Raw genomic sequence first — 72,089 nt, 5'->3', positions numbered from 1 at the left:
TTTGATAGCGCGAGGGTATTAAATTTGATAAGGCGAGGGTCAAAACTTTGATTGCGCGAGGGTATAAAATTTGATAGCGTGAGGGTCTAAAATGTGTTAGCGTGAGGGTATAAAATGTGTTAGCGCGGGTGTATAAAATGTGATAGCGAGAGGGTATAAAATTTGATAGCCCGAGGGTATTAAATTTGATAGGGCGACGGTCAAAACTATGATTGCGCGAGGGTTTAAAATGTGTTAGCGCGGTTGTATAAAATGTGATAGCAAGAGGGTATAAAATTTGATACCGTGAGGGTATAAAATGTGTTAGTGCGGGTGTATAAAATGTGATAGCGAGAGGGTATGAAATTTGATAACGCGAAGGTATTAAATTTGATATGGCGAGGGTCAAGACTTTAATTGCGCGAGGGTATAAAATTTGATAGCGCGAGGGTATTAAATTTGATAAGGCGAGGGTCAAAACTTTGATTGCGCGATGGTATAAAATTTGATAGCGTGAGGGTCTAAAATGTGTTAGCGTGAGGGTATAAAATGTGTTAGCGCGGGTGTATAAAATGTGATAGCGAGACGGTATGAAATTTGATAGCTCGAGGGTATAAAATTTGATAGCGTGAGGGTCTAAAATTTGTTAGCGTGAGGGTATAAAATGTGTAAGCGCGGGTGTATAAAATGTGATAGCGAGAGGGTATAAAATTTGATAGCGCTACGGTACTAAATTTGATTTGGGCGAGGGTCAAAACTTTGATTGTGCGAGGGTATAAAATTTGATAGTGAGAGGGTATTAAATTTGATAGCGTGAGGGTAAAAAATGTGTTAGCGCGGGGGTATAAAATGTGATAGCGAGAGGGTATAAAATTTGATAGCCCGAGGTTATTAAATTTGATAGGGCGACGGTCAAAACTATGATAGCGCGAGGGTTTAAAATGTGTTAGCGCGGTTGAATAAAATGTGATAGCGAGAGGGTATAAAATTTGATAGCGTGAGGGTATAAAATGTGTTAGCGCGGGTGTATAAAATGTGATAGCGAGAGGGTATGAAATTTGATAACGCGAGGGTCTAAAATGTGTTAGCGTGAGGGTATAAAATGTGTTAGCGCAGTTGTATAAAATGTGTTAGCGAGAGGGTATGAAATTTGATAGCCCGAGGGTATTAAATTTGATAGGGCGAGGGTCAAAACTATGATTGCGCGAGGGTTTAAAATGTGTTAGCGCGGTTGTATAAAATGTGATAGCGAGAGGGTATAAAATTTGATAGCGTGAGGGTCTAAAATGTGTTAGCGTGAGGGTATAAAATGTGTTAGCGCGGGTGTATAAAATGTGATAGGGAGACGGTATGAAATTTGATAGCTCGAGGGTATAAAATTTGATAGCGTGAGGGTCTAAAATGTGTTAGCGTGAGGTTATAAAATGTGTTAGCGCAGGTGTATAAAATGTGATAGTGAGAGGGTATTAAATTTGATAGCGTGAGGGTAAAAAATGTGTTAGCGCGGGTGTATAAAATGTGATAGCGAGAGGGTATAAAATGTGATAGCGAGAGGGTATAAAATTTGATAGCCCGAGGGTATTAAATTTGATAGGGCGACGGTCAAAACTATGATTGCGCGAGGGTTTAAAATTTGTTAGCGCGTTTGTATAAAATGTGATAGCGAGAGGGTATAAAATTTGATAGCGCGAGGGTCTAAAATGTGTTAGCGTGAGGGTATAAAATGTGTTAGCGCGGGTGTATAAAATGTGATTGCGAGACGGTATGAAATTTGATAGCTCGAGGGTATAAAATTTGATAGCTTGAGGGTCTAAAATGTGTTAGCGTGAGGGTATAAAATGTGTTAGCGCGGGTGTATAAAATGTGATATTGAGAGGGTATAAAATTTGATAGCGCTACGGTACTAAATTTGATAGGGCGAGGGTCAAAACTTTGATTGCGCGAGGGTATAAAATTTGATTGTGAGAGGGTATTAAATTTGATAAGGCGAGGGTCAAAACTTTGATTGCGCGAGGGTATAAAATTTGATAGCGTGAGGGTCTAAAATGTGTTAGCGCGGGTGTATAAAATGTGATAGCGAGAGGGTATAAAATTTGATAGCGCGAGGGTATTAAATTTGATAAGGCGAGGGTCAAAACTTTGATTGCGCGAGGGTATAAAATTTGATAGCGTGAGGGTCTAAAATGTGTTAGCGCGAGGGTATAAAATGTGTTAGCGCGGGTGTATAAAATGTGATAGCGAGACGGTATGAAATTTGATAGCTCGAGGGTATAAAATTTGATAGCGTGAGGGTCTAAAATGTGTTAGCGTGAGGTTATAAAATGTGTTAGCGCGGGTGTATAAAATGTGATAGCGAGAGGGTATAAAATTTGATAGCGCTACGGTACTAAATTTGAGGGGCGGGGGTCAAAACTTTGATTGCGCGAGGGTATAAAATTTGATTGCGCGAGGGTATAAAATTTGATAGTGAGAGGGTATTAAATTTGATAGCGTGAGGGTAAAAAATGTGTTAGCGCGGGTGTATAAAATGTGATAGCGAGAGGGTATAAAATTTGATAGCCCGAGGGTATTAAATTTGATAGGGCGACGGTCAAAACTATGATAGCGCGAGGGTTTAAAATGTGTTAGCGCGGTTGTATAAAATGTGATAGCGAGAGGGTATAAAATTTGATAGCGTGAGGGTATAAAATGTGTTAGCGCGGGTGTATAAAATGTGATAGCGAGAGGGTATGAAATTTGATAGCGCGAGGGTCTAAAATGTGTTAGCGTGAGGGTATAAAAGGTGTTAGCGCGGTTGTATAAAATGTGTTAGCGAGAGGGTATGAAATTTGATAGCCCGAGGGTATTAAATTTGATAGGGCGAGGGTCAAAACTATGATTGCGCGAGGGTTTAAAATGTGTAAGCGCGGTTGTATAAAATGTGATAGCGAGAGGGTATGAAATTTGATAGCGCGAGGGTCTAAAATGTGTTAGCGTTAGGGTATAAAATGTGTTAGCGCGGTTGTATAAAATATGATAGCGAGAGGGTATGAAATTTGATAGCGCGAGGGTATTGAATTTTATAGGGCGACGGTCAAAACTTTGATTGCGCGAGGGAATAAAATTTGATAGCGCAAGTGTCTAAAATGTGTTAGCGTGAGGGTATAAAATTTGTTAGCGTGAGGGTATAAAATGTGTTAGCGCGGTTGTATAAAATGTGATAGCGAGAGGGTATGAAATTTGATAGCGCGAGGGTCAAAAATGTGTTAGCGTGAGGGTATAAAATGTGTTAGCGAGGGTGTATAAAATGTGATAGCGAGAGGGTTCGAAATTTGATAGCGCGAGGGTCTAAAATGTGTTAGCGTGAGGGTCTAAAATGTGTTAGCGTGAGGTTATAAAATGTGTTAGCGCGGGTGTATAAAATGTGATAGCGAGAGGGTATAAAATTTGATAGCGCGAGGGTCAAAACTTTGATTGCGCGAGGTGATAAAATTTGATAGCGAGAGGGTCTATCAATTTAATAGCGCGAGGGTCAAACCTTTGTTAGCGTGAGGGTAATGTAATACGAATATCTGAAAATTTAAAGACTTAATTACGTCGGAAAATCAAACATTTTACAGTAAAGTCTGATCTAGGGGGGGGGGGGCAACGGAGCAACCACCATCTATGGGCAGTTTCACCGTTTCGCTTCCTCCGGCGCCCACAACCATATATACGTACTCGATGAGATAATTAATTTTAGTTCTTACGAACTAAAAATCAGTTATCCATTTATAATGTCATACAATGTACATGTAAATCATAATTAAATATAACCCGGTAACTAATTAAACGGATTTGTTGTTAGAATTCAGGGGCTTAATAGAGGTTTTCATAAAATTATCATCAATTTCAAGTATAGAGTTTTCAAGACACAATTTTATGGCCAAACTTTAAGTCAAGTGTGAGAATATATACCGTTCTCAATATATTTAAGATATTTCTTAAATATTTCCGATATTTATCAAGATATTTTTGATATTTCTCAAATATTTCCGATATTTATCAAGATATTGTTGATATTTCTCAAATATTTCCGATATTTATCAAGATATTGTTGATATTTCTCAAATATTTCCGATATTTATCAAGATATTGTTGATATTTCTCAAATATTTCCGATATTTATCAAGATATTGCTGATACTTCTCAATTATTTCCGATATTTATCAAGATATTATTGATATTTCTCAAATATTCCTTATATTTTCCATAAAACTAATTTACCAGAAATATTTGTTTGTATTCAGCGCTACTTGTACACCATGGCAATTAACCTAAGCCACACCCACGACCAGCCTATTTGCAAAATAGATTATATCGGGTTGCTGTAGTGTCCGTTTCTCGAGCTTGCAGTATTGGGAACGAAGTGCAGGTGGCCGAAAATGGTGATGGAGGAATAGTTTGATTCGTACTAAGTAAAACAATTGGTTTGGGATTATATGTGGATGAGAATCACATTTTTAAGAGTCATGGGCAGTAGTTTAAAAAATAGCGAACACCTAACGAAAGAAAATCAATATTTAAGGCTAATTTGCACATGTGAGTTATTCTATGGGAAGTCACCATGTGGCAAGAGATTTTTTAAAATTGTATACACAAATTTCTTTATATTCGAAACCAGCATTTCTGAATTGTGAGCATAAAATATTAAATAGTTTATTAAATACGACACTATAGCCCACAATGTGTCTATAAGCCTCGTTTTTGGCAATAAATATATAGGCCTAGTTGTCAGATTCACTTAAAATTACCTTATTTAAATCATGGATAGCCCTGTGAGTGACGTAGTGTAAACCTTATCAAGTTTCGAAGTTACATGTAGTTTTCGGAAAGCAACACATAATTTTCTTTAAATCGCCATTAGGGATGTAACTACATGGAAAAAAATCACAATCATACTTTACTTCAAAATCTGTCTACAAGCTCTAAAAGGTCCTTTTTTAGTATTAATTCCAAAACAAGGTAATTAATATCGATAATTTTTGAAAACCTTCCTGTAAGTATTGAATCGAGTACGAACTAGGAGCAACAAACCCAAGGAGACACAGCTAGCCTTTAAACACGCTAACGCAGTGATGTGTAAAAATTTCATTTGAACGTAATACGGGCGCGGGGGAAAACAATTTCAGTATTTTCCCCTTCCGACGGCAGCAGGCACTAAAGCATTTAACCAAGGAAAACTGTACGCAAGAAAATGTATGACTTTTGACGGGTTGCGTACTCCTTGTGTGGGGTGCTGTGTTTGTTGCTCCTAGAGTATGAAGGAGGGGGGATTAGATATCATGACACAGTGGCGCGAGTGTGCTCATAATTTAAGTTTGTGCGAAAAGAGAACCTAAAATGGTTTTTCGTTCATATCTTGTTGCGTGTATTTAGCCTTTACCACTCCTGTACAAGCTGTACAAATGTAATATTAAGAGCTAGCACAATTTTTAATATTCTGAAATGAAAACAATTTTTTGGAAATAAGCCATAGACAATGATCGACTTTAATAATTTCAATTATTTAATGTCGAATCCTACAAATTGTGCTGTTTCTTGATGATATCTGCCCCTTTCTCGGCGATCATCAGAGTCGGAGCGTTCGTGTTCCCAGATGTCACCACCGGCATCACCGAAGCGTCGATCACCCTCAGGCCTTCCACTCCGAGTACTCTGTGAATAAATGTTATGTCACTGTAATTCTTTAGCAAGCGTGAAATCTCGTCTTCTTATCCCTCTATTGGGAAAAACTGCGACTGCGCAAGTGCGAAGGTACCGCAATTAGCGGCCATGTTTACAAATTAGCAGAAGCTAATTCTAATCTTTAAATATGGACTCTCTTTGTGATACCTTTGCACATTCGTAAAGTGTAACGTTTTTGGGGAACCGAAACATCACTGAATTAATTAGTCCAAGGTCGAATCCTGGTGTAAGGATTATTAGTAAAGGTAATTTTGAGCATTCAAAGAATTCAATGTAATTTATTGAAATAATAAAGTGTGGAACAAGAAGCGTGCCAATAAAAAACTATACTGTCTATTAAATTTGATGCTTCAATTTTTACTCTGTTTCAAAGGTTAAAATTTAACTTTATTTAGAGGTCCCTCTTGAACCAATAAAAGGTACATATTGGGTTGTATAAAGTTGAAAGCTAACCAGCATTAAATGTCACTAGATGATTTTGGGTTAAGGTGGTGCTTTGGTTATTAGCCTATTTGATCATTTTTATCATAATTATGGTTTAATTTATAACCTTTTTTACACAGAGTGTAGGGCAACTTTATTCTGAGAAGTGGCAACGTTCCATTCAATCAGGGAACGTCTTCTTTAGAAAAAGCCGTAATACGTTCTTTTTTTTTTAACTAATTGCTCATTTTATGTATCTCAGATTTTATTTTTATAAAGTGATTGTAATTCCATTGTAAGTGCTTTGTAAAGATAAAATTACCCACAATATGATAAAATATCGTTCAACGATAAAGCCAAAGAGTGATTCTTTGATTGTTCAAATGCCTTACTTGAGGTCGGGATCCACAACGGTAGTATCGTCTTCCTTGGCTCCCATTCTGCAGGTACAACAGCTGTGGTATCCAGGTGCAGTCAACGTCTTAGCCACGCAAGCCAGGTACTCCTTGCTGTAGAGTTCAATGCCTTCGCAACCTACTAATGGTTCCGCAATTGGTTTCGAACCAACTCTTTGCAAAGGGGGAGAGTTGATCATCTCTAAGGCGAACTGCAGACCTGCCACCGAAATAAAACGAATTGTCTTAGAATAAGAAATTGCCATTAGTACTAATACCGTAAGTATTTAATTGTGGCACTTCCTATTCTTCATATATATCTAATATATTTCGTTTTTTGTACGTAACGTATTCTTAAACGATATTGAATTCGACATCATGGCAGCCCCAGGAAGGTTGGAGCCCATATCATATTGATACCACTTGATTTCCTCCATCATGCTGACATGAATTTCTTAATATACACCCATGATTATAGATCTGGCTATACCCTTCACGGCATAGCCTGTCGCAGGGGCGGTGCTTTACGCTGCGCCGAAAGGCATTGTTGCGGAGTAGAAATGAAGACACCTGTATGGGGAGAGTCGCTCCCTAATTGACCCGAAAATAGCCAATGACAACTAGGTCTAGCTGTGCTACAGAGCGCCGATGATGGCATTTGTAGACCGTTTCCTGATTGGCCATTCTCGGAATAATTGGAGAGCGGCATTTAAAGCTAGGTGGTCTAATTTCATCGGTGAATGTGAATACAATCATGCTGCTAGCTAGCTGATAGTGTACTATATTTACAGGGATATTTTCTCGAAAACGCCTCACTTAACGGTGATTTTATTTGGGTGATGACGTATCGTGAATAGTTCTCAATAAGGCATTTACTAAGCTATAACCAAGAGCACATTACAGCTTCGGCCCTTATAACGTACCAGCAATCATGACGTCCAGGTCGTCCTGGACCTGAAAGAAAGGAAAGTCTATCGCCGGATGGTCCTTTGGGTTGGTCGATTTGATAAAGACAGTTCCTCTGGTTTTCGGATGCAGTTGTTGGACGTTCGCCGTATACACGTTTGCCAGTGCATAGGCGCCGTAATTAAGGTAGTACTAAAAAAACAAAACGAAAAGTTTAAATACGCGTTAGAAAGATCATACAAAAAGGCAATCGGATTTTTAATAGAGCTATTTGTAATTAAACAAACGGTTTTCTATAACATATTTTTTTGGGCCACGATAATAGATATTAGACTTAATTGAGTGCTGTAGACGTTTTAACGGGTACTTGACAGCGGTTTTAATAGTGTAGAATGAAGGTTTCTGGTTGACCCCAAAATATCTCAGTTAACAGATAGTATTTGAAAGTTTTGGAAGAAGGATAACATAAAAAACATTCTATTGCCGCTGAAAAATGCGTGGCAATCGTTTTCTGCTATTATTTCGGCCAATTTAAAAATCTGCAGAGGCCCCAGAATAGTTATTAGGTCGTTCGTGTCATCTAAAACCTTTTTGAAGCCCTTTCGTAGTCACCTGCTTGAACTGCTTCCCCTCTTAACAGATAATTCTAAAATCTCCGGAAAGCAGAAGCTTTTTTCTTTGAGAATAGACGCGAGTTCTCTGGTTTGCCCCTTCTAGAAGCAGTTTTTCTTCTACTTCCTCGGAACGCCAAGCTCTCTGTCGTAGGCCAAATAAAATAAAAACTCCACTTGTTAGGTTTACTATTTACCGGTTTACGTCGAAGATGTCGTGCGCCTTTTCGCAGCCAACCCTGCGTGCCAAATACAAGAACGCCAAGCCCTGCTAGTAATTCGACCTCGACATAGATTTATATTAAATTACCAATTATCTGGGTTACTGTTTGCCGAATTGAAATTAAGACCGCGAATACTTTTCATTTTTATTTATTGACAGTTTCAGAGTTATGAAATTGCAAAATATTTGGTCGCCCGAAAGTCGAAAAATTTATCAAGATATTTTTAAATCCTATGTGTGAACGTATCGTTTATAACGTAGTATCAGAATCATGTCACGCAACGTCACTTATGCTCTTTTCCATAGGGAAAAAAGTGCCTAAAATGGCAGCCATGGCCAAAGCTACGAAGTTATATTACTCAACATTGGCCGTTTTCGCTGTTGCTGAGAAATCAATGGCCCAGTAAACCGGTAAAACGATCGATAAAAACCGCGCCAAAAAATGCAGCGACGGCATTGCTTTGGGCAACATGATTGAAGGTGACCTACATGTACCCAAAACCACCATTTAAAAAATTACCCCACAATATTCACTCTTTCTTACAACAATTTTGGGCAGCCCTTCTCGTAATGTAGAACAACAACAACAAAGTGGTTAACACGTTCGCCTCGCAGCAGGAGAAGCAGAGTTAGATCCCAGCTTGTGGCACTGGGTGAAAATTCGGAACAACTCCTTCTGCGTTGAGTTTGAAATCTCTCTCCTCACTGGTTAAAGTGTTTTTCCTTTTCCATAAAAACCTGTTGAGGTTAGCGGTTACAGTAAGTGGAGGGAGCTGTTGGCTCGCGTGGGATGAAGGTCTTGACACCACCCTCCTACGCATTGTAACCCGGTTACCTGATTTGAAGGCAATAAAAGTCGCTTGATGCCTTAGGGCCTAAGGTGGTGCCTTGGGTATTAGCCTAGCTTATTTTTATTAACAACAACGAAATATTTTGGGACACTACTATTCTAGGCGTACCGAAATTAATATTTTTTTAGGATGTAGTCATGACCTACCATTACCAGGACTTATGGCTTAAGCTTCCTCTCCCGCCAAGAGACTTGAAACCATGGTGAAGCCACAGCTATTATAGCCTGTGGTTAGTTATAGAGAAGACAGCCCTAATCCGACATATAAAGGACCGCAGAATCTTTAGATATTTAAGAATCATGCGACTTAAGAATCCGGAAGAACTGCCCGAGTCACGTGATGAAAGGGAGCGCGACTTCCGTTCAAATTCTTCAAACGATTCCGTGAACCTTTAATTGAAGTATAAGGAACGTTTAACCAGACAAACATTTTGGTAGGGACCATCATCCTGGTTTCTTAATATTTCTAATATTATTTCCGAATTAAAAAATTACAATTTTTGATTAACCCTTTAGTTTTTGATTAAAACCATCTTAAACTTGACGACCCAACTGCAAACCACACATTTTGACAACTTTTAAACCCATTTTGTTCGAGAATGGCATAGTGCTCATAATAATTGGTAAAAACATCTTTGCTGCTCGAAGATAACAGGTTCAGAGCGCTAGACCCTTAATTATTTTATAAATAATAAATAAAATAGGCATTTTGTATGACTTTTTTTCCATCTTGCTCATAAATTTATTTGGTACCGTTTTAACAAATGTGTTTCTTCATTTTCATATTTCGCTGCTAATAAAAGATATTTAGAAGATTTCAGGTTGTTACTCGCCATTTGTTAAACACTATTTATTTGCTCCTTACTCGCTCAGTACAGCGCGATTCACAGGGAGTTATTACCCTATCAGGCGTCAGAAAACGTTTCTATTAACATGTCTGACTTTGACTCTCTTCGTAATGAATAAAATGTTTCTTTAGCCACAATAACAAGAAAAACCGAAGATATAATAATAATCAGTTAACCTCAACAAGTTTTTATGGAAGGGGAAACCGAAGAGCTTTGGGGAAACCCCTTAAATCAGTGGGGAGATAACTTGCAAAATCAACGCAGGAGTAGTTTCGAGTTTTCACCCAATGCCACAAGCTGGAATCGGACCCGACTCCTCTTGCTGCGAGGCGAAAGTGCTAACCAATCTAACCCCACCGTAATGAATAAAATGTTTCTTTAGCCACAATAACAAGAAAAATCGAAGATACATCTGAAAATGAAATTACTTTAGGTTTGAAGCCATTGAAAAGACTGAGAACTTGAGTGAAGGAAATTTCCAGATCATTGTAATCGCCGTCTCTAGATTCGTACTCGCTCTTAATGAAACCAACAGAACTCAAAAATACAGAAGTCAGAATTCCTGTCAATGGACCTGCAATTATTAATGATTTTAAATGATAAGTTTGAAATACTAAAGTATAACTTGATAGGGAGTTTTCCTGGCTACTTAGCCCACGAGTTCATCACGCTTAAAAAAAGTTACCTAATCGGGACTCACTTCACCCAAATCTGCACGGATAATAAAATTATATGTCACGTTTGCACCCTCCTGACAAATAGCTAAACAAATCATTAGTTACAACACAAATTCCAACACATTCACTTAAGTTTAACAGATCATAAAATGAACTGCCATGATTTAGTAAGCGTATAAATTATTAATTTTTATCAAAGAACCCAATTAAAATTTCACTCATGTGTGGAAGCCGTTTCATTTTATGATAATACTGAAAGTTGGGACCGACTACACTTTTTTAGGGTCCAAATTTTCCAGTGGTTTTCAAAATGGGCCCCAAAATTACTTTACACATAAGAGCCACAAGCAGTGTATACGCGCCCTTGAAAGATCTGGTCTCTTATCTAATCTGCTTCAAAGACTGAAGACGAGAGGACCATGCCGCCAATGTAAACTGTTGTGTAAATGTTAAGTGACTCTACAGAGGGCAGGGTATGCGTACTCGCGACTATTTGATTCTTATATATAGACTGGGTATCAGCCCTTGGGCTCACTCCTCATCTGACGACCGACTATGTAACATAGTGCATGATGTATCTCAATGTGATTATCTTTTAATAAATAGTTAAGTTTTAGAACAAGTCTCTTTATTGAATACACGACTAAACAGTAAACCAGTAGCAAGTACTTCTAAAAATATGGTCCCTTATAGTGCCTTGTTTTAACTATCGACTTCCAACTTATACAATATATATTAAGAGAGATGAAACACACAGATATTAGTGTTTTAAAGCTATGTTTTACATACACGTTCCACTTAGTCCTGATTGCAATGCATTTCCCACTTTGAGGCCGCTTGTAACGTTCACACTATAAAACAATCCACTGGCTAGAGCGTGTTCTTGGAAATTTTGACCAACAGGTAGGTCCGATTTCACTTCTATCTAAAATTAACAAAATATCGCATTCTAAGTAAACAATAGAGTATTGGTATCACAGAGAAAAGACAAATGCGATAAATGTACATTCAATTTATCCAGTAGCTCTCGAGGTCCAACTCCGGAAAGCTGCAGTAGCTGAGGACTGTTGATGGCTCCGGCGGAAATGATTACCTCTTTGGTGGCTGCAACGTACTCTGCTCGTCCATTGCGCAACACGAACACGCCTCGTGCAACATTGCCATCGTCAATGTCCACCTGCAATTGGTTTAATGACCACCCATCATAATTTGTCAAATCGTTCAGATTTGTTAATGCACATGTGGTGCTAATATTTAATGATATTTCAAACCAATATTATTAATAATTTACCATCCCTATGACACCAAGATATATGTGCAGTAATGAGGGTTGAAATGTAAATCGCAATAAATTACTCATTTAAAAAGGTTGATACATCCCATTCTACAAGCGAGTGTTCATCAGCTTTTTATTAACAAAACTTTAGTCCAGTCACACATTTTTAGTTAACTGACCACATTTTTGGTAATACTAGCTACCAGTCTCTCTACACGTTCCCGTTGGTCAATCAATTAAGCATCAACTACATTCCTAGAGCTATGTAATCAAATTCCATTTGAATTATATGTAATATTACAATACGCGTCGAATTACCAAGAACATATTCTGTTTTGTGCGTGGTACACTCTATACATTTGAGAAGAAAACTGTAAGAGTGAAAAACCTTTGTGGCTAACGTATTTTTGAGAATAACGAAATTGGATCGTTGGTAGATTGGTCTCAAGAATGCCTTTTCGCTGCTGCAACGGTAACCATTCCGTTCCGCCAATGGACTCAGCGAGAAACCTAAAATCAAAATGAAATTTATTAATGAACACATTTAAAGTATGTAAAAAGCGTGGCTGACTTGCTGTGACGTCACAGTACCATTATTCAATATAGTATTTTTCTCCAGCCGCTTATATCATGGATCCCCTTCTTTTTCTACCCACCCAGCACCCGACGTCCACGACGATTTTCTCCGGCCGCTTACGGAGGCTCCCCCTCTCTTTACCTACCCACCTAGCACCCGACGTCGGACAGCAAGTCGGACAGCAACAGATTTTTCTCCAGCCGCGTCGTACAGCGTCGGACAGCAATATTTCCGGCGACGGACAGCAAGTTTCCTTATCAACTTTCCACAGTGAGAGCTTCACTCGCTCCGTTTAATAATTTTATCACTAAAATACTTGTGACTTACCATAATCGCATAGCGGCTTACGTGCACCAAAAACAAGTTGAAGCAGCGCCAAAAACGAGGTTTTTGTGTAGTTATAAATTGTAATTATAAATAACAATAACATTTCCTGAAGTTTAATAAAAAAACACAATGTATCGTACATTTTCCATTGGCCTGGATCGCGCCCTTGCCTCCTCTAGAAGAAGGAATGGAAACGGCCGTCAACGCCTCGCCGTTAAGCGCTGCAGCTGCCGCGGCCTTGAAATTTATCTCCGAATACGGGTCTCGATTTTCCAGAAGTGAGTCAGTGACTCGGCCTGCAGCTGCAAGAGCTTTAGCATATAGTTGACGACCGAAGTTCCGCTGTTAAAGCTCTGGTAAATTTATGTCCGCCGGTATACGTTACGTAGCTCTTCTGTAGCTGCAGTATCTCTTGCATGTAAAAGACCTTGATGGCTTGTAAACAGTAAGCTGTATTGATTTCTTACACGTATATTAAAATGATACTCATCGTAAATATCAACTATTTGGGGGGGCATGGCCGCATTCCCCCCCCCCTGGAGCCGCCCCTGTGTTTAAGTGACTCAACACAGAAGGAATGCTTTAATAGGAGGCTCTACTATGACCTTTTGTATATTTTCCCTCTAGCTTTAAAGCCTTCTACTGACACTCCCGAATTTCTGTAACCATTTCTTTGCCAATGCCCTCTAGGTACTTTTTAAAGCAACGTCAAAGCTAGAGTGGCTACTCCTGCTGGTTTAGCTGATTATATTTCTAGAACAGTATCGACACCACTGACTAGCTAGGGCCTAACAGTTTGAACCCCTGGTCAGAGTCTATTCACTGCTGCAAAGCACCAAATATTGAGTTGCTAGTTATTGCTATAGAAATAAATAGCTGGCACCATGTTTTATTAAAAGTAAAGTACGAAAAAAAGATTAACTTTGTAAAAATTTGCGGGCGTGGAGACAGCCATGTGTAGCTAGTGTAACGGTGCGCGCATTGATGCTAGTGATATCTTTCTCCAAGAGTTTATAGCATATGTACAATATTTTCCAAAAACTAACAGGATTCGCGTGGCAAAAAATATTTTATTTTACCTTTTAAACCATAATGGCAGTAAAACACCGTTTTCAGAAAACATGTGGGGGGAACTTTGAGTTATGTCGGTTGTATAATTTCTTTGGCGTGATTTTTAGCGCTGGCTTAACCTGTCTAATAAAGATATTTTTTCACTCGTACGCTGCCGAGGCATGGCCGTATAACCATTCTAATTTCCAGGTATCAATTCCCCATGAATAACTGTAATTAACTAATAAGTAAAACTTCACCTTTTTGTGTTTCGCCATTGATATCCCGCGTAGGTGCACCGAGGTATCTCGCAGCTTCCAAAATCGCCGCATCCAATTCTGTTTTATAAGTACTGAATTCCACGGTCTGTTCTCCAGTGGTTCCGTGATAGCCTGTAAGCCATACATAATGTTATATTATCCATGACCAACAAGTACAACGCGAAAATATTGAGGGTAGCTGAAGTTCTACCCAAATCAACGTCCTTTATCCTGTTGCCTTCGACCTTTTTGAAATACGGCAACACGTCCTTGTACGACCAGTTAGTGGCGCCCATTTCCTCCCAGAGATTGAAGTCTTCCTGGTTGCCTCGAATGTAGAGCAGACCATTGATGCTACTGGTTCCACCGACTACTTTCCCTCTTGGGTATGGTGGTTGCTGAAATGACAAAATTTTTATTTAAAATATGATTTAATTGTTGTTTAAAGATCCACAGAATCATTGGCAAATTTAAGGTAGCTCCCTATTTTTTATCTTCAACAATCACTTGATTACGAAGAAAAACCGTCAGTAATCAAACGATTCTTTGGCCATTTAATTGTACATACTGCATTGACAGTTCCTTGGCAGGCTATCGGTTGAGGTTCCATTTTGTAGTTCCATGACAGAAAAGGATCAGAGTATGTGATGGGAATCGCCAAAGGAATCTGTGTGTACTTGGGTGGATCTCCTCCGGCTTCGATGAGGCAAACGGACACTGATGGATTCTCCGATAAGCGGTTCGCCAGAAGAGATCCTGCTGTGCCCGCACCAACTGTTAAAAACCGAGTTTAATGAATAAAATTAGTCCAAAAGATGATTAAAATGACGCGAAACTTATTTGTTAAAAAAAAATGACGGAGAGATAAAATATGTATAAAAAACTCTCTGATTATTGATCACTTAAGAACAAAACAAGTTGGCAACCCAAAATATACCTCTCCTCGGAAGAGTTGTCCCTAGTGGTAATAATTTCTCGAGACGTCCCATAAAGATTACTCCGCAATTCAGAGTTATTTGTTAAAAATATTAACCCATTTCTATCCCGCCCGGTATAAAATTTTAAATTTAATAAAAATAATTGAGACGAAACAACCGAGTATAATTTATTCAGAATAATATAAATTAAGTAGTTACAATAGCGAGTTAGACGTACTTAAACAATGCACAAATGAATGTAACCCTATTTACAGAACAAGTTCATCATTTAAATATAATACGAAGCAAATTTTAATGAAAGAAATATCTACAGAGGATATTTGTATTTTTCTCGCTTACGGCATACTTGCCGCATCTTTAACGCTCATTTTATTTCAACACTCGCCCTTGATGAAGATACCGTAGAATAGCTATATTTGACATCTGGTAGTGGACGACTCGTAGACTTCCTATTGACGTTGCAACTGGTGGGGTGGCGGAGTGGTTAGCACTTTCGCCTGGCAGCAAGAGGAGCCGGGTTCGACCCCAGCTTGTGGCACTGGGTGAAAACTCGTAACAACTCCTTCTGCGTTGAGTTTGCAAGTTCTCTCCTCACTGGTTTAAGGGGTTTTCCCTCGAGCTCTTTGGTTTCCCCTTCCATAAAAACTTGTTGAGGTTAACGGTAATAGTTAGTGTAGGGAGCTGTTGGCTCGATCGTGTGGCATGCAGGGCTTGCCACCACCCTCCTACGCATTGTAACCCAGCCACCTGAATTAAAGGCTTCAAAAGTCGCTTGATGACTTAGGCCTAAGGTGGTGCCTTGGGTATTAGTCTAGCTGATTGTTATTATTATTACATACCGCATGAAAAAGACCAATACCGTCAAATTTCCATTATCATATTATGACTCGCACACCCAGGAAGTCAATGACTGCATTAGGAATCGTAGATGTCCAAATATCCACACCATTAAAAAATGAATTAACAAGAAGCGAAAAACTTAAAATTCACAAAGCACAGAAAGCCACTCGACTAAACGACAGATCGTATATCAATAAATGACCGTAGACGGAATAGTTAGGGCTCTTTATAAATAAATCAAACGAACCCGATTGATGAACTGCATTAAATATCTTAATCAGTCGAGAAAACGTTAAAAATAAAATAATGACGACCCAGATAAAAACTCCGACCACTATGTAAACAACTCGATATTTTCTTCATAAATGAACCATTACCCTTGAAAACTAATATGTTAAAACACAATAGATTAAAAAAGACTAAAAAAACGAAATAAATTACAAAAAACCAACGGGTTCTACCCGTTAACCATTTCATCTGCTGACTGCGCTTAAGCAAGATTTGACCTTTAAATTTTCGTAGGTAAAATATTTAGACTTTAACAAGTTGACCAAAATTAAAAAAACAAAGTTCAATAAACAATATATACAGATATTGTATTAATCCGTTTAGTAAAAAACCCGCCTTATCATAATGGTTCCTTTACTTTAAAATTGCCCTAAGGAAGTCAATGGCTCGGCGGTGAACTATCCGCATTGTAACAATGTGACCCGAGTTCAATTCCTGGTCACGATCAAATCTTACATTAAAATACTAAAATATTTAATTAAATATAAGATTAATATAATTTATAAATATTTAATTAAATATAAGATTAATATAATTTATAAATATCTAATTAAATATAAGATTAATATAATTTATAAATATTTAATTAAATATAAGATTAATATAATTTATAAATATTTAATTAAATATAAGATTAATATAATTTATAAATATTTAATTAAATATAAGATTACTATAATTTATAAATATTTAATTAAATATAAGATTAATATAATTTATAAATATTTAATTAAATAAAAGATTAATATAATTAATCAATATTTAATTAAATATAAGATTAATATAATTAATCAATATTTAATTAAATATAAGATTAATATAATTAATCAATATTTAATTAAATATAAGATTAATATAATTTATAAATTTTTAATTAAATATAAGATTAATATAATTTATAAATATTTAATTAAATATTAGACTTATATAATTTATCAATATTTAATTAAATATAAGATTAATATAATTTATAAATTTTTAATTAAATATAAGATTAATATAATTTCTAAATATTTAATTAAATATAAGATTAATATAATATATTAAAGTAAACCGATAGGTTTACTGTTTATTCTTCCTCGACTCCTGCCTTCTACAAGCCCCCCGTTCTACAACCCAATCTGTTCCGGATCGCCTGGCTTTGACCTATGCTGAAACTGTAAGTCCCAAAATTCGACTGAGATCCTTTTTTAACATGCATTTCTTGTTATTTTTATATCTCTAAAACTATTGGTCCTAGGCGAAATATAAAACCACCACTGGATTCCTGACGTCGGAAACATGTGCCTTTTACATGTTTCGATATAATGAGGTTTTTTTTAAGTGCTTAATCATTAGTTTAAAGAAATGCGATTTTTTCGGCGACACTCTTAACAAATTCCCGTTTCGTGGTACTGGCTACTTGGGGAGCGACAACGGGGGAGACAGTCGATTCACAGAGAAGGGAGAGAGAGAATACGAGACGGGAAAGGCGTCGGGGCATAGCGGAGTGAACCAGGAAACCAAAATAAAAAGAGTGAAATTTCATATTTTTAACAATAGTTTTGGAAATACTACCGAAATTAAATACTATTCTAAATAACTATAAGTGAAAAATACAGCAATTCCAAAATTCTTAGTAATTTTTTGTAAAGAGATGGCGTTGGGACTCGGGAGCCCAAAATGAATTAAAATGACAAGATAATGAACTCGAGGAATTTAAGTAGTATTATTAGCGGAATTTGAGTAATATTATTAGCGGAATTTAAGTAATATTATTAGAGGAATTTAAGTAATATTATTAGAGGAATTTAAGTAATATAAATTATTTGATATAAAAAGTAGCGAAAATGTTCAAACTGAAAGTAAAATTAAAATGAAAAAATGAATAAGAGCTATATGCGGAAGCGAGATTCGAACTCACGCCTGTTAGCTTTAAGCGTGCGTCCTTAACCATTTACCGGCCTCTTCGCTGTGAGAATAGTTAAAAAACCAAAATGCGTATATATAAAAGCGTCCCAGTCTTAATGATTAATTGAGAACGAAATAGCCAGAAATAACAAAATTACAATTACATACAGGTCAAATCGCTAATTATTTTATTGCACAAACTCAATTTGCAACTAGATTTTGTATTATTTATGAATTTTCTTTAAAATTGACTAGAAATTAAACCCGTTTTGCCTGAATGATCGTATTTTCTCGACGTCGTTCGGCCATATTTTTTATATTTCATTTCTAGCGGGGAAGGCGAAAAACGCATGCGCCCACTGGTGAAACGAATATACTTCAACCTGTGTTGCCACGTCAATTGGCCGTATGTTGTATAGCGCTCTTGATGATTTACATAACGCAGACTAAGAGGAATTTCCACCGCTGGCTACGTTTTTTCGCGTTCCCAATCATACCCGATCACACACACATACCCACCCACACACATGGACGACACTAAAGTGCACGATTCATAAAAATCTAGTAACGTCGTTTTTTTAGTTTCAGTTTTGTCCGTCCTTGCATATACGCTTAGCTGTCGCTTCATTTTAATGAAATAATTAGTTTTAAATTCGGTTATTCGCTTAACTTTCGTTTTACTTCATTAAAAGGATACCCCAGTTCAACTAAACAAGGTAATAAAATTTAAGCCAAGTAAAAACACTAAATACGCTTCCAATTCCAAACTAAAATACTTCGTTAAGTCTTAGCTGTTCTAAACAGTGTTTCCATATGAAACCAATTTGGTTTCACCTAAATAAATATTATTACGTTCCATTTAATCTTTTTTCTCCTTCTGAAAAAGGGACATACATTATACAAAAACCAGTTCTTCGAACTGAAAAAATAGTGTTTATTCTTGTAAGTGTTACGGCTAAGAAGGGACAGACATTAAAATAAATTTAGAAATAATGTACGCAAAGTTTATCCAGAATAAACTCTACAAATGTTAAGAGATTAAATACAAAATTAAAGAGTGGAAAAATAACTATGACGTGCGATTCGAATCGCTCTTCATAATTATTTTTCCACTCTTTAATTTTGTATTTAATCTCTTAACATTTGTAGAGTTTATTCTGGATAAACTTTGCGTACATTTTTTTGTTATGATGTTTCGTAAAAACATTAATTCTAAATTTATTTAATGTCTGTCCCTTCTTAGCCGTAACACTTACAAGAATAAACACTATTTTTTCAGTTCGAAGAACTGGTTTTTGTATAATAAATATTTAATTAAATATAAGATTAATATAATTTATAAATATTTTATTAAATATAAGATTAATATAATTTATAAATATTTAATTAAATATAAGATTAATATAATTTATAAATATTTAATTTAATATAAGATTAATATAATTTATAAATATTTAATTAAATATAAGATTAATATAATTTATAAATATTTAATTTAATATAAGATTAATATAATTTATAAATATTTAATTAAATATAAGATTAATATAATTTTTTTTAAACTAAATAAATGCTATTTAAAGGCGGGAAAATATTACAATTTAAAATTTATAATAAAACTGGCACTATCTTCAATTATGACACCACTTTTTACAAAATCTGGGTATAACGATATGCTGTATTTTTTGTAGCATTCGCTTTGCATTGATATAAATTGCGTAATTCTTGTTAGAAAGTGTTGTTGGATCATTTTTAAACTATCTTCCGTACAATTATTCATTTTTTTATAAGAAAAATATATAGAAAGTTTTGAAATAGCTATCATAATTTTAGTTATTTTTGCCAATGGTTGTGGCTGGACATTAAAAGTCCAATAAGACAATTCATTTAAAACAAAGTTTTCATCATATTTACGGATTAAAATGTTGATCTTTTTAAAAAAACATAAAACTATTTTGCATTTTAAAAACATATGTTGAGTGTTACAGACATTATGCCCACAAAAGGGACATTCTGGTTTTACGTCATATAGTTTTGAAGCTAAACTTGGAGTCGTTACAAAACTAAACAGTAAACGCCATAAAATATTTAATCTCTCATGGTAGGAAAAAGAGCTATTCCATATTATTTTTGAGTCCACCACAACATTATCGATGTCTTCATCTGGCTCTTTTAAAATGTTAAAGGGTTTTTGTTTGTAATCTAAAGGCACTGGATTATTGAGCGACTGTAATTTAAAGTTTTCAATTTTTGTTATCGGTTCGGAATGATTTTCACGTAGTTTCAAGTTTAAGTGAAAATTTATGCTCACGGATATACCAATGTTAATTTTGGCAAAGAATTCTGATGGGAATTCGCGAACTAAATCGGCGATAATCATTAGGGTCTGACGCGACATAGCTCTCGTGGTTGCTGCACTAAGTCTTCTCCCTTCTTCAACGACATTGAATCTGTGGCTTGCAGGATCGTATATGTCCCGAAAGTCTCGGAACCCTTCAGATTTCCATTTAGGATGGTATAACGGGGGGCTTAGGAATGGGCACTTCCATATTGGAAAATGTAGAAGGCTTGACTGATTTGTTGGCTTGATAAGCTGAATTGGTAACGACTTCCAGTAGGTAAAAAGGTTTTGATAATATTTTGGAAGATGATTTAGTAAGAGATCGTAGTCTGCGTAACTAAAAACCATAAACTCCATATTCATGTTATTTGTCGACAAGATGTAGTACCGCAAAAAGGCAAGTTCTACACTGTGTCCAATGCCTTCTAGCGATTTTTTTAGCTTGGTAAAAGCAAATTTTTTCCAAAGCCACCCTCAGAAGTTTTTAGTGTTGCAATCTTAGCCGTACACCAGTGTTTATTTTCACCGGACCAGATAACTTCCAGGCACTGTTTTTGAAGTAATTTTGAGAGTTCGATTGGGATTTCTATGTGAGGTAAAATGTAATTATATTTGCTTTGGATTGCGTAACAGATTTGCGATCGACCTTTGAATGACAGGTGAGGTGCTACCAGTTTGATATTTTCCAGTGACGTCGATATGGCTTTCACAGTTTTCTCTGAGTGTTCATTCCACCAGTTAGAGTTTAACGCGTATACGATGCCCAAGATTTTTATCTTCGTACTACTCCAAAAAAGACCCAATGGAGCGTCTTTTCGGCCCTTCCACGAACCGAGCCAAAGCCCGCTACTTTTCTCGAGGTTAAAACGGGCGCCGCTAGCTTTTCCATATTGAACGCATTCTTCTTTAATGATTCTGAAGCCGTCGTCTGATGTGACGAAACTGTTAGTATCGTCTGCAAATGCTGACACGGATAGAGAACTTGATAGGAAAGGTAAATTAACAGAGTACGCTTTCATTTTATTTCTTTGGTGACATAAAAAGGGTTCCAGAGAAAGATTGAAAAGATAGGAGGACAACGGGTCCCCCTGTCTTATGCCCTTTAGAATTTTAAACTTTGAAGTAATTATATTGTTGAGTTTAACGCTCACTTCCGCTGATAAATAGGTTGCCTTGATAAAATTGGTAATGAGTGATCCGACGCCTACATGTTCTAATATTTTAAATAAGTAATTATGATTCACTCGGTCGAATGCTTTGACTTGGTCCAGGGAAACTATAGCCAGAGGATCGTTGTGTTGTTCAAAATATTGTACTGTATCGCGCACTATAGTTAAGTTTGAGCTAATAGTACGGCCTGGAATACTTGAAGTTTGGTCTTCATTGATAATATTACTTATTACTTTTTTAATCCGATTTGCCAAGACCTTTGCTAAAATTTTGTAGTCCGCGTTCAACAACGATATTGGACGCCAATTTTGGAGTAGTTTGGGATCACCTTTCTTGAATATTAAAATAATAATTGCAGTGGAAAAGGAGCTTTGAATCAAGTTAAAAGATATGATCGATTCAAACAAACGAAAAAGTACGTCACCAATTTTCGGCCAAAAATGTTTGTAAAATTCGTTCGACAGGCCGTCTCGGCCTGGCGACTTGCGCTTCGGCAGTTTTTTAATTACTTCATCGAATTCTTTCTTGTTTAGGTCAACTTCGCAACTCTTCCGCTCCTCTTCGGTAAGTTTTGGTAGGATTTCGTGATAGTTATTACTTTGGTCGACCGGCTCGTGACGAACAAGATTTTGGTAATAGCTGAGGACTTCAAGAATAGTGTCTTTCATGTTTTCTGTTTCTGCACCATCTTGTTTTTGGACCCTAGTAATTTTGTTTATTCCTTTGAAACTTTCCTCCAACAGGAGACGCTCCGAAGGGTATTTAGATGCAATTGAGAAATCAGCCTTCGCTCTGGTAAGTATACCTTCGGCCTTTTTGTTTTGTAGTTGTTCTAATTTATCTAGTAATAATTCTTTATCGTTTTCCAGACTGGATGTATCTTCGGATAGCTTGGTCTGAATCTGAGTAATTTCGTTAAACATTTTCTTTGTGGATCGGTAAGTATAGTCCTTACACAAATCTTTGAGTAAGCATTTAGTTTATACCCACCATTTTAATAATTCCTCAGTCTTTTTCGGAATTAGTTTCGTTCGTTCAAATGGTCCTATCTCCACCTCCGACTTCGGTCAGGTTTGGGCTGGATACTGAGCTTCGGCTCGGGCTAACGGAGAGGGTCCGTGCAAACTGGCCGCCTCGGCGGTTTGGGTAGCCTGCTGTGGGGCGGCGAGCCTCCGTATGAGGGCACGGCGGTCCTGTTTCCCGGCCTTTTGGGGTCACACCGGGATCTCCGGTGCCAGCTGTGCCAGGTTACTTGGGCTGCTGTGTGCTCGGTGTTCCCCTTTAGGAGCTCTCTCCAAAGGGTTTGACTCTTTACCTACGTATGTGGGGTGTCAGCTGGAGTTGCTACAGCATCCACTCTTTCTCCCACTGCTGTGTGCGAAGTGGGAATTGGTCCACCCGTTGCTGCACCTTCTGCTGGGTTAAGTGGCTTGCGTCAAAGGTGCGACCATCAGTAGTACGGTACTACTACCCATGCTGGATTTGTCGCCTGTCCGGGCTAGGTGGACGCTGGCGTAGGGCACTATGATAATAGGCCTCCGGTGGTATGGTCTCTGTTACTAGGTTGTTAAAACTCATATTAATTGTGGGAGAGCGTTTTAGACTGAAATTTTATATAAGGCACTGATTTAATTATTGATTGAACCTTTAATGAGAATAACAACTATAAAGATAAAAAAGGGGATGGTTGTCCATCGTCAATGCGAAGCGAGAGGAAGTGGCCATTCTCGTACGCGTTACAAAAACTCTCTGTCTTCTCTCCTTTCGAACAAGAGAAGGGTAAAAATGTTAGGGGGCTTATTGCCCCTTATTGCAAAATATGTCGAAATGCAGACCTGCAGTACGCCGGGCTATAAAATCTGACACACTTCGATTTCGCAGTCACAAAATCGCATTGATTGCGGACATCGAAAAGGCCTTTCTTCGGGTTGCGAATGGCTGAAATGTATCCAGTCCAAAGACTTTGGAGAAGAAATCGCATCTCTGAAGAAAAAGGAACCAATAAAGAGTACATCGAAAATCGTCAGTTTCAAAACCTTCTTGGACGAGGATGGGCTTCTTCGCGTGGAGGAAGATTAACAGAATCTAATATGACATATGCGCAAAAACATCCTATACTATTGGAAAAACCACAACGCCTTTCCGAAATGATTATGACGAGAAGCCACAAACAAGTCATCCACGGCGGGATACAAAGTACCGTCACTCAGACCCGAGAACGCTACTGGGTGCTGTCAGCGAGACAATTAGCCAGAACCGTCATAAACAAAAGCTTAATATGTCGTTTATACAAATCCAAACAAGGCGAGGTGGAAACCGCTCCTCTATCGAAAGAACGAATTAATCAAGCAGAACCATACGAAATTGTGGGCATTGATTTCGCTGGCCCAATCATGGTCAAGGTCGCTTACAACATGCAAAAGGCATACATATGCCTTTTTACATGCGCCGTAACCCGCGCTATGCATCTGGAGATGGTACCTACACTATCAACCTTCGAGTTCTTACTCGCGTTAACTAGGATGATATCGTTGTTTGGAATTCCACAAATCGTGTACTCAGACAACGCCCAAACCTTTCATCGCGCAAACAAAGACTTTGCATGTATTACCTGGGCGGGACAAAGTGTTTCAAAATCGAAATTTTTGTGCCAAAATTATATTTCAACATAATATAATAAATGTGTATATATTATTGATCACTGTTTTTAGCTCAGTCCGAAAATATAACTTATATTCTGGTAACTGCCACCAGGGGGCCAAACGTTCCCCTTTGGGAATTTTGTGGAATTTCTTTAATAGGCTTCTGCTAAACGTAAATTTAAAATTCGGTGAAAATCGGTTGAACAGAAGTTCTGTAAAATGCGTTCAAAGGTTCAAATTTGATCAAAATATGGCATATTCAAACGGCCTTTTTCCAAAATGTTGCAAGTAGGTTCAGAAAAAATCATCATAATTTGGTGGAATAAGTTCCGAATTATAACTTGCAAAAAGTCCGAGTGCGAAGTTGCGCGAAGTTTTCAAGATATATACATTTTTATAACTCCGAAAAACATTTTTTGAAAACGCAATTTCGCCAGGTCTCTGTTCATCTTGTTTTCCTTCTTTCCACTACAAAATATTCTACGCCTGATAAACTTCTATTTCATCCTCCTGTTAGTAGGATTTTGCTGTGCGCATGCTCTCGCAGAAATTGATTTAGATTGTCTCACATGTCTTGTTCCTATGTAATTTCATACAATTTAAAATTTTAGATACAGTCGTTTCATGAAGGCAAAAAAGAAATGAAATTAAACAAAACTAAATCATTTTAATTTTTGCTTTTCCTTTGTTTAGCATCTTTAGAACAGGAACCTACAATAAAATGAAAGTACCAATTGCCGATTATTATATAAAGAATCAATATAAATGAACAAACACACATTTATTATCTTGTATTGTGCATTTTGAACAAATTACGTTGAAATAAGTAATGAAATGAATACTTCATTTTTGAAAACAAAAAATACTCGTGTAACAACAAGTAAAATTAATAATAAATAAAAATACACTTTCATTATTTGCATGACTTAAGTTTTTAAGTGATATAAGTAAAATTAAGTAAATATTATTTAATACATTTCCACATTTTCCAAAATAAGACCAAGACCTTGCATATCCGAATGTAAATCCAATGAATCTTCCAAATCGATGTCGAACTCTTCACCAGCATTAGCGCATGGCTGTTGCAAAAATTCTACTTGATCACTTTCTTTCAACAAAAGAATAACAGCCCAAGGTAGTGGTTTGTTTTTATTTTTTGTCTTTCTTTCAATAAGCGAAAAATCTGAGATTACCGGGTCAGACGAATCTAGAGATCGGTTGAAGATGTCAAGTAGGTTATCTTTTCTGCTAGTTTTTCTAGCATGGAACTCTCTATACTGGCGATACATCTTGTTTTTTGATTCTGCAGCCTGTTCGCTCAGCAATCCCAATGGTAGAGTAGAAGACTTTATTATGTCTTTTCCATGAACCAGAAGCTTATGCACGCTTACAGGCATGTAGTACCAGCCGTAACTTTCAAGGTATGTGTGAAGTTAACCTCAACAATACTCTCCAAATTTATCTTCGTCTACTGGTAATTCGCGTGATATTGCGACGAGAATTACGTGCAGCTGTTCTATTAGCCAGTGTTCCAATCCTAAAATGTCGGCAAATATTCGACGGTTCCTTTCGTTGAATGCTCTTCGTGCTGTGTTGCCATCATTGGAAGACCCAATTCCACCCGGTTTCGGAAAGTCAACCCTAAGTGCCAATTGGGACAACAGTTTCTCCTTAATTTCTCTTTTACGCTTCTGAAATATTTGCTTTTTCTCGTCCCCGTCTAAGCGCCAACATCTTAAACCGTCGCAGTTTCGATAGCCAAGGTGTAGGCAGAATTCTAGACATCGTATCCACGCGTGAAGTGGACTTATTCCGAATTTGAGGTTTTCAGGTTTAGGGGTGAACGTGTAGTTAGAAATTTTGTTGAATTGAGATGGGGTAGCTCCACAAATGGGACACGATTGTTGAGATTTCGTTCCGGTGACGATACTCAATACCTTTCCATCAATGATAGTAAAGGCTAAATCATATTTGACTGATCACTTTTTATCTGTTTTTAAAAAAAATTCTAGTGGTGAAAGAGCCTTTATTTCTTCATCGACTCGACGCTTTTCTTCTTTAATTATATCCGCCGTCTCTTTGCAGAAACTAAGTCGTAAAGGTCGACAATATCGAACAGATTGGGCCGTTTGGTTATTCCATAAGACGTGACCATTTTCAGACTTAAACTGAAGGGGAATAACGGTGGTGGCGAACAATCCCTGGTCGTCGTTATTTGCGTTCTCATACGAAAACGACTGTTTGTACTGAGATTGCCCTGTACTCCCATCAAATCCCCAAGAAAGTGTAAGAGTGATTTTCAGCTCTTCCATATGTAACACTATCCGAGAAGCCCGCCTTACAGGCGGGCCCTCGGCTAGTTGTGTGTTTCGAGACACTCCACCCCAGTACGCCCCCCAACCCCCTTTTCCCATGGGATAATTTCCGTGCCACCCTTTTTCTCATAGTCGAACCACCGCAGTAAGGCACCCTATCCCTTTTACCCATGCGAGAATTTCCGTGGCACCCTTTTCCCCATAGCCGAATCACCGCAGTAAGGCCCCCTCCCTTTTTTCCATGTGATAATTACCGGGGTACCCACCTCCCCCTTTTTCCCATGTGATAATTACCGGGTTACCCACCTCCCCCTTTTTCCCATGTGATAATTATCGTGGTACCTTTTTCCCAATAGTACAACCACCCCAGAAAGGCCCTTCCTCCCCCTTTTTCCCATGTGATAATTACCGTGGTACCCAACTTCCCCTTTTCCCCATGTGATAACTACCGTGGTACCCACCTTCCCCTTTTCCCCATGTGATAACTACCGTGGTGCCCACCTTTCCCTTTTTCCCATGTGATAATTACCGTGGTGCCCACCTCCCCCTTTTTCCCATGTGATAATTACCGTGGTACCCCCTCTCCGCTTTTCCCATGTAATAATTACCGTGGTACCCACCTCCCCCTTTCCAATGCGAGAATTTCTGTGGTACCCTTTTCCCAGCAAAAATAACTCAAACCTGTACCCCTTTAAACCCCTGTATCCAATGACTAATGCATAAAAACCACGGGACTAACGTTTGCCGAGAGCGCCACCGGACTTTCAAATCGGAACGACAACGAAAACCCCCGCCCCTCCCACCTCCCCGTTTCCGAAACTACCCCATACGATCTCCTTCCCCTCCGAAATTCGCGGCTTAAAGAGAGAAAATTTCGGGTGTATTGCGTGTTGGGACAAACACGGCCCAACTCTCAGGGGTGAAAGATTTTGAGAAAATAGATAGTCGAACCACCTCAGTAACGAAGCGAAAGGCAGTCTCGGTTTCCCTCTCTGCCGCGGGTCGCTTTTTCCTCGCCGCCCCGCCTTTGGCTTCGTGACAGACTAATCAAACATTCCTGAAAGCTCGGACGACGACGACCAACGTACCAAGCGCTCCTTAGATATAGATATCGAAATACTGACTTAAAACTTCAGCTTGTAGGTGTACAATGCGCGTAACCGTATGGTTTATAATGAATTGCAATGGAATCACCGCTGATGTGTCGGATATTTGAACAGGTTCCACGGGTCTGGACTCTTTTTTTATTTCGAGCACTTCACGGTACGCTGGATATAAATCGATACCATGGGATTTTGCACCTTCTCTCAAGCGGTTATAAGTCTTAACTGTTAAGCCCTCATCAATTATCAGAGCGAAAGCTTCTTGTGGGGTATATTTCCGAAACATATTAGGTTGTTTGATTTGACTAATAATTTTATGTGGCCGTGCAGGACTTTTTAGCACCTCTTTCAATAGACTGGAAATGTCTTTTTCTCCATCTCGCTTAGCGGACAACTGTACAGCCTTCAAAACCTTTGTCAAAGGTTGATCAGACAAGGTATTTGATAATACTGAAATGTCCCTTTTTTGTGTGCGAGGACGCATCAGTGAAAAATCCTTAGTTAGCCTTCCAGTGGAACTAGTGCTGGGTTCGGTACAAATATCTTCGCTAACCGAGGTTTTTTCTAGTGTAATATTGGTGAACGTCTTACTTAACCAATCCGCATTCTTTGTCAGGAAATGGTTTTTGATGCGATGGCTGCTTTTGTACTTGTTTATTTTCTTAACTTGTAAATTTAATCCTGCTTCATCTAGTGTTAAATGTTCTGGATCCTTGATAAGGGCTCTAAACAAAGGTGTAATTCTTCTTCGAAATCATTTCCCTTCAGGAAAATCTCGACTAGATCTCTATTCTTAACCACTTGTGATTCGCAAGTAGAAACACAAACCTCATTAGTTTTTATTTCTGATATTCCAGCGTTGAATTTAATTTTAAAAATAATTTTTCAGAGCTTAGGAGGTGTTTAAAAACAAATTTATATTGTACAAACAGTTAAAGAAAGTGGCGATTTCGAAAAAGTTCAATGGGTACATGACGAACGCAAAATTAAGAGTTGAAACAAAACTAGCAACTACTGCACACAACACTTACTTGGTTTACAATATATACACTGTTTATAGGCACGATTTGCTTTAAGTATAGTTTCTACTAACTCTGAAACGCAAAGACTCGATTGTGTCAATAAGTTAAAAATAACTGACAGAAATAAACTAAAAAAAATCCATTGTAATTATATTTTGTTGTCATTAGATTTGTTTGTTTAATTTTTGCCTTCATGAAACTACTGTATCTCAAATTTTAAATTGTTGGAAATTACATGCCTAAGCGCATAGCAAAATCTTACTAACAGGAGGGTGAAATAGAAATTCATCCGGCGTAGAATATTTTGTAGGGGAAAGAAGTAAAACAAGATGAACAGAGACCAGGCGAAATTGCGTTTTCAAAAAATGTTTTTCGGAGTTATTAAAATGTATATATCTTGAAAACTTCGCGCAATTTCGCACTCGGACTTTTTGCAAGTTATAGTGCAAAACTTACCCTACCAAATTATGGTGATTTTTTCTGCAACTACTTGCAACATTTTGGAAAAAGGCCGTTTGAATATGCCATATTTGGATCAAATTTGAACCTTTGAGCGCATTTTACAGAACTTCTGTTCAACCGATTTTCACCGAATTTTAAATTTACGTTTAGCAGAAGCCTATACACGCATTGACTAAAGAAATTCCACAAAATTCCCAAAGGGGAACGTTTGGCCCCCTGGTGGCAGTTACCAGAATAAAAGTTATATTTTCGGACTGAGCTAAAAACAGTGATCAATAATATATACACATTTATTATATTATGTTGAAATTTAATTTTGGCACAAAAAAGTCGATTTTGAAACACTGTGCGGGAGTGTTAAGAATTTGATTGAAATAAAATTCAATAAAATAAAATTAAACCTAAAATAAAATTAAATTAAATTAAACCTAAAATAAAATTAAATTAAATTAAACCTAAAATAAAATTAAATTAAATTAAACCTAAAATAAAATTAAATTAAATTAAACCTAAAATAAAATAAAATAAAATTAAACCTAAAATAAATATAAAACTATTTGAATCTTAAAATTGTGTAAATTTAAATATATATCTGTAAATTCCGAAAAACGTTTCCTGTATACTCCTTTGTAAATAATTTCGTTCTCGATCTTTGTAAATACCTCGATTGTAAAAGGAAAGACATGGTGATGAGCGGGGAAAACCCGCGCGTCACTGGAAAATTTCCTTTCCTTTCAATACTGCACCCGCATATTTCGAAACAATTCCCCCCCCCCCCTTGTAACAACGGAGGAACGAAGAATTCGGACCTCCATCGGGTACTTATTCAATTGGCGTCCAAAGGAAAGGAGCCAAATATTGAGTCGCTCAAAATAAAACTTAAAATAAAAACCCAAACTCATGACTTTTTCTTGTAAGGTTAAAATAACTCACAGTTCGCGAATAAAAATTGAATTGGTAGCCTTAACTTAACCTCAACAAATTCAAATATCAGTTAATCGATTTTTCAGTCGGTCGACTTAATTTAAAAAAAAAACTGAGAAAAACCGCTCTCCCATCAAACCCCACTCGAGCTACTCCGCAATAGACAATGGCCGACGAGCGGGAGGCAAGTATGAGGGGTCAAATAAAGGCGCGGAAAAGAGTGTATTGAAACAAGGTTATTTTAATGTGGGAAAAGCAATTGCAAACTAGACAACGTCTGAGTTGTGCATACCATATTTTTATCCATTACAATAATTTTCGTGAAGGACATTTTATTTGAAATTTTCAGCGGGTAGTATCATTCTACACTATCAGGGTTGCAAATCTGTTAAAATGGTCAGGGAAAACAGGGAATTTGAATCAGAAAATTTGGTGGCAACCCTGACTATGATTTTGATTACCCCTATTCACTGTTTAATGACATTTGAAATTTTTCGTTGTTTAGGTACCTGAAACACTGTATTCCAAAAGACAATAGCCTACGATAGAGGAAAAAAATTAGGCTAATACCCAGGGCACGTTTTGTCATTAGTTAAAATTGGTTAGGGTTTAGCTTTTTGTCCCCTTTTTATAATGGACTTATAACCAGATAGACTAATACCCATTAAGGCCCTATACCTTACGCCCCAGTCATCGAGCGACTTTATAGCCTTTAAACAGGTGGCCGGGTTACAATGCATGGAGGGTGGTGGCAAGCCCTTCAAGCGACGCGAGCCAACAGCTCCTTACACTTACTATTACCGTTAGTTTTCATCTTCAAGGCGAATAGCTGTTTCCATAAAATAAAACTATAAAAATCCATTTTAGTCATGAAGTATCTAGTTTCTTTTATTAAATTTGTGTTCAAGTTTAGGAAATTCGATAAAGAATTGAAATTCGGTAACTTTTTGGATACGAAAAGTAACAATTTAAAAACCGTGTTAGATTTTTTAGTTGACATTGATTCCTCCCTAAGAAGCATTTATAAGTATATATTTATGTTTTTCAAAGTGTGTTAGATAATTGAAAGATTTACATCTATGCGATGGAAAATAATTATATATTTGACTAATACACATAAAGATGGCGCGAGGCGGAAACAACCCCGACAATCCGCCTAACAAACCAAACTCTCTACACCTTTCGCTACTCCTACACGGATTATACCTCCACCTACACTGATTATTACCGTTAGTTTTCATATTCAAGGGGAAAAGCTGTTTCCATAAAATAAAACAATAAGAAATAAAAATGTAAAATGTTTTTCTCCGCGCATCGATTCTAAGCTTATTAGTACTTTATTGGCACGCACGTTTCGCACTTCTATTTCAAATTCCAATTATTAAGCGACTCGAGCTTGTAGTCTCTATCTTCAGTAACTATAGCTAGTGACGTAGAAAAATCATTTGCAAATGACCTCCCATATTTTATAGAAATACCATTTTTCATATTCAAGGCGAAATTACAGCAGGAAGTTTAAAATTAAAGAAATATTCTTACCTATGACGAAGTCAAATTCTCCGATGGCTTGGCCATGAACTCCGGTTTTAATGATACACGATATCAAGAATAATTGAACATTGGGAACCATATTTATTATACCATAGATTTTGAGAAAAAATTAAATCAATTCACGAGCGTGTTCTAGTTATTGTCGAGATAATCTAAACTTGCCCAAGCTAAGCACGAAAATTTCCAGGTAGAGGTTTCTTATACAGGTATAAGCGAGTCTGGCATAAAATTAATGACAGTAATTACAGGAGAGAGCAATTTTCAATACACTCAATCAAGAGTTTCGTAAGGTGAGCCACCGTCGCATCACGGATTGAAGGGGACTTAAATTCGGGGCCGCTGAATAGTCACCAAAATGTTTAGTCTCGAATGTGAAGAACACCGAAAGATTGTACAAAACTATTACGATTCGAGTTAAGTCAGTTTCGAGTGAAGTTCAATTCAACTGAAGTCAGCTTCGAGTGAAGTCCAATTCGACTGAAGTCAGTTTCGAGTGAAGACTGTTTCGAAAGAAGTCAGTTTCAAAAGAAGTCAGTTTCGAGATAAGTCAGTTTCGAGATAAGTCAGTTTCGAGTGAAGTCTTTCAACGCTAATCAGTTTCATGTTTATTTATATTCGAGACTATTCATATTCGAGACTAGTACACTTTGTACAATATTTCGGTGTTATTCACATTCGAGACTAATCATTTTCGAGACTATTCAGGCGTCTCTTAAATTCGCGTCTCACGTTGTGTTACATTCAAGAGTGTATTTATTTCAACTTGAACCGGAGAATGACCAGGTTGAGACGATATTTAGCGTTGCTCTCAATCCAACCTACTCTCCTTCCCCATAAATAAACATCAAATCAGCATGGTATCTCATTGGTTCCCTAAAACTTGCACTCAAAATGAGTAGCATGTTATTGTCCTTGGTAGTAGTTTAGTTATACTTAGACACTAGGGGGCTCTGTACTGAGAACTAAACCTTGATGGCGCAATAAATTTGAAAATAAGTTAAGTGATATTTTTTCCTAACTGATAAACTTATTGTAATTATGTTACTTGTGGTAAATACGTATCCTTTTTAAGAGCACAATTAGACTCTTAATCAGGGTTGCCACAGTTTTTTCAGATTCAAATTCCATGACTTTGCCTTAACTTTGAGAGCCCTTTTCAAATGCCCTGACTTTTCCCTAACTTTGAGAGCCATATTCAAATTCCCTGACTTTTCCCTAACTTTGAGAGCCATATTCAAATTCCCTGACTTTTCCCTAACTTTGAGAGCCATATTCAAATACACTGACTTTCCGTTAACTTTGAGAGCCATATTCAAATACACTGACATTTCCCTAACTTTGAGAGCCATATTCAAATTCCCTGACTTTTCCCTAACTTTGAGAGCTATATTCAAATACCCTGACTTTTCCCTAACTTTGAGAGCCATATTCAAATACACTGACTTTCCGTTAACTTTGAGAGCCATATTCAAATACACTGACATTTCCCTAACTTTGAGAGCCATATTCAAATTCCCTGACTTTTCCCTAACTTTGAGAGCCATATTCAAATACCCTGACTTTTTCCTAACTTTGAGAGCCATATTCAAATACACTGACTTTCCGTTAACTTTGAGAGCCATATTCAAATAAACTGACTTTTCCCTAACTTTGAGAGCCATAATCAAATACCTTGACTTTTCCCTAACTTTGAGAGCCCTTTTCTAATACCCTGACTTTTCCCTAATTTTGAGACCCATATTCAAATACCCTGACTTCCAGGTTTCGCGGGTACTGTGGCCACCCTGTTTAGTTATTACATAAAAATAATTTTAAAGCCATCGTTTTCTATATTTATATATATTCTTTTTTATATCATTTATTTTAATATCGACATTTGTAAACGTTTATTTTTTACATATGAGTTAATTAAATGAGGTTATTTATTTGATCGCCACTCTAACAATAAAGTACGATTTTGAGGGAATCGTTTCCCCAACTGCAGTCAGAAAACGTTGTCTTAAAAACCTTGTAGTAGAGACGAGTCGGGCCCCCGATTGAGTCGGGCTTTTTATGCGGGCAGAAATAAATTTTAATTTTTACGGGTCGGGTCGGGTCGGGCAAATTTAATTTTTGAAAATTTCGGGTCGGGCCGGGCTAATTTTCAATCGGGTCCGGGTCGGGCCAGGTTTTTTTATTTTAAAATTAAATGGACCGGGTCGGGCCGGGCCAATTTTCAAAAGGGCCGGGCTTTTGAAAAAGGCCCGGCCCGGCCCGACTCTTACCCGCGACTGCGTATTGCGTAGGGCGTGTTAAATGTTTCGGCCCTTCGGGTGTTGTACGAAGAGAGATAGAGGAAGAGAGAGGGGTGGGAGAGAGATTTTTTTTTTGACATGCACACATCGGTGTCGACCCAAGGCCTTAGACACCAGCACTCAATAACTGATTATTCAGGGCGAGATATGTGTAACGGCCACGCCAACGGGGGGATAAGTGGGGACAGGGGTGGGGACACCAGTGGTGGAAGTATTCCCACCACCCATTGGGGGATTGGTGGTCGCCCTCACACGGCCATCCACAAACTCTGCCTCCCGGACGCCTGGGATTACAGGAGTGAGCCACTACTCCCGGCGGTGGGAGAGAGATAGACGTAATGAATTCTGCGAGCAGCGCGATTAGCGTCTATTGACTATTATTTCAAGGTCGTCTCAGTCGTCCGATTTGCCTAAACTTATCTTACGTTTAGTTTGAGTTTTACTTTCGATTGCGAATTTGCAAGTCGAGTGTCTCGGCGTACTTTGAAAAAATATAGCTAAAATAATTCTAGATATTCCCGCGTCACAAACGAGTGACGAACGTGTATTTTCAGCACGGGACTGACACACGGGACTGACACTTGGTCCGCGAAGAACGAATTTAAAAGGTTCAACTCTTTCACAACTAACTGTTCTTCACAAAAAAAATGTTTAAATAAATAAATGCCTCTTGTTATATTTTGTATTGCATATCTACATCTACACTATATAAATAAAATTAAAAAAAAAGCTTCATGCTATGGGTTGCGGCGGTATTTTTTTATTTATTTATTTATTTATTTATTTATTTATTTGAACAATAAACATTTGTGAAGCCGTTGCCGACTTATATACAGACTTCGGATTAGATACAAAAGTATGATTCCAGAATATAATGTACCACAATGAGATCATATGAGTGAGAAAAAAAAGGAATTTAAAAAAAATTATTTCGTGAATTATCAAGTTTTCGGTCCTGTCCGGTTTCCGGGCCTGGCCGGGCAAAATCGATTTTTTAATTTATCGGGTCGGGCAAAAATTATTTTCATTTTTTACGGGTCTGGTCGGGTCGGGCAAAATTTTATTTTAATTTTTTCGGGTCGGGTCGGATCGGGCAAAATTTATTTTTACGTTTTTCGGGTCGGGTCGGGTCGGGCCGGAAAAAAGTGGGCCCGACTCGTCTCTACCTTGTAGTTAGCGCCCTAACTAACAAGCTTGAAGCTAAGGTAGTAGTTTAGTTTTTATTAATAATCAGGGGAAAAGTCCCGCGAGAAATATAGGTTCTTTTTACGTGGGCTTAAGGCGGGGAATTCGAAGTTTTTATCGTTTTAACTATCGCATTAAATCAAAATATTAATAAATTAACTTGTTTTAATAACGTTTTAACGCAAGAGTATCAGTATTTTTATAATTGCCGGAGAAAAGCGGGAGGGCGGTGCGAAACGGTTAAGGCGCAAATTCCGAACGCTCCAGTTGAAAGACGAGTTTTTTATCGGCACGATTTTCGAAGTCGCGTTTCTCTTGAGCGCCTAATAAACAAAAATACACAAAGTGTGAAATTTTGTAAAGCTAAAAGTAAGTTTAAACTGAATAATTGAAAAATATTAAATAAAGAGTTTTAACTTTGTGGTGTTTTTTGCAAGTATATAAACTTAATTCTAAGAGAAAATGCCTTCTTGTTGCGTGCCAAATTTTTCTTCCAACACCTATAACAGTAAACATTTGCCATTTCACGACATTCCGGTAAATGAAAATTACGGCCGAAGAACTCTTCCAGAGGAGACTTTAAAATCAATAGCAAGAGTGCATCGGATGCCGTTTGTGGCTTAAATTTCTTACCTTCCGATTATTACCCAGGTTTGTGAAAATATGTAAATAAATAACTTAATGTAAACATTATAAATAATATATATTTCATTTAAATATTTTTTTAAATATATAACATTCATATTTGTTTGATGACTTCAATAAAAAATATTTGTTTTAGGTTTGACAGTACGAAAACTGAAAATAAACAGCGTTCCAACTATTTTTTCAGGGTATCCCGCTTCTATTCAACCTTAAACTCCGACCCAACACCAAAGAAAGTTGAAAAACGGACTGTTTGGAAGTTCTATTAAACCTGCTCCCATTACAAAGGTTGCCATACTTGCAAAGTTTTAGTTGGCGTCGCTCCATCAGGAGTTATCACGTTTGTAAGTAAGGCCTATTGAGGAAAAGGATCGGACAAGCAATTGACTTATGGGAGTATTGGACAGGTGCATTAGTTACGTAGATGCGGTAATGGTGGACAACGGTTTCGCAATCGACGCGATGAGAAAGCTCTGAAATTAATCAGGCCTCTCTGTTTATGTAAGAAGAAACAGAAGTAATTCACTCGAGAAAAGTCCCTGAAGCCCTCCAGGATTGCATGTGCGAGGGTTCATGTAGAAAGAGCTATTGAACGATTGAAGAATTTTAACTTCTTCCAAACTAATATACCTTGTGAACTGTTACCATACGCAGACCAAATGTTTACTGTGGCAGCGGCGGTCGTCCAATTTTGGTTGATGACAAATTTTAGTTCAAACCTAATACAACTAACACTTCTTTGAAATATATTAATTAATATAATATATTATATAATATTTCATACATTAAAATTAAATATGAAATAAATTATGCCGAAATAAAGCTATTTTTAAATAAACCTTAATACATTAAAAACAAATTGAAAAATCACCTTTAAATTTGCTAGAAAATAAATTCGAAACATTCTTTAACTTCATGTAAATTTTCAACTAATAATTAAAATAAACTTTCTGAAATTTCGGTAATAAGGAACTTAAAAATTTATCATATCTAGGAACATTGACAACCAAACATCCATAACTTTTCTTAGAATAAATAAGGAAATTACATTTTCCTCAGCCTAAAATAATAAGATTTAATTGAATTTGTTCGTAATATTTATGTTTAGGTTTTAGAATAAATTTTGTATCCTCAGTTTTCTTTATGAAATTAATATCAGCTGTCATTTGATCAATTGTCTTCGAAGCACCAATTACCGGACATTTCACTTCAATTAAAATGTCCGAAACAACTCCATCAGGAGAGCACGCAAGATACGGGTGCTCTAGGTGTATTACTAATCTTATCTTCGTTACCTTCTGATAAAACATTTTCTCGTAAGAATTTATCGAATTAAGTTAATTTTCAACCCCATATCTAATGTTTGCATTTCCTTTGAACTTCGAATTTATTTATATCTCTATTATCTGTGGAATCTTTCTGGTTGGAGTAAAGTTCGTAACATTTACTAGCTGTTATTCTTTTGAGACGCTCTTCTTTCCATTGGCTGCTACACTGTTGTTTAGTTGAAATACAAATTTGGTTAGCTTCTTCTAACGAGACACAAATACGAGTTTGATAAAAATGTTTTGGGGAAGTTCATTTAAATATCGAGCCTAATTTCCATTTAAAGTATTGCCAATTATTTCACATTTAATCATACGGGTTAGATACTCCTTAACACAACACAGCTCCGTTATTGTTTTGCCCGGATGCATTTCTCAAGGAACTGTTTTTCCCCATTTTGTTTTAACTAATAATAAAACTGCGATGCAATGTTGGCACTGGGTGAAAACTCTCTCCCAACTGGTTTAAGGGGTTTTCCCTCGAGCTCTTAGGTCCCCCTTCCATAAAATCTTGTAGATGTTAACGGTAATAATTAGTGTAGGGAGCTTTCGGCTCGCGTGACATGAAGGGCTTGCCACCACCCTCCTACACATTGTAACCAGTGGCGTAGCTGAGAACTCAGAGGCCCCCCCGCAAAAATCTCTATGAGGCCCCCTTTTTAATTTTTTTTTATGGATAGCGGGGCCCCTCCCCGAACCACAAGGGCCCCCCTGAAGCTCGAGGCCCCCCGCACCGCGGGCCCTGCGGACCATCAGCTACGCCACTGATTGTAACCCGGCCACTTGAATTAATGGCTTTAAAAAGTCGCATGATGACTTAGGCCTAAGGTGGTACCTTGGGTATTAGCCTAGCTAGCGCCCCCCCCCCCCCCCCCATCTTGCGAAGATTAACTTCACCTGTGTCATCAGATCGTCTGTTCGTCGTCTTCTGCCCCACTCTCCCTAAGGGAAGACGATCGAGCAGACGACGCTATGATGTAGGGGAAAACAGTCTTCAGAAGATGGGGGATGAATATTTTTGCCCACTGAGTACGACGCCCTGATTTACTTATTTTTAGCATAATCCATCCCGTTTGATCGGTACTCGTCAGTAAAAAAAACTAAAAATTGAATATTTTCAATAAAGAGTGTCCATTCTTACCGATAACGAAGTCAAATTCCCCGATGGTTGCTTGGCCACGAACTCCGGCGATAAAGATACACGCTACCAAGAAACATCGAACATTTAAGGACATTTTCATTTTACCATGAAACGTTCGCAAAGTAAATATTTTAATAAGCCGGTGTTGGTTGTTGGAGAGATGATGCAGTTTCGACTTGTGAATATAAATTGAACAGACAGTGACACGGAAAATTCAAGGTAGAAGCTGTTTAACTGGTATACGCAACTGTGTCATCAAAAAGGGAGTTACTGTAATGAACGCGTAGGAAGAAATAGTCCATCAAGCAAATTTGACCTCACTAGAAGTTATTTACGTGGTTTAAAAATCATAATGACTTTAACAAATGTCATTTGACATAAATTTTGCGTTCAACACAAAATGTCCAGTACTATAAGACACCATATACGCGTTAACGCTTCACGTTTTTTTGTTGAGTTTAATCTCTCCATGTCATTCAGATTTTTTTCCAATTACAGTTGCTCTAAAAACCCGATTGCGTTGTTCGTTTGAAAATAATATTGCCTTGCAATGACAGTATCGGGCATTTAAATTAGGAAAATAAGTAACTGATATGGTTCCCAGTGTTATATAGCCCAGAATATATTAATTTCTACTTCGCTAGAATGACGGTGTTGAGACTATCGTTGGTCACAGTACCTCTCCCGCTCTAAAGCCGGGTTTTCATGGACGCTTGTAGCTTGAAAAAATTTGGCTTGAGCTAGAAATAGTTTTAAGTTCGCGCTCAAGCTGCGATCGCTTCTGTTTTCAAGAACGTTTGTATTTTGCGCTTGGAGTGTTCGCTTGTGAAAATAGATTGGAACACGCTTCGAGCCCTGATCAAATCCAACTAGATATTTTTACGCCCAAGGGAAAATTTTACGCGTGACGTCGGTCCATGTGACTTCAGCTAGCCAATGGGTATGTAGTATGTTGGTACCGAGGCTTATCACAGTACGCTGTTCGAAACAAATAACAATGAGTTCAACCTGGTTCAACCACAACCAAATTAACGAAAAAGCAACAAAAAGAAATAGAAAGAATCGAAGAAAAGAGAAAGAAGAGAAAAAGAGAATAAACAATTTTATAAGCCACGTAAAGGATAACCCAATAATTTGGAACCGAAAATTAAAAGAACACCGAGACAGAGATGCAGTAAATGTTACATGGATAGAGTTGAGCAGAATTATGCAAATACGGTGCACCCACCATCGTTTGTTTTTATACCTTCTTATATTGTTTTTGCCTTTGATAATTACTAAAAGTTTAAGTAATAACATTTTTTTCTTAATCAAAAGACGTCTGCGATTCGGAACCGCCATATTTATAATTTATTTCGGCAAAAAAATATCTTGCATCATGAAAACGCGAAGCGCTTTCCTTGCAGCTTGAGCGCGAAAAATTAAATAAAAAATACGGTTCCCGCAAAATGGAAAAATCTTTTCCTTTTTCAAACTACAAGCGTCCATGAAAACCCGGCTTAACTGCAAGATCTTTCCTCCTAAACAAAATCAAATAGGTCCGGTATCTCATAGGCACCCTAAAAATTAGTCCTTCAACGCGATTGAAGCACACGACGGTGACGTTTTTCTTTCCCCTTTTGTGCCAGTGGGGAATCTCAATAATGATGGCCGGGAATCGTTTCAAAATAGATTTTTTACCTAATTACATTCTTGTTTGAGCCAATATTTCTGTATACAGTTGATTTGCTGACGGGGTCTTACACAATTGCTATTTTTAAACTTCTTTCCATAGGCACAAGTAGAAGGAAAGTGAGGGCGAGGCTCCGATCCTAGGATCGAGGATCGAGGATCCAGGATTTTAGGGCTGAAATGGGGGTAAAATCGTCGAAAAGTCAATGTATTTATGATATTTCTCGCGACGATTTGTTTTCCCGTATATCAACATATTGTGTCCTGGCCAACTTGTTCATTTATCTACGCTTATCTCGAAAGATACTTGAACGTATATCTTATCGCGTTTTATGGTACGGAATAAGTTAAAATGATGTAATGATAACCTAGGCGGCGCGCGTGCGCGGGTTACCCGGGGGACGCGGTTAATTTGAATTTAAGAGTGTTTTGACGTCATGGAATATTCGTTGTTAAAGTGACGTAGAATGGAAATATTTTTAAACTTCATTTTAATAGCATTGTAGTACTTAAATATGCTTAACACTTGAACCTATATCACGAGTATTACTTAAAACGAATATCTAAAGTTTAAGTATGAGAAACTTTCGTTCTCAAATGATACTTGAACATGCTACAAAAGGGGTTGTATAGGGTTGTGGGATGTCATTCCACGGTTAACTGCGGTAGCTATATTCAATATGCCTAAAGCTCAGTATACATGTCCTACGTGCGCGAAACGTTTTTCCATCAAATCAAATTTAAATCGGCATGTTAGAGAAGTACACGGCGATAGACATAAGTTTGTCTGTGAAGTATGTGGTAAGACTGTTGCTAGATTGGAATATTTTAAGAAACATCAGCGAACTCATGACTTGAACGCACCCGGCCCTTCTGAACCCATGGACCTGTCTCGCACACCGTCACCAGCATCTTCCCGTACACCATCACCTAGTCTGCTTCAAGACATTCAACTGCAATCTATCCAACCATCTGCATCAGCTTTACCCAACAGCCCAACACCATCACCTGTTCCTGCCTCACCAATACTTGATGAAACGCCGCCAGCATCCCCAAGTATGGTCCAGGCCCTAAATGATACGCTAGCGTCTATCCGTTACAATGCCGAGGACTATGATATTGATGCGGCTATGTTTATTGGACGTTATCGAGCTGCTTTTAGTAAATTTCTAATGGAAAGACTTGCTAGTAAACGTGGAATTAAGTGGTTCTTACTCGTAAGATCGATTTATATGAGACCTTTGGGAGGTGAAGAGCAAAGTGCGGAAGTGAGACCCTATTTCCGGAGCACTATGCAAACAACATTAACGCTCGATGTAATTGAAGACCAGCTGAATGACTGTATTGAAACAATACAGTCAGCAGCGGAAAACTTTGAAGCGACAGGTATGTACTAAAATTTATATTTAAGTTATATTTTGAACTAAAACATTATATTTTTGATAGGATCGGGTTGGGTAATTGACCGTGTTCTGTATGTAGAATTAAATGTAGCATCTAACCAACCGTTGCGGGGGTCATCGTATATGGAACTACCTGAAAAACTATCTCGACGTCACGCGATTCTTAATATTAGAAACGAAAATGATGATAAATGTTTTCTCTGGTCAATTCTAGCTAAACTTCACCCAGTTTCTAAGTTTCATCACCCTAACAGTGTTTCCAAATATACACCTTATGAAAACGAACTTGATACCAGTGATATATCTTTTCCTTTCAAATTAAACGCTACGGAACTTAAAAAATTTGAATTAATGAATAATTTATCAATATCTGTGTTCGGCTTTTCGGGAGACATATTCCCCCTTTACGTAAGCGCCAACAAGTGTTGTAATGAAAGGGAGGTTGATTTGCTATACATCACCGACGAAACTAAAGATATTGACGATGGGAATAGACATTACTGTCTTATACGAGACCTAGGAAAACTGCTACAGCATCTAACAAAACACAGAAATACAAGTTATTATTGCAGGTAATTTAGTTTCCAATATATTAGTTTGCAATCTACTAATTATTTTCTGCATTAGAATGTGTCTTCACCGATTCAGCGGAAACAACGCTGAACAGCGACGTGATGCGCATATCGAAGAATGCGTCACCCACGGCGTCCAAAAAACAGTTTTCCCTACCAAGAAGAAGACGCTTTATTTTGATAAATATGAGTGGACGGAAAAAGTAAAAATAAAAATTATTTAATTTAACTCTTAATGAAATGAAATTATTAGGTGCAGTATGTATTTTACGCCGATTTTGAAGCAATCCTACCGAGAGTTCAAGGATGTGATCTAGATCCCGATTTAAATACCAGCAAAGTAAACATGCACATCAGCTGCGCGTATTCGTGGGTGCTTGTTGGACCTAACGGTAAGTTATTTGGCAAAATTCCCTTTTAGATATATTATAAGAGAAGACTTATAGGTGTACCTGTTCGAACCGATTGCTATCGAGGTCAAGATGCAACTCGAAGATTTCTGGAGTCTATTCTAGAATTAGAGAAGGAGTTGATGGAACTCATTGAGACCAATGTACCAATGATTATTACCCTGGAGGAGGAGGAACAGTTTCAAGCTGCTACGTATTGCTACATTTGTCAGAAACAGCTAAATCAGGGAAATATGCCCGCTGTTCGAGATCATTGTCATTTCAGCGGTAAATATAGGGGGCCAGCGCATAACCTCTGTAATCTTCAAAAGAAAGCTCCAGAATTTATCCCTATTTTCCTTCATAACCTTAGCAGGTGAATTTATTAAGTTAATTATCCAGGAAATAAACCTAATAATAATAATAAATCTTCATAGATACGATTTACATCTTATATGTCAGGAGATTGGTCATTTTAAGGAACAGACACTTGACTGTATTCCTTCCACTAGCGAAAATTATATTTCACTCAAACTAGGTAAATATATTTTATTGTGAATTTAACCTTAACATTAATTTTATTGTTTTTTAGGGAGATTTCGGTTTTTAGACTCTTATCGATTTCTAAGCGATAGCCTCGATGCTCTAGTATCTAATCTCGTTTTGGAAGGAGCCAGTAAATTTCAGATTGTTAAGAATTATTTTGAAAGTGAGAAAGTTCAACTGCTTTTGCGGAAGGGAGTACGAGTATATGGACGATGAAAAGAAATTTGACGAGACGATGCTGCCACCTAGAGAAGCGTTTTTCAGTTCATTGAAAAATCAAAATATTTTAGAATCGGATTATTTACACGCCCAAAATGTTTGGACAGCGTTTAATATTCAAACATTAGGTAAAATTACTCTAGTATAAATATTTCAAATCTCTTAAACTCGGTTTTCGTAGGAGAATACACCGACCTCTATGTGAAAAGCGATGCGTTGCTCTTAGCCGACGTTTTTGAAAATTTTAGAACATTATCTATAACTCATTATAAACTAGATCCAGCTCACGCTTACACCGCACCAGGTTTAGCCTGGCAAGCAGCTTTGAAGATGACCGATGTTCGCCTCGATCTCATACTTGATATAGATCAACACTTATTTATTGAAAAGGGTAACGCTTTTGTGATATTTTAAATATTATTGTATTTACATTGAATTTTTAGGGATTCGAGGCGGTGTTTCAATGATCTCAACTCGTTATTCTGAAGCGAATAACAAATATATGGCCGACACATATGATTCGTCTAAAGAGAGCAGTTATATATGCTATTTAGGTAATTTACATTTTTTTAAAAATAAATAATTCTTTTTATTTTTTTTATTTTAATTATTTTAATTTTAATTATATTAATTAACTTAATTTAACTTAATTGAAGATGCTAATAATTTGTACGGTGCTGTTATGTGTGAACCACTACCGCTAGGCGATACTTCATGACTAAAATTTTAAAAATTTAAAAAAAATTAATCTTTGGCGAGCTTTCGAAATGTAGTTCCTTTTCAAGCTGGGTTATGCAACCTCTCAATATCGAATGGCAGGGTTTCCACCAATTGTTCATGGTATTCGTATCAGTTTGCGATTTCTTGGTGCCAGCCGGGAATCGAACCCGGGTTTGCGGCGTGCAAGAGATTTACTCTAACCACTGAGCCACCGACGCTTGTTAAGATATACGGTGTTTTTCGAAAACCGCTTTGGCGAATGTCCTTTACGAAGTTATAACGTTAGGTACTATAATTTATTCTACATCATTTTAAATATTTATAAATTATATTAATCTTATTGGATCCCAACTGGATCCAATTCTCATTGGATGGCGACTGGATTCAATTGTCATTGGATCCCGAACGGATCCAAATCTCATTGGATCCCGACTGGATCCGAATCTCATTGGATCAAGAACGGATCCGAATCTCATTGGATCAAGAACGGATCCAATTCTCATTGGATCAAGACCCTTGGATCCCAAATAGATAACAGTTGGATCGAAAATTTAATCCAGAGGAGTCTGTAATTGGATCCCCGTTTGATCTGTCCAATTTTTGGTGAAATTTGGATCATATTTTGATAAACCATTTTCGTAAGGGTCGTAAAGCCCCATATGTCAAATTTCTTAGAATTCCGAGCTCTATTTTATGAAACTAATCACAGTGTTAAATATAAATTTAATTTAATTATAAACTAAAAACTTAAATAACTTTTGAACCACACAAACAAATTAAATATAGTTCATAAATCTTGTAGAACTCAATGAACCCCCACTATAAAATATAAAATTGAGAGAATTAATTAAACAGGGTACTCAATATAAATTATAAACTAAATCCCTGCCTTCAGCAATAAAAAAAATTTGAGCCCTTGACATATGGAGATAATTGATGTCTTTTTCCTCATTTTATTACCGTGGTACGCTACTCTCCGAACCGACCCCACCCAAGTTTTCTCAGAAACTTTGCCGAACTAAACCAGTAATATTCCCTCAACTCACAGCGATCCCATGGAACCTTTGTTATGTTAGCGGGCCCTAATCCCACTATCAGGTAACTCAAATCCCACAAAAAGCGCACGTTTTCCAAGGCCAGGTCATAGGTCGAAAGTGTGCCTGGACATTTTCGCTTGACAACAAAATAAATATAACCTCGTGATTTCCTGGCACCTTCTCCCCCACAAACACTGAGACCCCCGCAATCACGAGGAACCAACCCCAAGGGACCTTTCGCTGGTCAGACAACGTCATACATCCCATGACAGGACACGAGTCTTAGGTGCACCAATGACCCAAATAAAATGGGAGGTCACCAATTTTATCTCTCGGGGCAGTTTTGTCTCTGGGTACAGTTTTGTCTCTGGGTACAGTTTTGTCTCTGGGTACAGTTTTGTCTCTGGGTACAGTTTTGTCTCTGGGTACAGTTTTGTCTCTGGGTACAGTTTTGTCTCTGGGTACAGTTTTGTCTCTGGGTACAGTTTTGTCTCTGGGGACAGTTTTGTCTCTGGGGACAGTTTTGTCTCTGGGGACAGTTTTGTCTCTGGGGACAGTTTTGTCTCTGGGGACAGTTTTGTCTCTGGGGACAGTTTTGTCTCTGGGGACAGTTTTGTCTCTGGGGACAGTTTTGTCTCTGGGGACAGTTTTGTCTCTGGGGACAGTTTTGTCTCTGGGGACAGTTTTGTCTCTGGGGACAGTTTTGTCTCTGGGGACAGTTTTGTCTCTGGGGACAGTTTTGTCTCTGGGGACAGTTTTGTCTCTGGGGACAGTTTTGTCTCTGGGGACAGTTTTGTCTCTGGGGACAGTTTTGTCTCTGGGGACAGTTTTGTCTCTGGGGACAGTTTTGTCTCTGGGGACAGTTTTGTCTCTGGGGACAGTTTTGTCTCTGGGGACAGTTTTGTCTCTGGGGACAGTTTTGTCTCTGGGGACAGTTTTGTCTCTGGGGACAGTTTTGTCTCTGGGGACAGTTTTGTCTCTGGGGACAGTTTTGTCTCTGGGGACAGTTTTGTCTCTGGGGACAGTTTTGTCTCTGGGGACAGTTTTGTCTCTGGGGACAGTTTTGTCTCTGGGGACAGTTTTGTCTCTGGGGACAGTTTTGTCTCTGGGGACAGTTTTGTCTCTGGGGACAGTTTTGTCTCTGGGGACAGTTTTGTCTCTGGGGACAGTTTTGTCTCTGGGGACAGTTTTGTCTCTGGGGACAGTTTTGTCTCTGGGGACAGTTTTGTCTCTGGGGACAGTTTTGTCTCTGGGGACAGTTTTGTCTCTGGGGACAGTTTTGTCTCTGGGGACAGTTTTGTCTCTGGGGACAGTTTTGTCTCTGGGGACAGTTTTGTCTCTGGGGACAGTTTTGTCTCTGGGGACAGTTTTGTCTCTGGGGACAGTTTTGTCTCTGGGGACAGTTTTGTCTCTGGGGACAGTTTTGTCTCTGGGGACAGTTTTGTCTCTGGGGACAGTTTTCACTCGTGGCTGTTTTGTCATTGTGGGCTGTTTTGCCTTTAAAGGCAGCTTAATTAGTTATCTCTCGAGGCAATTTTGTCTCTTTGGGCAGTTTGTAATTCTATGTAGATAGAGTTGTCTCTAGAGGCTTTTATGACTAAGGAAAAAGATTCTATCTATAAAGAAAGTTGTGTCTCTAGAGTCACTTGTCCCAAGTGCAATGTTTTCCAACATGTGTTCGGATGATGTGCTTTTGAACAAAGAGTATGAACTTGGGTACGGTTTCTGTATGTATTTTACGTTAACAAGCGTTTCGCAGGCCAGCTGGTTCGGCGAATAACAATCAACGCAATGAAAGTAGATGTAAAGAGAGCCTTTGCCTTCACTTCCACTACGATTCTGAGCGTAATGTTCGCACCATGGAGACGTCCGACGCTTGCCCTCTTCGTACTACTCGGAAGCTACTACACTGGTGCCTTTGCTGAAGAAGAATGCGATTTCATCATTGGTGAGTTTTGAGTACATTAATGAAGGTAGCATTTGAAGATCTTACATTTAGGGGAAACTGTTCACTCCAATTTCAATATCTAGTAACAAGTGAGATCTTGAAATCATGTGACGTAAGCTTAAATTACTTTATAGCATAAGCTTGGAAATAGTGACCACTTGTTTTGCTACATCCCAATCTACCTTTTAAGTTCTTTTGAACATAAGAGTCATCTGTACCAGTGACTTAAGAGTTTTCAGCATATGCGTTAGTGTATCCTCTCCAGAACTGGAATAACTACCATCCTTCAACTTAATATTATCCAGATATTTTGTATTGTCATGTGCCATAATTTTCATTAATTGTCTGTAGAGGGAATATCAGAGATACTCTCACCAAAATCCCTTTAGGAAGCCTGTGTGGCTTCCCGGGTGGCCTTATGATACGAAATGAGGCTCTCTTTATAAGCTGACCAATCACCCGACCGCTTAGCACTATTAAAAAGCTTGCGGGCAGTTTTGCAAAGTCTACCAATCTCATTATTCTAACTAACCTTCGCTGGTTGGTAGATTTTGCCTGATAGATTTGGTGGTAGGAGCCGATTATGGATTGTTGCATGTGATCAACAGCCATTTCGAGCTCTAGCACCGAGGAGAGTTTAGAAATGAAGATCAAGATCTTCCCTATACCGAGTCCTATTAGTTTCGGTAATTACCTGAGTAGGTTTAAGCAAAACAGAAAAAACCTATTTGTCTATGATCCGAAAGTGATGGTTCATTAGACACATACCATTATGTCACAGAGGGTAAGATATTTTCTGTGCACTAAATCTAAATCCATAACCTCACTCCTGTTACTTGTAACAAAAGTTGATATATTATGTTTATTGAGAATATGTAGTTTAGTACTAACCAAATATTCCATTAAGTCATCACCACGTTGGTTGCAGTCACTGCTGTCCCATGGCATCACATCCATTGACAAGCTTCTTGCCCAATCTTCACAGTGGTTCACCAGATTGGAAACCTCCTGTGATGGAGGGGACAAGGCTTCTTAGGAAAATAACCTTAAGCCAGCGGTAATTCTTCTTCTCCATCAGCTGACGAGGAGAAGATTTTCATGGTGGCATTGGGCTTAGATTGGTATAATGATGAGGAAGAGTGTGAATACCCCTTCGTATCAAAATACAGGGCCTAGGTTTAGCAGACTTGTAGTCATAGTATACAGTACCTGCATTTTTGAAATCCAGGATTCTTCCGTAATGGATCGAAGGCTTCTGTATGAGGGCCACGGCTAGTCCCTCCACAGTGATGCAGATTAATATGAGTCACCAACCCTAGTTGCCGGTGTTGGTGCTGTTAATCGCCGGCTAAGGGGTTGGGTACAGGACTAATCCTATCCCCCTAACCAGCCAGAGCACTCGCATCTTCACCTGAAGCCCTTGTTGGTTTGGCTTGTCCTTCTTTACCGGTGGAGGTGTTCGCCACCACCGTAATGGCGGAAATATCTGACAAGGAGCCCAAACACTCAGTTCTCTTGCCAGATCGAAGTCCAACATTTCAGTAGCATAGTCCTCTGCCACCGCTTTTTTAAGAACTTTAATACTGCCTCCTTTAAAGCTGCGACAGACTCTTCATCCATCTTATCACAGTCAGAAGTGACTTCTTTCCGACGGCTCGTATTGAGCTGGTGGTTGTAAAGGTACAAACTCTTTAGATGGATTTCTGTATTTTTGGTCCAGACATTCTTAGTGCTGAAGGCGACCTTGACCGGTTTTGGAAGTTCATTGGCTTTTATTAGTAAAAGCAATGTGCCCTCCAATACTTAGTCATTCTGATCTTGCTAGCATTTGTGGGTGGAACAAACCAGACAAGGCAATCCTGAGATTGGTATCGTAGGAATGGAAAAGCAATTTTCACCAATTGTTTTGTATTTTCCATAGCGGTACATTCATCCTATGATACAAAATCATCTTGGGTTAAAAAAAATCAACCATAACTTCATAATTTTAGGAAATTTACTAACATTAGAAATTCCAGGGCAGAAAATTGCCTCTAAAATTATATCCAGATGGAGCTTTCCATCTTCAAGATTAAAATATTCATATTGTTCCGCGACTTGAAACAATGTTTAAACTGTTAGTTTCCCTTCTAAGGAAAACAGTTGTTTAACAGGAGTATCGCGATAGTATGAAACTGCTACAATTCCATTACGTTTGAACACTTCAAGAGTGAGCAACACTCATAATTTGACACATATTTCACGGTTATACCACGGCCAACTTTGATCACGCGCTGTTCGCGCTACTACGGCCAACACATTCGTCGAAATTCCGCGAGCAAGGATTTTCCCCCTATAAACTGTACTATAATGTGTAGGAGTTCAGCGCCACGCTCGGTTGTTATATTGTCCCCAATGTAAAAACTATACTAAAAATAATAATCCGCTAGGGGCGCTGACGTCATACACATCTTTTGCTCATAGGTTAACACAGAAACGTCAACGAATGAGATGGCCGCTGTAGCGCGAGAGATGCGCGAGAAATCAAAGTTGGCCGTGGTTATACCAGCTACAAATAGAAATATACAAAATATTTTAATTATAAGAGCATTTTAAAAGCTAATAAGCAACTTACGTTGATTAAGATTTTCAATATAAAATATTATACACGACCGGCTACATGGGACATTATCAACTGAAGTTAGTAATTTAATCGGACTGCAGTTATCCACTTTGGATTTCTTCAACAGTGTCAAATCTTCATCACATTTTGTCTCCTTAGCAGCTTTATTTGGCTAACATTTACGTTTAGCACAAACAATTAATTTCGTTCCACTTTTTTTGAGGTACAATAGAACCCAAAATCTCAGTTTGCGATTATGCATTATAACCTTGGTTTTTACTACTTAAATTGGTCTGTACATCCCTATCTACTTAATTTTAGCTAAGCCTTGGTTTAAATCTTCTTACCTATTGAATACAAATCTTTCATAAAGAAATTTCAATGACTAAATTAACGTTTCGGCTTTAGAGCTAACTCTTCTGGCGTATATTTCTAACGAAGCATTATTTAATTATTTTGGGAACTTGGTTGGCGAACTTATTGACCACGCTTGAACTTAAAAAAGGCAAAATTTTGGAAATTTGAACAAATTAACCAACCAAAGAGTTCACGGTTTTACCACTAGGTTAGCTAGCATCGCCAATCTGAACTATATCCTCTGACCGTGACGTCAGACGAGAAAGGTCAAACGTAACAGAGTCGTTCCTGATTGGCTCATTCATTGTATAGCGGAAACAGCTCGTCATTTTTGAAGGAAACCACTGAGAAAGCTCACGAACCCTTTTCCTCCCAGACTTTCTGTTTTATATCCACTTTTGATAAAACGTACTAAATTCTCGGACCAATAGGACCAAACCGGTCAGCTGGAAATTCTCACTATTTAAATTCCATTTTCAATTGGGTTTTTGAGTTGGGGACCTATTTGGTTCGAGTTTGGCGTTTAAATTTTGGTCCGAGAATTTCGTAAGTTTTATTATTACTTTAAATGTGTTAGGGTTTAGCATTTTTTGCACCATTTTTGTTATAGACTTTTCTACTTTTCGCGTAATTTAAATGCATTGTAGTCCTTAGGTGGTTTTTATGAACTTAAACTTATTGATTTTCTCGAGGGGTCGGACACTTTCCATTATTTTGTACGGGATTTCGGTATTTCGTAGAGATTTTGGCGATTTTATCATTACTTTTTGAAGTGAATTTGGGATTTCAATGTTAATTTACCATAGAGAGAGAGTTAAAAGATTTTGCGATTTTAGACAAAGTGTACGGGATTTTGATAAATGTCCGACCCCTCGGATTTTCTTATACTATTTTAATGCTAAAATATGGATTACTAATAGGCAAGAGATATTTTGTATACTTATGGTGATATATATTATCCCCATGTGGACTATTTCAAACAAGGTAGTATTTTAGCTTGAGGTAAATCACCTTTTGAGATTGCCCGACTGTTGAGTATCCGACAAGTTTTAGCCGCAAATTCATTTGACATATATCCTCGTAGAGGAGAAATAAAGGTACCATTTATAGTAGTCACGATCGGTTTCGCGATTTATACCCACATGTTTCGGTCGCACGTTCGTGTATGGCGTTTGTATGAAGTTTCATAAATAGGTGATCAATCGAGGTGCTGAGTCAACCAGAGCCATTAAATATTAAAATTAACTCTATAAGTTTTTTTTAAAGTTTTGAAATAGTGTTCATCTCGTTAACACCTTGAACCATAAATTCAATTTTCGGTCAAGATTGAGTGACCAAAAGGTAAGTTTCAAGTTCGTTATAAATCTTAACCAAAATATCAAAGCTAAATAGTAGGCTAGAAGCCTCAACCCCAACACTCCGACCAAGCTTCCTAGAAATGTTTCAGGCGAAATACCGATTAGGATGTGTGATGAATTTAACCGCTGTAGAGGGGAAATTAATTAATTAAGCTCCTTTTAAGGCCTTTTCACACGAGCCAACTTTTTGATCCAACTAGATGAGTCAACTTGAGTTGAGTAAACTAGTTGGTTCGTGTGAATAAAAGTTCGATGAGTTGATCCACCAAAAAAGTACGCCAGAAAAAAATGGATCACTGATCCATTTTTGCTGACTCAGCATTTTGATTTGAAAAGTTGGCTCGTGTGAAAAGACCTTTACCAAGGGTATTGGGTCTATGATTAATTAACGGTTGTATGTGAATCATTCTGAGTGGGACTGAACCTCGTCAAGCCATTTTTCCCAAAACGTACATGTATGTTATTGTGTGAATATGCAATCTCGTTCTGCTAACATCATTACGCTTTTGAAAAATCCCGTACACGTAAAAGCTATCGCATGTTGTTGAACTACATTGCTAGATTATCGAACGATTCTGCCATAACAAGCCGGTGGTAATGTTTACTGTTCCCAAATGTCGGACTATCATGGTTTTATTGCTGATTGGAAACCATTTCGCTCGTGCGTTTGAGGACGAAGATTGCGACTTTGTCATTGGTAAGTGTTGATAATAAGTTAGAAGAAACCACCTAGGGATTGTGCAAAGGATGATAAATACGCGAATAAGTAGATTAGTCCATAACGAAAAGGGATAAAATAGCTAAACCCTAAACAAATTATAAGAAATTAAAAAACTTACTTTTTAGTTTTTATATAGTTTTTTACTTGAAGATCTATTTGATCCGAGATTCACGTCTTTTTGTTTGCTCGAAGACCTATTGGTATGAGTTTTTTGTAAGTTTTTTAATTTCTTCAAATTTGTTTAGGGTTTAGGTATTTTATCCCTATTCATTATGGACTATTCTACTTATTCGCGTATCTAACATCTCCCAGTGCGCCACGACTCCTCGGAAAAGCCACCAATTAAGTGCCTCGTAGTTGTGACACAATTCCTGAATGAAATCCCCGTAATTAAAGTAACGTAACTAAGAAAATATCTCCATGCAATGAGTTTTCATTTCTTTCACCACGAGCCGCTTTGTTTTAAAATTGAATTATATTTTTTTCTGGTTATCATAACAGCCAAAACATTTTTATTATTATTATAATTCTTAATTTTTTCATTGTTACGGATGTGTTATGAGCTTTAGGTTAGATTTTAAAGTTTTGATCTGGAACGGCCACAAGGCCAGCAGAAGTGTAGGAGTAATTTATAGACATGGTAAAGAGCCCACTCGAAGTGCGAGGTGCCTTGGTAGAACGCTTAATACTTTTATAACTAGTTTTTAGCATATCCTAAAAAATTCAGCAATTGCGAACCCCAGAGGAAGACTTTTCTTTCAAGTATTTTATTTTCAAATGAGGTGCAGTTCACAAAGAAGAGTGTACTCAATCGACATAACATGGAGAATAAATGTTGGTAACTAAATGCGCATCGGTACTTGGACTTTTTACGTAACGAACTTCAAGATGTACTCGACAAAAAGCCTTTGTACAATTTCCTGCCCGATAGTCACCCAATTTCGGGTACATCTAAACCAGACCTTCGCCAATGTATGATTGGTAGAGGTGGACAAACGTCATGCCCAGCTAGTTGGGTGGCGGAGTGGTTATCACTTTTGCCTCACAGCTAGAAGAGCTGGGTTCGATCCTGTTGAGGTTAGCGGTATTAGTAAGTGAAGGGAGCTGTTGGCTCGCGTGGCATGAAGGGCTTGCGCATTGTAACCCGGCCACCTGAATTAATGGCTTTAAAAGTCACTTCATGACGTAGGCCTAAGGTGGTGCCTTGGGTATTAGTCTAGCTGATTATTATTATTATTATAAATTATTATTATTATCAGAACCACTGACCTTACACCACTCGAAGTATAAGATTTGGTTAACGCGACTGAAGGGTCATTCTATGACCCAAGAGTTTTTTTTTAAATTTCGCTTAAATTTTGTTTACAGTGTAATTTTGGGCCAAAAAGCCGATTTCAAAATTATTTTAAATGAACTATAAACGATTTTGAAGATATTTGATAGCAAATTTCGCCAAAAGTGGCTAAATGACCTTGACCTCTAAAGTAATTCATATCTTCTGATATAATAGTTTGATTTTACCCGGAACAAAGTTGTTATCAAAATATTTTCGTCTTCTTTTCATAAAAAAAACAAAAACATTCTAAATCAAGCCCTTAATTATGAAAATTCAGAATTAATCATTTGAACTTTACTTGTTACTCAATTTTAATTTTTTTTTAAATTCCCCATCCGCGATTTACTAGAAAATTTATTATACATTATTTCTTAGTCTTTAAGAAAAAACTACAGCACCAACTTACAAAAGATATACATAATACAAGCTGGCTAGCCAAAATCTACCTCTTCTCGGAAGAGTTTGCCCTTGGGCGTATAAACTACTGAACACGGCACTGAACGATAAACCGCCATATTCCGAGCGTCCTCGTAAAATCAGAATCCCGGTCCTATCCCAACCAGTAGAATATTTTTTAATATAATTAAAATAATTATTTAAAATGTTCATTAATGATTTCTTAATCGACGTGAAAGTCAATGGCTTAGCGGGAAAATATCCGCCTGCTAAAAATATGACTCGTGTTTTATACCTGGCCACAACGGTATTTTAAATTAAATGAATTAATTTTAATTTAATTTATAAATAATAAAGGAAAAACACCTTACCGTTAACAATTCCCAGCTTATAACGTACACAAAAAACCCTTAACTGAATAGTGACAGCGCGTATCTCAATATTAATAAAACCAACGTTACCACATTAATGAAAATGTATCACACATTTAAAACCCACAAGAAAGCACGTAAAATGAATTACGAAGTTACGAGTAAGGTAAGCAAAACGAAAAGGCAGAAGAGCGCGTTGTATACAACTTTGAATTTTTTTTTCATAAATGAACCATTACACTTGAAAAGTAAATACCGATTCCGTCACGGCCTCCCGGTGGAGAATAGACATAAAACTAACTCTGTGGACCACCCAGAGATTCTACCTTTTGGGTAATTCTAGGAGAGATCAACCAACATATTGAACCCCACCCCTTTCAAATTTCACCATATTTAGTATACGGGGTTTCTTGGATGGGGAAACTCGATTTTGAAAGTTTTACGTCGATTGGTCAAGCCGTTTTTGAGATACTGCATTGACCATTTTCTAAAAAATGACCATTACCCCTAAAATGTTTTATTTTGTTTATCTTCTTGTATTTGTCGTACAAAATCGTTCGAGTACTCATTTTATAGAGCTCTTGCGGCCAAAAAAGATTTGTTATTCACATTTTTTTTTTATTTTTTTTTAAATTATAAAATTTTGAAAATTTATTTCTTAAATTTTGACATGTTTCTATACTTTTTTTTTTCAAAAATCCCGCCATTTTCAAATTTTTCGACCTCTTCTGCATAAGAAACATTTAAAACCTCGGGTACGTTCAGCAGCGCTCATCGGACTCACCGATTACTAATCGGTGACATCGGTTTCCTACTGTACGCTTTTTCCCGTTTCCGGTTTTGACGTCATGATAGTCATCGGTTACTCATCGAAGTCATCGGCTGGAAGAGTGGGTTTTTCCGATGACCGAAGTAAAACTAGTATAAAAGCTACGACATTTTAAAAAACACCGATGACTGAATAAAAGCGTTCAGCAACTTACGACGTCATTATGACGAAAAAAGCCCCGAAACTCCGAACGCGGTGCTTACACTTTGGCCCGGAACTCCGAACACGGTGCTTACACTTTGGCCCGGATCTCCGAACGCGATGCTTACACTTTGGCCCGGAACTCCGAACGCGGTGCTTACACTTTGGCCCGGAACTCCGAACACGGTGCTTACACTTTGGCCCGGAACTCGGAACGCGGTGCTTACACTTTGGCCCGGAACTCCGAACGCGGTGCTTACACTTTGGCCCGGAACTCCGAACACGGTGCTTACACTTTGGCCCGGATCTCCGAACGCGATGCTTACACTTTGGCCCGGAACTCCGAACGCGGTGCTTACACTTTGGCCCGGAACTCCGAACACGGTGCTTACACTTTGGCCCGGAACTCGGAACGCGGTGTTTACACTTTGGCCCGGAACTCCGAACGCGGTGCTTACACTTTGGCCCGGAACTCCGAACACGGTGCTTACACTTTGGCCCGGATCTCAGAACGCGATGCTTACACTTTGGCCCGGAACTCCGAACGCGGTGCTTACACTTTGGCCCGGAACTCCGAACACGGTGTTTACAATTTGGCCCGGAACTCCGAACGCGGTGCTTACACTTTGCGAGGGATACGTTTTATCCAACTTTAAGTATCTGTTGATGTGCTACTTCACGTCAAGCCGACACTTGCTTTAACTTTTAATGTGAATAAGAGCCTATTTTCTTACCGCCTTTCTATATCAAATGATAAAAATGTAAGAACTTAAAAAGAGTTTCCTTCCATTAAACTAAAACACCTGTTTGGAATAAATGATTGTGACATTTACGACCAAAGGTGAGCTGTTAGAATAAGTACCTACAAATGTAAAAGGAAACGTCATCATGTGGCACATTTTGGCACTCTTATTAATGGATACTTCGATTTAAATATTTAAGAGTTAATTTGTAAATTGAAATCGTTGACAGTATAGTTAGTCGGTATTTTCTGCGACAGGGTGGCCACAGGTCAGAGAAAAGTGGGCCAATAATCTCAGGGAAAATTCATGGAATTTTAAAAAAGTGTAGAAAAGTCGCTGAAAAATCCGGGAGTTTAAATTTAATTTGCAAATGTTATGATTATTATAGTTTTGTGGTAATTTATGTGGTTATTATTTATATTCTTAAATATTTTTGGTCACGTTATTGAAATATTGTTTTAACACTGGCCAACTTAACCTGCTAGGTACCAGCCGTTTGTATTAAGGTTTTTTATTTATTTATTTTATTAAGTTTTATTTTCGTTTAGTCGGAGCTGGGCCAGCCGGGTCACTCGTGGCCAATCGCTTATCCGAAGACTCTTCGGTGACTGTCTGCCTGATCGAGGCTGGAGGTGATCAACCCAAATACTCGCAAATACCCATGTCCATTCCCCTCGTTATTTCAGACCCCTTTATTTCATGGAACTACCAGCTTCAACCACAGACTATTGCATTCAAGGGAACCATCAATCAGGTACGTTTCTTTTAAAAGTCCGACAAGGGGACAATGGTATCCACTCGACAGTGCATGGGTGAGCCTCGTACCTCATACATTTGGTCAGTAGGCCAAAGGAGGTTCAATTGATGAAAGTAGCGAACAATGTTTCCTTAAATTTTGTTATACAGGATGTTTCAAAAGGTTATGCAGAGATGAGAAGTATGCCTGTTTTTTCCCATTATCCTACGATGAGTTAAATGAGTGCCAGAGAGCTTCAAAGTTTGGCCTACTAGTCCTTGGAAGTAGGCTGCGACAAGCGCAAAACCAAACAGCAAGGAAATGCAGACGTAGGTTTGGGTTCGTGTGATAGGTAATAAAAAAGACTTGGTAAACAAATCGAGGTAACCAGCGTAAAAAAAGTAAACTTAAACAGTATTAAAAGTCGTTATGGACCGCGATTTATCATCACTTTCAAACTGCAACAATAGAGGTCACTTCGGAAGAACTGGCGGTTATTCATTTCGTGTATGTATTAGCGGATGGCAATGCTTTGGCTGCTCAACGTATCTACCAGGAAAGGTACCCGAGCCGGCGCATCCCCGTCTCACGGACTTTTACCAATGTGCATCGTCAATTACGCGACTTATGTTTTTTACTTGAACTTCTCTGCGAGTGTTTGTTACAAACATATTGTTCGTTTTACAGAAAAGGAACGAAGTAGGTCGACCACGGGTTACCCGCAATGTTCAGTTGGTTTTGTGCTTGTTGCAGCCTACTTCCAGGGGATAATAGGCCACATTTTGAAGCTCTCTGGCGCTCTTCTAACTCATCGTAGGAAAATGGGAAAAAGCAGACTTCATTCTCAAATCACCCTCTACAACTACTTAAAATTTTGGCACAACTTTTTGAAACACCCTGTATAGATCTTAAGGCAAGCGCCTTTCGCAGGATATAATATATAAAACAATATATGCATGCACTTGGAATGTTAAAGAAAGACCATGCAGGTGCTGGTGATTCTCAAAGAAATGGTCGTGCTTTGCAACAGAGATTTTCGCTGGCAAGGTTGGCCAGCCAATGTTTTGAAAATACGTACGACGTCTTACATTCGAAGTAATCTAAAGGCTGGTTCACACGGACAGGTTTTCCTGGTTTTTTCTATTTTCTTGTTTTACCACCTTTTCCCGTTGTTCTGGCCACGGCCCCATGGAGATCGCTCGTTCCGGGACAAACGATCAAGAAGCGTGACATTTGAAACGTAGAAACAATTTCTCACACATCGCTTTTGGCGCTCACAGCACCGGCAGACCAAAGGGACAATGCAGCGAAGAAAAAGCTACGCGTAGACACCTGACGTTGCTAATTTGTGATAAATTTATAAATTACGAATTATTTTGTTAATTTTAAATGAAAATTTATGATGGTAATCGTGAAAGTGATTGTTATGAAGGCGAAAAACACTTCGTGATTTCTAAAACAAAATAATTTAAAGTTAAACTTTGTAAAAACTTGACTAAAGAAGGTGCTATTCACCTTTTAGTTAAACAAATAGCACGTGGTTGCTTTTACCCGTTGTTTCTTAGATTTTTCTTTTGGGTTGCATATATTTTTGATATCCAGTGAATATGTTGGGAATCGCTCCTTTTTTGAGCTTACGGATTTTTAGACATTCGCAGTATTCGTATTCTTTAAAATGTAAACTACAAAACAATACTTTGCGTGTTTCATAAGCTTCCTTAGTGGCAAAGTCTTTACTAGAAATGTTCTTAAGCCATAATTTGCATAAATTCTTGTCGGGTGGAAATTGATGAAATGATACATTGTTTTTTTGACCAGTAACAGATGGACAGAATGGAACACCACAATTATCCTGCACTTTAACTGCCAATGATTTACAAAGTCGATGAAATCCAAAGGTCAATATCTGAAAACCATTATTCAACGATATAATATAGGCCAACAATGGATAACACTTGTTGATTTTAAGCCTAGGCTTACGATTGAGATACTGATACTAAAAATATATGCTATATTTCTTTTAAAAAAATTTAATTTCATTATTAGAAAAATAATTGAAAAACGTTTCGAACTGTCTCCCTGTACCGGCGTCTTTTTAAACCTATGTAAACTTTCCCGCTTTTTAACTCAGAAATGCCGGTGCTGCAAGTGCCTCTAGCGGCATGAGACGATGGTTGGCGAAATACATAGGCGCGAGCAGCCAAGCGAGTGATCTCCAGGGGCCGTGTTCTCGCGCATAAGAAAACGACAATTTTTTCCTGATTTTACCGCGGCGAGCGCTGCAGGTAAAAGAGAATATGGACGACCTTTTTGAGGCGCGTTGGGCTCGATCAATCAGCGAATGTTATGCCGTCACGTGAATAAAGTGCCATTCCGCCGCCGAAACGCTCACAGGTAGCTCGGATAATAGTTGCGAAGCTACCTCGGTTTGCAAACAGATGGCGGCAGCGCTCCGTTCGCAGAAAGCGTTCAACATTTTAACCCGAGAGAGATGTTTCGGAGGAATCAGCAAATCCTGAAATCTGGGCGAAAGTTAGTTCTGACATGGACGAATTACTGAAAACATTGCCCTTGTCAACCAGCCTTAAGTCCCGTTTTTCTAGACGCATCCACCATTCCAAGGGTATAAAATCTTGCAAGCAGATGTTTTAAAGCAATAGTTTGTGTAGTCCCTCCCGCGTGATTTAAATTGCACAGAGGAAGTGCCGAAGTGGTCCTTAAAGCCGATCATTAAACGAGACATTTTCAGCTTCTAAAGCGACTGCCTGATACAAATATATTTCACACAATCATTATTTTCTTTCATTGCATTTATACTGAAGAATTATTTAAAATATTTGTCTTAAGTATTAACAAGGCCCAGATATTAAAATTTCCCAAAATGTCGTCGCAATCATGCAACTATGGAAAACCACAGTTATGTTGAAGCGTTAACAACAATTTACACATTTAATTTATTAATATACTGCTCTCATAATTATCACGCAGCAACCATCTTATCCGAGAGGCAAAGTGTTGGGCGGAACGAGCGTCATGAGTACTTTGTACACCAGAGGAAACCAGATCGACTACGACATCTGGGCCGAAATGGGTGCCACTAATTGGTCCTACAACGATATTCTTCCATATTTTAAGAAATTCGAAAATTACCGGATTGAAGCTCCCTTAGACGAAGGTAATCTTTCTCGTATATAAGGAACAACTTCTTCCACGTCGAGGTCTCTCCTCACTAGATAAAGTGGTTTTCCCTCGAGTTTCGGTTTCCCCTTTTCCATAAAAAACGTGTTGAGGTCAACTTTAAATGTAGGTAGCTAACTAGCTACTGGCTAACGTGGAATGGCGAGCTTGCTACCACCCTCTTAAGAAATATAATCCGCTCACCTGCAATAAAGGCGATGCTATGATAGAAGTAGTTTCGCCCGAAAAAATTTAAATACCGAACTTTTTTTCAAGCGAAGGTTACACGATAAATTTGAAACTTAAATGGGGTTCCGCAAGGTGACAAAGTTTGAGAACCACTGGTCTATTGGTTCGAACGCCACTGCCGTTTCGGCAGTATAATGAAAAACCTGTTGTAAGTCTAGTCGCTGTAACACAAAACAAGTTGGCAAGCCAAAATATACCTCTCCTCGGAAGAATGGTCCCTAGTGGTATTAATTTCTCGACACGACCCCCAAAGATATCTCCGCAATTCAGAGTTATTTACGAAAAACGTATTCACGGTTCAAATCCTGCCCGGTATAAAATTTTAATTTTAATTTAAATAATTGAGACGAAACAATCGAGTTTAATTTATTCAGAATATTATAAATTAAGTAGTTACAACAGCGAGTTAGACTTACTAAAACAATGCACAATTGAATTTAACCCTTTTTACAGTACATGTTTATCAGTTGAATATAATACTAAGCAAATTTTAATGAAAGAAATATCTACAGATGGTATTTGTATTTTTCTCGCTTACGAAATACTTGCCGCATCTTTAACGCTCATTTTATTTCAACGCTCGTAGACTTCCAGTTGACGTTGTGACACATACCGCATGAAAAAGACCAATGCCGTCCAATTTCCAATATCCTATAATGACTCGCACACCCAGGAAATCATTGACTGCGTTAGAAATCGTAGATATCCAAATATCCACACCAAATATATTTACAAGAAGCAAAAACCTTACCATCAACAAAGCACAGAGAGCCACTTGACTAACCGCCAACTATTAAAGCAATTAACGTTAAATTATCTCCTTTGAATTAACACAACTATATATAGGTCGTTAATAATACCCGTAAATCAATAACAAAAAAAACTAACAAAGTGAACCACCCACAGGGTCTACCCTTTAACCCTCTAATCTCGGCTGACTGCGCTAAAACAAGATTTCACCTTTAAAAAAAACCAGATTAGGCCTTCATAAATTCATTAATAAAAAAAGACTTTATTACCTATTATGCTTACGATGCCTGTCTTAATTCAGTGACTCTAAGCAGCTATCGGTGGTTCTGTGGTAGAGCGCTCGACTGCCAAGCCGAATGGTCTGGGTTCGAAACCTGGGTGGCGCATTTGTTTTTAATCAATAGAGAAACGCTAAATTATAATTTCTTCGATTCAATAATTTCAATTTCCATTCTATTTCAATTAAACCAAAATTTCGTACTCTATTAAATACGCTTCCGATAAAGCTGAAGGTCTAATTTTCAATAAGGCGCAACAAGTGTCGGTGGTTCTGTGGTAGAACGTCCGCCTGTCAAGCAGGAGGTCTCGGGTTCAAATCCCGCCCCATGCGATCGCAAATTGATACTAAGACGAATACCGTGTACAACTGGTGGAAACCCTGCCATTGGACGTTGAGAGGTAGCATTACACTCAGCACTCGGTCCGTCCCAAAGTCATTAAGAAAAAGTTGGAGAGGAAACGCCCATATAAACACAACAGACTCAACATGCACAACCATCAGAACACAAACACAACAAATTCAACACTCACAACCTACGCATAAACATTACAAAAACGTAAAACACCAAACCGTCACGACGGTGAGCGAAAAACACCATCCAAACCAAACCGCAAATGAATCCGTTAACGCTCACCGTCACACGGTGGTTTTGCCAACCCTTCGAGAAACTGCGAACGCAGAGATCTCGAGAAACTGCGTACGCAGTGATTACACTTTGCACCGAAAATGCGAACGCGTTCGCAGGCCTGACAGACAGACCCACAGACAGACACGGTGGTTGTATAACCCCTCCTAGGAGACTTTGTCCCCTCGGAGGGGTAAAAATACATTTGACTTAAATATGTCAAAGCTATATTAACAGCTATTGAAGATAACTATTCCCCTTGTCCATACCATACTAAATATACCATTTCAAAGCTAGTGATATCTACATAACCGATTAATTCCGCAGCGTTTCACGGATTTAATGGAGAACAATCCGTTGAGTACACTTCTTACCGCACTGCTCTGGATGAGGCCATCCTGGAAGGCGGGAGATTTTTGGGAATACCCACCAGAGACGTCAACGGGGAAACTCAAAAAGGTAACGAAAAAAAATAATCTAACGAATAAAACTTTGAGACCACACTGAAAATAGTTTAATGGAGGCTTATCTAGAAGAATAAGGCACGTCTTTGAAGTTGGGTGGAAAAGTGGTTAGTACTTTCGCCTAGCAGTAAGGAAGGTCAACGTCGATCCCAGCTTGTGAAATGTCGGAACAACTCCTTGGGTAGAGGAGTTTTCCCCAGTGCTTTTGAGTTTTTACTTTCCGTAAAAACTGGTTGAGATTAACGGTAATAGTTAGTGTAGGGAGCGGTTGCATGAAGGACTTGCCACTTCATCTGATTTAAAGGCAATAAAAGTTGCTAGATATCTAGGGCCTAAGGTGCTAACTTGGGTATTAGCCTAGCTGGTTATTTATTCTTTTATAGCTACTTATTAACGAATCAGTGTTACTAGGGTTTACCGATTAATCCATAACCGCAAATATTTATAGTGTTACCGTGCAATTTTAAACTGCCGTGCCGGGGTCACGGGGACTGTGCCAGATACACTTGTCTTTTCAAGACTGTTTCGTTGAAATATGAATGCGAAAACAGTTTGGTACCCTATAGTTTAGAAGCGCCCTCTCTTATCTAAAAATTTTAAAGATCGGAAACTTACGAAATAAAAGGCATATATTTACTAATGCTATGTATCAGAAATGATTCCTCGCAAGATAGGAAGAAGGGAATTTTCACCAAAGGTGGGAGCTGTACAAATCACTTAGCTGTGCCGGTCTGCAGATAACTGCAACCTGTACAGGTCACGATAGAAACGATTTTTGCAGGTTACAGTTCGGACAGTTGAAAAGAGTCGCAGATACAGATTGAGTATATCATATTATCGCAGATTTGCAGGTTTATCTTTATTTCGACAGCTGGTTTGGTTAAGTTTCGTTTTCGACACTCGAGGGCCTTAGCGGTAAAATACGTTTAATTTTGGAGACCAAAAAAAATTTATACGGTGCCAGTGACGTTTGATTATTATTTTCTTTCTAGTTTAAGACGTTTTTCTGCAGGTTATTGGCAGGTTACCTGCGCAGGTTGCAGGTTTGACAGGTTAAATAGTCTGCAGGTGCAGGTTGAGTAGATCATTTCTTTTAGGAAAAATCGCAGGTTGCAGGTTGAACAGGTTAGAAACTTGGCCGGTGCAGGCTGGACAGGTCATCGAAAATTGCTGCAGGTCCCATCTTTGATTTTTACCCACTGATTTTCGTAATAGATCTGTTGTTCTAGGTTTCTCATTACCACCATTGCTCAACAGAAACGGATACAAGTGCAGCAGCGAGAAAGGTTTCTTGAGACCGGCATACGACAGAAAAAATTTCAAGGTCATGAAAAACACTTTAGTGACAAAGGTAACACGACCATTTTATCACGCCAGCATGGTCCAAATCTGTACTCCCTATATGATAGGAGAACTAACACAAAAGTCAGGTTGATCCACCTCTCGAACACCACCATTTGACGTTCTTAAAAAATTCAGAGTGAAAACCTTCACCGTCATTCCTAAATGTTGCTTCAATTTTCATAGTTTATTGTAGTTACTTCTAATGCGAATACGGATTTGGATTTTAGCTACAATATTAAAACAATTTCCATGTACATAGGTAGACGCGTGAGCATAACGTCGATTAATCAATCCCTTACGAAAACGGTAATTAAACAATTATGTAATACAATTCAAAATGTGTTATATTTGATCCAAAAACAATATATAAAATTCAACTTTATTCCGATTTGTGAAATAATATTTGATCAAAAACATTTTTTTTTATTCAAACTGGGTACCAGTTGGATCCAAATTTGGACATTATATCAAGTCATTTTCGTAAGGATAGGGTTGTTAAAAATGTACTAGGGATTCAACGTACTGTCATAACAGACAAAGTTTTTAAATTGCAGTACAAATTCTCCAGATTCATTGCTAATCCATTATTAGGCCATCAACATTTTCTGAGTAATTAGTTCAACAATGAACCTGGAAAGGTCACCACATTTGTGAGTGCTAGTTGTCATGACAAGTAATAATAATAATAATAATCAGCTAGGCTAATACCCAAGGCACCACCTTAGGCCCAAGTCATCTTTAAACAAGGTTATACCAGGACGGAATCAGGGGGAAAAAACAATTTTATGTTGTCAAGGCCAAATATTTTTCTATCCTCAATAGTATTCTTGTAAAATGGGTTTTCATAATTTTGTAGATCGACATTGATGAAAACAACATTGCACGAGGAGTGTACACGTTAAAAGATGGGAAAGAGGATCGCGTCAAAGCCAACGTCGAAGTCATACTTTCAGCGGGCGCCATTAACAGCCCACAACTACTTCAGCTCTCCGGAATTGGACCTCAAGCGGTTCTCGACAAGTACCAGGTATAGTTATACAAAGATCAGAGTCTATACCAGGACGATAAAAGTTTTTTCTACCTTAAAACTAAAATTGATATTAAAATACAAAATATCGCAAGTTTTGATAAGTTTTTGGGAACAGAATTAGCCATTTCAGTTTACATAGAGCCACCTAGCATCCAACGCGACAAATTAGTAAATTGCTAAATTATCTACTGCTAAGCAGACGCTTCGTAATTTATCGTTTTCTTAACAGATTTTTTTGGATAGTTTTAATTACTCTCACTGTTAAGTTTCAACCCATTTGTGAGAAATAATAAATAAAACTGAATAAATAGAATCAGAAAATAGTTGATTTTATAAAATGAAAAGTGGTCTTGCGCAACTTGTTAAAATGTTGCTTTTACGTCAAAAGACCCAGCTTTATTAATATTAGTATATTCTTCGCAATACTATTTTACACATTAAAACAGATGGTACTAACGAGATTAAATTTAAAATCAATCGAAGATTACGTTATCATAAATTTAAGTACCCGCTTTATTCTTGGGCTTCAAACAGACATATTCAGTTATCTGATTTCTAAACTCTAATTTCTACGAGTTGTTCAAATCGGATGACTCATGTGCTCACAGATCGGATAACTGTCAGGAATTTTAATGGTTAGCAAAACGTCAGTTATACATATAATTGAATATCAGTTGATATCAGATAACAGAGAAGCTAACAACTCATTTTTACTAGTTCACCTTTTTGGAAAACGGTATAAAAATCCTAAGGATGAATGACGTTGAGACTAATTTTGACGTTGCTCCCAATAAATAAGTTCATTTGTGATCAAATTATTTAATACAAATTGTACTATCAACAACATCGACGTTGTACATAGAAATTTCGGAATACGAATAAAACATTACATTACTGTTTCATTATTGTTTCAATTCGATTATTGGTTTAGATTCCTGTGAAGTCGGCCATTCCGGCTGGTGAAAATCTACAAGACCATGTCTTGGTGAGCGGAATGTTTTATTCCGTGAATGTTACAACGGGTATTAAATTGGGAGCCGCTTTGGCCTCCGCTCTAAGTGAAACATGTACGTATGATATCAGGAAGGCATTAACGTACCTAAGCATATGGGAGTATGGCATTAGCCGCTGCTACCATCCTCGCGTACTTCGTATTCTAAATTCGATTGCTTTTTAAATACAAAACGTAAACATATAGCGCGTTCTACTGGCTGATCTCGGGCGCTCCGAGATCGCTCGATTTTTGATTTTAAGTTCCACTGGGAAATCGAGGGCAGGTTTCGCCGAGATTCGTGTGTTCCACTAGCGATCGCCATCTAGCAGCGAGCGCTCGAAATTGCTCCGAAAATTTTTGCAGATCAACTAATTGCGAAATGTCGGCTGCTAGAGACAGAAATTCTCGATTTCGGCTAGCTTACATGTTATTGGAGTATCTTCTGACAGCTCTAATGAAGAATTGAAAGCTATAGCATTAGAATGTAAATGATGTGGTTATGAATTATGCTGATAACGAGGTAAGTAGTTAAGCCTTGTCTTTGTACTACCGCCATTTTAACTTCACAGGAAGGTTGATTAAAATTTAAACGCGTGTTCCACTGGAAAATATGTCAGTGGCGCTCCAACAAAATCGTAGGCAGATCTATGACGTCAGATACCATTTTTAGAGCACTTAGAGGCCTTACCAGTGGAACGCGCTAGTAGATGACGAAAAATCGAAAAAAGACGAACTTTCGCTACAAAGTTTGCGATTGTGAGGTTTAGAATCTCTGCCTTCCCAAATTCTTGGGTACCTCAATTTATTCTTGATGAATTAATATTAAGGAATATCTTATTTAAGAATTAGATATGGTCTCTCAAATCCTGCAACAATATTAAATGAACTAATTAATTCCAGCCAAAACATACTTTAGAAACCCTTTTCAATATAATCAGCTTCCCTCGTAGGTTTGGAATGCATCTGATCGCCAGAATACCCACATGACTTTATCCATATACATTCATGAAAGTAATATAAGCATGCAGGGCCTATTTTAGGGCAAGTTCCAGAGACATTTTCAAAAATCTCGTAAGTTAAAAAGTTACGACACCAAATTTACGAGACCGGAGCTCTCAAACTTTAAACGTGATCCAGAGATAATTTTTGGAGAATTCGTAGATTTTTGTCCAATTAATATTAAGCTCCGCCCCCGTTGGAGCCAATAGAAATGCCGGATTTTTTCAGCGGGAAGCAGTCCCTGGAATCGCACGGTTACGGCACGACCTACTTTGATCTCGCGCTATAGCGGCCAACCCATTCGCCGAAATTCCGTGAGCCAGCTATAACAAGCGTGGGGCTGAACTTATACAGTTTTTATATTGGCTTTAATGCCAAAACTATTCTAAAAATAATATTCCGCTAAGGGCGCTCAACTCATACAGATATCTTTTGCTCGTAGGTTAACATAGAAACTTCAAAGAATGGGTTGGCCGCTATAGTGCGAGATCAAAGTTGGCCGTGGTTACGAGTTAGCGTCGTCAGCTATTTCTTTCTTGTAAACAGCGGTAATTTTCCAATTTCGGCTTCGTAATATCGATTGGTTATCAATTATTTTACTACAGATATTATATTTAATTTATAACATTATTTATATATTTTTTACATTTATTATTCATAATCGAGAAATAGTTTTAGAAATGGGGAAATCAAAGAAAAAATACTGTCATTGTTAACCAATAACATCAGCTCTGAGCTCTCGTAGAAAATACTAGACTTTTGGTCTCGTTGGTTTCTGCAACGCGTTTTGGAAATGTATTGGGCGCTAACACTCCGTAGCTTTGGCTGTAGTTGCCATGTTGAGTAGAATTTTTTTTCAATAGAAAAACATGGGTGACGTCGTGTGACGTAGAACTGTTAGCTCCCTATCGTATTTTAACGAGAAACGCCCCCTTTATCGTAAATTTACGATACTTTTTCGTCTCTGGAAAGGGTCCTTAGTGGGCAGATCTGCCGTATTTGGGAGGTTCTAAAATAAACTTTTGTTTGCCCACGCAATAATTATTTTTAATTAGAATCCATAAAGACGGGAAAACTAGGTCTAAGGGGTTCGCGGCCTCGGAAGGCTTTTTAGGATATAATTTTTGCCGTTTTTCACGTCTAAGACCATTCATTTCAATTAATAATTTGCTTTTTAATTTATAGAGGTCAAAGCTATTCGCGACCGAAAACTATCGCTACGCCCCCTTTGGTTCGCCTTGATACTTGCATTTTAACATATTTTTTGCATCTAAGAAAAAACGTTCTTATGACATTTTAATTTGTTTTGGGTTTTAGCCAGCTGATTATTATCTGTAGCAGACGCTAGATCATAGGCGCTACCTCGGAGAAGCTATCGCCGTTAGGCCACCTAGACACGTCTTGGTCGCGAATAGCTAAATTTACAGTGAAAAAAGTATTTTGTCAAGCCTTTATTTACGAAATATAACGGTCGGTTTTCTTAGAATTCATGATTTAAATATTATTGATTTCTCAGCAATCAGCTAAAATCGGTCTCTGCGCATGCTCAAATATCAAGGTAGCGTACACTTTTAAAGTTGAAAATTAAACGCACATTTATTTTACCGTCTATTAGAAATTAAAAACATTTATTACGTAAAATTTATTTTATTTTACGTAAAAGCTGTCCGAGTTGTTACTACATATTGCTACACCGATTAATATAGAGCATGTCGAAGGGGGAAAAACTTACGCTCTGCCCCACTGCATTGTCACTATTGCCATGGAAGAATAAGTAAAGGAAGAGAAATGGGAGCGCGCTTCTCACCCCATCCTAAAGGTTCACACCCACAGACGGGAGCGTTAGGGGGGGAAGAAAACGGGGTTCTCGGGGTAAAATATTTGGGACGGTGCTTTGAGCTACATCATTTGGCGCCCTCTTTACATAGCGAGAAAAATTATTACTCCATTTCGAATTGAAATATTAATCCGTTCGGGAAATCATAACAATTGTGTTTAACTTCTGTTTTAGCTTTTTTTATATTTGAGTGAGCTATTATGGATTATAATGATCATAACTATCACAAAATTAGAAACAACATTTTTATATACTTAATTCTTAAGGAACCGTTGGCGTTTCGATTTTCAAATTCCAGATGCTTTCGAAAACTTATTTTTAAAACGTATAGAGGGCGCGATGGCAGTAGGCTTGTGACGTGATATTATTTACCCCAATGCGGCCCCTATAGTTTTCTACCCACCCCATTCCCCCGTTTGTGGGAGTTGGCCTGGATACTTGTTTCTAGCTTGCCGCGTGAATTCTCTTCCTTTACTTATTCTTCCATGCTATTGCATAGAAGAAAATAAACCATGTATGGGATTAAATTAACGAGTCCAAAGTTATAGCGAATTTTCTAGTTAAACGAGCATTTTACCAAGCCTTTATTTCCGACGATCAGTTTACTTGGATGGCGCCATGTGCTCCTCGAGGGACCGTAATTTACGTCTACGATAGATAATCTTTCTCGGTAACAGGCAATTAACGGTCTCTGCGCATGTTCAAAGAACCACCAATTCGATGTTCCAATCTAGATAGGGTCCAGATTTAAAGAATCAGCGACGGTTAAAAATCCCCCCCCCCCCCCCATTTATTTTACCGTCTTTTGGCAATGAAAACTCTGCCTAGTTATAGATTCATCATTGACAATTTTAGAGCGGTAATTAGAGTTATATATACGTTCTATATTCCAGGATATATAGGATTACATTCATGCTACTATATGTATAAATAAATACATGGATGATTAAAATGACTCTTTTCCATTTATTTTAATAGGTCCACTTACGGGTTTCTTAACAAGTAACACAGCAAGTGCAATTGGTTTTTTCAAAACTTCTCTGGAGACAAGAGAGGGAGATTACAATGATATTGAAATTGAATTCACAGAGGTTCTCAGTCTTTTCAATGGGTTTCAACTAAAGGTAATTGTTCTCAATTCCATCATGGTGGCTTATATTTTTTCATTTCGGGTAAACGTGGCCACGCTATTAAATAATATCAGGCATTCTAACTTGTATCTCAATACAGTATAATTCTATATTTAATTTTAAAATATTTATTTATATTTAAAGGGAATATAACCTGAACGCATTCTTAATGGAAAACCCCTAACAATTGGAGCAAGAATTCACTAACTTAAGTCAGAAATATCTAAAGCCATATAATGGAGAGGCCAATTTTAGAAGTGTTGTTGTTTTCCCCACAAAATACTGGTGGTTCTAGAGACGCTTCAATAAATCATCATCCAAGGAAATATCCAGGAAGTAATATTTCCGAGAGCTAGGACCTGAAAGTCACTGTTTATATAAAGCTTGTTAAAATAATGGAAATTTTTCACCTTTACGGCAGCAACAAGCGTTCCCCATGGCGTTCCCTTTTAACCAGGTAGCTATTTTGACATATTAATTAGCAAAACACGACGTTCTGTTTACAGGGGAAAAGTTTCCATTATTTTCACAAGCACTTTATAAACAAAACCTTGCGGGTCCTGGCTCTCGGAAATATTATTTCTTGGCGATTTCCTGGGAGGATGATTTATTTTAGCGCCTATTCCCTTTAATTTTAGTATTGATTTGTGCTTAATTTTACATTATTAACTTATCATTAATTTTACATTATTAACTTATCATTAATTTTACAGTTTTATTTTATATTTAATTTTACGATATTATTGAAAATGTATTTATCAAAAGTCATAATACCGGTTTCGCCTTTTTGGGGCTCATCAATACTACATAGGATCTATGACTTCTCTCGGAAACTGCCGATATCAGTAAATCAAATATACATAAAGGGTGCTTTATATGTGAGCAGTCCAGATTTTCTGATATCGGGAGTTTCCGAGAAAAGCCAAAGTTCCTACACAGTACGGAAGTGCCCCAAAACGGCAAAACCGGTCTACTGTTGGAATCTCTTGCTGAAATTTGGACTTTGGATATGATTATCCTAACGTTGGATTTTAACGGAAGCCCGAACGTAAAAGATGTCGGTTGTACAGCGACCGTCGTGCAATAATTGGTGAAGAATTTCACTAGAAGTTGCAATGAACTGCTCACATTTAGGGCACACTGGATGTATATTAGAAAATGTATTTATTTCAACTAAGGGATAAATATTACATAGAGAAGGGCGTTCAAAGTGTGCTTCTATTGTACAACGTTGGTTTTAAAAAACCAATGAAATGCCGGACCGATTTGGTTGTCGACGAAGGGGGGAGCACATTAGCTGACCGGAGGTGGATTGAGAGAAACACCAAAAATTGTTTCAACATAGTTGTTATCCTTACTTAGTGTTATTCAAGCTGATGATCATTATTATTATAAATACATTGTTGATATTAATTTGTATTTCATTTTACAGTATTACGTCAATTATGGAGCTTTTGCCCTAGCGAATGTGTTCACACCAAATGTTATTCATCTTCACCCAAAAACTAGAGGAACTGTGTTGATCCAATCAAAGGACCCAAAGGAGCCTCCAATCATAGACTTGCCATATTTATCCGACGACTACGACCTGAAAGCTGTCGTCGAAGGTACGTCGAGGTACACGAGCTCTTCAAGCTTTCAATTAATTATCTCGCCATGTGATTTAATTTTATTGAAGCGAAGAGAACGAATGAGGAAAATTCTTGCGCATGCTTCGGAACACGTGTTAATTAGCAGCGTGAAAACCCCCTGGTGATGTGTGCCGCCATCTTCAACACAGTTGGAGTAGAAATTTTCTTGATTACGCGCAGCTGCCTTATCACCGACTCAGATGTGTAAATATTGGTCTTAAAGCAACTGTCGACTCTATCAATGCCACATGTATTATGATACGGCCCCTGTTATTAGAGATGGCCATGAATTCGTCCGATTCTTCGAAAAAAAGCGACTCAACTGGAGATCGTGGTGCCATCTATTAATGGCAAAGGAAAGCAAAATTTCAAAATAGCCAAATAATAACGTCGTCCGAGAGCCATTGTAGAGTATTATATTTAGACAACTTATGCTCTATTTAGTGGACTTTCACCTAAATTATATATCCCATGAAAAAAAAGTTGTTTTAAATTACTGTAATATATGTTATTGACCAATTTACAAACGATTCAATCAACACGTTTTTGGGTCAAAACGTAGCTTAACTATCTTGTTTTGATTTCGACGTCTGTTGAAAAGAGAGATACTTGACGTCAAGCCGACACTTGCTTTAAAATAGCCATAGACATAGGTAATAGTGTCCGAATTAAGAAGACAGAATAATAATATTTGATCTGTGACCTGAGATATTTGAAGTAACGTGGTGCAGTGCCAAGATGCAACGGCACGATGTTATGTTAGGTTTCCAAGGGTACGTTCAGAAACAGTCAACGGGGAAAAACCCGATGGATTTATATTTTCCACCGATGAGCTTTTTCGTCATAATGACGTCGTAAGTTGCTGAACGCTTTTATTCAGTCATCGGTGTTTTTTTAAAATAGCGTAGCATTAATAGTAGTTTTACGTCAGTAATGACGTCAGTCATCGGAAAAACCGACTATCTCTTTCGTTGACTTCGGTGTCTCACCGATGACTATAGTGACGACAATACCCGAAATTAAAATGCCGTTCAGTAAAACACCGGTGTCAGCGGTGACTTAGCGGACTCACCGGTGAGCGTTTCTGAACGCAGCCCAAATATCATTATCCAAAGAAATATCACATGACGACATTTTATTGCTAATGTCAGAAGTTAATAATAAATTTATCTTACGAGAGAAGTTTCCTTTTACGGCATACGAATGAAACGTATACCTTCGAACGCTCGAGGCGGAAGAATACCCCGCATCACCCTAAATTTCAATTGCTATGCTACACTGCCGTGCAAAGCACAAAAGC

General features: G+C 37.9%; 4 protein-coding genes across 4 annotated transcripts; 3 read left to right on the top strand and 1 right to left on the bottom strand.

The window, feature by feature from the left end:
* Positions 1-5,519: 5,519 nt before the first annotated feature.
* On the bottom strand, positions 5,520-20,762 carry LOC149957363 (glucose dehydrogenase [FAD, quinone]-like). Its single transcript, XM_090166991.1, has 11 exons — positions 20,384-20,762; positions 14,677-14,882; positions 14,320-14,506; positions 14,109-14,240; positions 12,283-12,404; positions 11,625-11,795; positions 11,408-11,543; positions 10,370-10,515; positions 7,427-7,601; positions 6,501-6,723; positions 5,520-5,655 (listed from the first exon to the last, which is right to left on the bottom strand). Exons 1-11 carry the CDS (start codon positions 20,760-20,762, stop codon positions 5,520-5,522), a joined length of 2,013 nt encoding a protein of 670 aa, XP_090023117.1.
* Positions 20,763-23,509: 2,747 nt separating this feature from the next.
* Positions 23,510-24,247, top strand: LOC149957362 (uncharacterized). Its single transcript, XM_090166990.1, has one exon. The coding sequence runs from the start codon at positions 23,510-23,512 to the stop codon at positions 24,245-24,247; it is 738 nt and encodes a 245-aa protein (XP_090023116.1).
* A 16,840-nt stretch (positions 24,248-41,087) lies between these two features.
* Positions 41,088-43,702, top strand: LOC149957361 (uncharacterized). The gene is made up of 4 exons (XM_090166988.1): positions 41,088-41,196; positions 43,262-43,375; positions 43,428-43,538; positions 43,641-43,702. Exons 1-4 carry the CDS (start codon positions 41,088-41,090, stop codon positions 43,700-43,702), a joined length of 396 nt encoding a protein of 131 aa, XP_090023114.1.
* A 2,711-nt stretch (positions 43,703-46,413) lies between these two features.
* Positions 46,414-70,245, top strand: LOC149957360 (glucose dehydrogenase [FAD, quinone]-like). Its single transcript, XM_090166987.1, has 10 exons — positions 46,414-46,445; positions 46,501-46,628; positions 56,092-56,297; positions 59,268-59,454; positions 61,688-61,819; positions 63,054-63,175; positions 64,025-64,195; positions 65,130-65,265; positions 69,007-69,152; positions 70,045-70,245. Exons 1-10 carry the CDS (start codon positions 46,414-46,416, stop codon positions 70,243-70,245), a joined length of 1,461 nt encoding a protein of 486 aa, XP_090023113.1.
* Positions 70,246-72,089: the final 1,844 nt, after the last annotated feature.

Source organism: Leiobunum rupestre, chromosome 2 (assembly GCF_980474605.1).
Source record: "Leiobunum rupestre chromosome 2, qqLeiRupe1.1.hap1, whole genome shotgun sequence".
Taxonomy (NCBI): domain Eukaryota; kingdom Metazoa; phylum Arthropoda; class Arachnida; order Opiliones; family Sclerosomatidae; genus Leiobunum; species Leiobunum rupestre.
The sequence above is the reverse complement of the archived record's forward strand: the minus strand, read 5'-3'. Positions and strand labels throughout refer to the sequence as shown.

Excerpts from the sequence above, each read along its gene's own strand:
- LOC149957363 (XM_090166991.1), bottom strand. The coding sequence starts at position 20,762 with ATGGAGTTTATGGTTTTTAGTTACGCAGACTACGATCTCTTACTAAAT. Across the intron at positions 14,507-14,676 it reads GCCAAGGAACTGTCAATGCA|CAACCACCATACCCAAGAGG; the intron begins GTATGTACAATT and ends TTGTCATTTCAG. Across the intron at positions 12,405-14,108 it reads CAATGGCGAAACACAAAAAG|GTTTCTCGCTGAGTCCATTG; the intron begins GTGAAGTTTTAC and ends TTTTGATTTTAG.
- LOC149957361 (XM_090166988.1), top strand. The coding sequence starts at position 41,088 with ATGAGACCTTTGGGAGGTGAAGAGCAAAGTGCGGAAGTGAGACCCTAT. Across the intron at positions 43,376-43,427 it reads ACACTTATTTATTGAAAAGG|GGATTCGAGGCGGTGTTTCA; the intron begins GTAACGCTTTTG and ends TTGAATTTTTAG. Across the intron at positions 43,539-43,640 it reads CAGTTATATATGCTATTTAG|ATGCTAATAATTTGTACGGT; the intron begins GTAATTTACATT and ends ACTTAATTGAAG.
- LOC149957362 (XM_090166990.1), top strand. The coding sequence starts at position 23,510 with ATGGCTGAAATGTATCCAGTCCAAAGACTTTGGAGAAGAAATCGCATC.
- LOC149957360 (XM_090166987.1), top strand. The coding sequence starts at position 46,414 with ATGTGTTCGGATGATGTGCTTTTGAACAAAGA. Across the intron at positions 59,455-61,687 it reads TGAAGCTCCCTTAGACGAAG|CGTTTCACGGATTTAATGGA; the intron begins GTAATCTTTCTC and ends TTAATTCCGCAG. Across the intron at positions 65,266-69,006 it reads CTCCGCTCTAAGTGAAACAT|GTCCACTTACGGGTTTCTTA; the intron begins GTACGTATGATA and ends TTATTTTAATAG.